The sequence below is a fragment of the Varanus komodoensis genome, unplaced genomic scaffold, assembly GCF_004798865.1.
Source record: "Varanus komodoensis strain SLA01 unplaced genomic scaffold, ASM479886v1 scaffold27, whole genome shotgun sequence".
NCBI classification, from domain to species: domain Eukaryota; kingdom Metazoa; phylum Chordata; class Lepidosauria; order Squamata; family Varanidae; genus Varanus; species Varanus komodoensis.
Window position 1 is genome coordinate 7567848 of NW_025335701.1, and position 70781 is coordinate 7638628.

Below are 70781 nucleotides of genomic sequence, written 5' to 3' on the forward strand. Positions count from 1 at the left end.
CACACACATGGCCTGGCACGGGGTGCACAGCTCTCCCCTTTCATCTCCTGCAGATGCCCTCTAGGACTACTCAAGACAGCAGCACCCAGTGCAGCAGGTAGGCGGAGGAGCCTGCCCCCGGGCCCCAATTCCCCCGTTCACGCAGGAGCATGCAGAGATGAATGCACTGGTGTAGGAGAGCGCAGGGATGTTCTAGCCTGCAGGTAACAGGGACCACCTGGAGTAGATTTAGCTCAAGACAGAAAGTCTGACCGTCGTGCCCTTGACCCCAGTGCATTCTTGCTTCTCTGCTGAAGCAGCTGGAACAATTACCCTCCTCCGCCCATGGCCGGCACTTGCAGTGGTTCAGCGTGGCCCCTCTTTCTACTTCCCCCACCTCTGCAAAACAAATGATTTAAATCTAGTGTTAGCATCCCTTTTAAGGAGGCTGACTTCTGAAATAAGCACACACTTCAGGCCTTTCTTAATGCCATGCTTGCCTTCTCTTGAAAATGAAGAACTCGTCGTACCAAGCACTTGGGTACTAAGGTTGGCTCCCTTTTTTGTGTACAGAACATGGGCTTGGAAGGGAAACATTTTTCCCAAGGGATATGTCAGAAAAGAGGTGGATAATGCAAACTCAGAGGTTCTAAGTCTCCTGAAATGACAGACATGCCCTTCCCAATCTGGTGGCTTCCAGATGTGCCAGACCATAATATTAATTACATATCTATACTGCCCATGGAAGAGGTCTCTGAATGGTTCATAACATTCAGATTTCAGCCAGCTTAGCTTCCTAGCTGAGTCAGGATCAGGCTATATGGAAGCACTTGGGACTTCAACTCCCAACATGCCTTTCAGCCAACCATGAAACAATGGAATTCAAACGCATGACACCTTCAACAAAACCTGGCGAGCACCCCCTTCCGAGTTCCAGTCGGTCAGCCACACCCAACTGCAACTCCCCTCCCCTCCCCACAGCACTGGGGCTGAGGATGATGGGAGCAGCCCAGCACTGGGGAAGCCTGGAGCAAGTTGTGCCGATTCTCAAAGGCACGGCCTTGCTCAAGCACACATTTCGCACTTGCTGCCACGGACGGAGTGCCTGGGTTGAATGACTGGCAGAGGCAAATGCCTTGGCCTATCAAGAGGGGGAACAGGCGGGTCCTGATCAAATCAAGCTGGAGCTTTCCCTAGAAGCCAAAAGGACAAGCCTGAGGCTGTCCTACTTGGGACGCGTCCTGGGGTGGCAAGACAGACTCACCGGAAAAGACGACCATGCTGGGCAAAGACAAGCTGTTAGGGAGGGCAAGTAAGAGATGGGCTTGCCTCATAAAGGGGCCCTACGGACAGAGCATTTGGGGGGCTTTCACTCATAGGTCGCTGTAAGTTGACCCCTGTGGCCTGATGGCATCCTCCCTGTTAAACTGGGCAGGCCCGGGGCTGCCCTGAGCTTGAAGGGAGACCACTGCAAACTGCATGTTGCCACCCCGAGTTCCAGAATGGGGGATATCAGCACAATAAGCCAGGGAGGACCTGAGGGTGCAGATCAGCAGGAATTGGCAGAAGTGGCAGGACAGAGGCCTGCTATCAGCGCCATGTCACGTTTGGTGTGAAGGGGACACCTGCTGGTAGGATGGGTGAATGGCACCTTTCCACAGCCTGCTGCCCAGGAGCAAGGTCAACCGGAATCCGTGCATGGAGGGGGAGTCGCAGGCATTCATACTGCTGAAAGGACGTCTATCTGCACAGAATTAGCATCTGCTGATTCTTTATGTAGTGGTACAAATGCCAAAGCAACTCCTGGACTGTAGAGCGCAGTGCAAGTCATCTCACCGTGGCGAGGAAGACTTACTCAGTCATTCCTTCGGCTGGCTGTCCAGCCACGTACCTGTTCATGGCACGTCCAAGGCCTCGGCTGATCTCCCTTCCTCTGGCCCATGAGCATCGCATGGGATAGCCCTTGAAACTGTAGCGCAGGTGAACATCTTCCTACCCTACCACAGACTGCTTCAAGGAGAATGATTTTCCTGCTGATTGCCATATTTTGACCCAAGTATATATGGGGAGGGGGGCATAGGCAGGCTGATGCCCCAAAGTTGCTTTGAGTACAACCCAGCCTGCTTTCTGAGTGGCGCTGTCAGTACCAAAGCATCCACGGAAGTCATTTTCAGGCAGAATTTGCAGCTCAGTTTTTCACATCTGTGTGTGGGGATTTGAACTAATTTTGAATTGTGGTGCTGGAGGAGACTCCTGCGAGTCCCTTGGACTGCAAGGCGATCAAACCGGTCAGTCCTAGAGGAGATCAACCCTGACTGCTCTTTAGAAGGCCAGATCCTGAAGATGAAACTCAAATACTTTGGCCACCTAATGAGAAGGAAGGACTCCCTGGAGAAGAGCCCAATGCTGGGAACAATAGATGGCAAGAGAAGAAGGGGACGGCAGAGAATGCGGTGGCTGGATGGAGTCACTGGGGCAGAGGGTGTGGGCTTAGGTGGACTCCAGGGGATGGTGGAGGACAGGAGAGCCTGGAGGAATGTTGTCCACAGGGTCACGATGGGTCGGGTGCAACTTCGCGACTAGCAACATTAACACAAGTAGACATTTGCTTTAAAGTGCATTTGTTAAAGCAAGCAGATGCCAGTGTAGCTTGTCACAAGTAGAATGAAAAGCTGACTAAAAAAACCCAGTTTGTTCAGTAAGCAGGTGATGGAGGTCCTGCTAATCTGAAGAACAGAGATGGAAGGGGTTCTTCCATCAAACCCCGAGCCAGAATCCCATATCGCCAATATTTCTCAAATTTATTTTTCTGGTTTGGAATGTTCAAAGGCATGTCATGCATATTCCTACAAACAACCTGGTAAAGTCGGCCTGGTCCTTCACATGCAAAGCTGGGGTTGATGCGGTGAAGATGGGGGCATTCAGGGAGTTCATGCTCGAAGGACAGTTTGATCGTTTGATCTGGGACTTTATGCTTCACGGAGCAGTTTCTCAGCCCCGACGGAGCGATGCTTTGCTTGCTGGCTTCAGGGAAGCTCCGTGGCCAATCATGTCACACCCGCTCTTCAGCAGACGCCCCTGCAGCGAAGTTCCGCTCCAGAGATGCTACTGAGTTCAAGCAAGCCAGCATGGTTTCTGCAAGCTCATTTTATTTGTTACTATATAAAGAAGCATACAGCATTCATTTGGGAGGGGAGAGAGTTTGATTCCCTTTTCAGTACTACTCAGGAGTCGAACATTTTGCAAAAACAAACAAACATTCTCTGTGTAGACAGGCATTTCAGAGCCTCTTTCCAAACAGGCCGCTTCCAGTTTTCTCTGCTGTTATTGCACATTTTGAGAAAGTCCTGATCAAGGCACAGAAAAACTAAAATCATGTAGTGCTTCTACAGTAAATGTTTCAGCACAGACTATGCAACATAAAACTATATCCTTTGAACATGTATATATATACATACATAAAAAAGAGACATGCATTAATTAGGCTTAGATTTCAACTTCTGTTGCTTCGTAATATACAAATAAAGTATAGTGTAAACAAATGGCATGCACATAAAGAAGAGCAAAATTGGATAGGGTATCTGAGAGCTATGATGCTTAAATAAAACAAAAATATATAATTTACTAGTCCTCAATGTTTATGTGCCATTCTCATCCTAGTGGGATTTTGAAAGTTCTCAGTTTCTTTGTTTGGTTTATGGATTGGCAGCTTGAATGTAAGACAGATATGGCTTTATATTATTTACTTATTTGTGTTGTACCCGTGCCCAGAAAATGCTCGCATTTAAAAAAGGAAAAGCTTCTTCTGTGATTTCATTTAGACGTAGCTTCCCAACCGGCTCTTTGGCTACTGAAAGGGAATAAAAACACCTACAGCATGATTGGCAATGTCCCATTCCAGGAAGCCATGCTTTGTATAAGGCCTTCTTTTAAAGAAGGGCATTCGCTTCCCCCCCCTCCCCTCCCACCCAACCAAAACAAGGCACATATTTGGCAAGCTCGGGTTCAAAATGAAATTCAGATTTTTCTCTCAAAATAGTTATGTAAAGCGTTTTAAAGAACATTAAGCCAGTGGCTACAGCTGCAGCAGCGCTGTAGATTATTCCAAAGTAATGGGGTGTGGTTGCCATGGCGACGCTTGTGAGACTCAAGCACGGGGTGTGCAGGGGCGTCCTCCCATCGCCCCGTGAAGCCGCTTGGAGGCAACGTCACGGCCCTCCCGCAGCCGCCCAGGAAGGCGCCGGGCAGAGGGCAGGCACAGCGGTTCTCGGCAGGCGCTAGTTTGGAGGGGCTTGTTCTCAGGGCTGCTAGATAAGGCACAGCTGCACGCAGTGGCTTCCGAGGAGGCACCCGCTTCTCTCGGCCACGGCCTTCTTGGCGGAGTCCAGGCTGGGAAAAGTGACCAGGGCTTCGCCGCTCGGCTGGCCGCTGAAGTTGTAAAGCGGGAGGACGGCGTCTGCGTGAAGCTGCAAGGGTGGAGCAGACGGTTAAGATGTCGCCGGGCAAGCAGGGCCAAGCCAAGGGAAGAAGCCCGACCCAGAGCCAGTCCCGACACGACTGTGCACCGCCGCCGCCAGCGGCCCGGCTTCCCACGGGCTCCACGTCTTCCCGGCACTCGCGCTGAGACCCTAAAGCCCAGCCCAGGACTGGCTCAGCTGTGGAGGAAAGGGGATCTGGGACAAAAGGTCTAAGGTCCCTGACCAAGCTGCCTTAACGCCCCTCTCGCTCTCCCAGAGGCCACCTGGTGAAGAGCAGCTGGGCCTGACCCCTTCGGCATGCTAAGGTCATGCTCTCTCGCAGCCTTGCCCATGCTGGCTGGGGATGGTAGGGGTTGTATTCCAATACATATGGAGGACACCAGGCTGGGAACAACTGACTCCAAGCTGTGGCATCTCCCAGGGAAGTTTCGTGGGGCAGCCAACCTGAGACCGCGCAGAATATTAAAATCCCGGCACGCAGCTTGTGGAAGCTGGCAAATCCCTTTCCAGGTGCAGCATTTTTGACTCTTGGCACAAGCCTCCTTCCCTGGGCTAAAAACAAGAATTAGGCATGCCTTCCTGAGTACATTTTCTAACAGAAGGGAAGGGGGGTGGGCTCTAGAAAAAACCAACCCACGTTTCTCCCATGGATGCGTTTTCAATTGGGTTAAAGATCGGGCATGCCAATGCCTGGAGAAGCGCTCCTCTGTAAATCACCGCAGGTGTTAGCCATGCAGTGTTGCTTCTTCCCATTCTACAGACGGCAGAACTGAGGCTGGGGGGAGGCACCTAGCCCAAGGTCAGCTAGAACCGCCTGCCAGATTCAGATCTCATTCAAGAGCCATGCTGCAAGAGCCAATTACAGCCACATTCTGCAAGACTCTAGTCCCAAGTAAGGTGAAATCCCTCATTTACAGAGACACACGCACACAAAAAGGAGCGCAAAATAGAGGAAGCCACTCCGTAAGTCCCTGACTGAGCCGGCTCCGGGGAGCTTAGGGACATGCAGGGGGACTGCTCAGGACAGCACCCCAGGGCCCCTGAGAAGCAGCTTGCCCAGAGATGGAGCCTCCCCTGCAAAGCTCAGCTCAAGCGGGGGCCACAGAGGCATTAGGGGCCGGCCAGACACCCCACATTGTACTGTGCCCCCATCCTGAGCAGGGATGGGGGAATGTGGGGCACTCCAGAAGTTCTTGGACTGTAACACCTATCAACCCTGTACAGCAGGCCAGGGCTGATGGGAGTTCCAGTCCACCAACTGCAAGAGGACCCATGTTCCCCACCCATCGTGGGCCAACAGCCCCACAGAACTCTGCAGTGCGCAGGGGTTGTTCGACCATGTGGAAAGCGGCCCCCGAAAGCCGCTTGCATGCAGAGCTGGTTTGTGCTTGGAGCGTTGGACTTCACGGTTTTGCATGGCTGGGTTGTTTTTTGTATGCCACTTTGGGGGGCCTCACCCTTAATGACGGCCTCCGAACGATTTTAAGCCAGCCAAAAAGGCAGAGCCCCGCCACATGGCCCTGTAAAGACGTGACTTCAGAGTTAGTGTTACAGCCGGGCTCTTGCTCGAGGGACATGTCTCTCCACTGTGCAGAGCGTGCCCCCGGCTCTCTTCCATGCACCCCCCTGGAGCAGCAGATGTGTCTACACCATGGCTGCTTCTAGGGGTGCGGGAATCTGTTCGCACGTGCAGAGGTGGGGAGCTGAATGGGGGATCCAGGTTAAGGTGCATGGCTACTTGGGGGGGGGGGGGCGGGGATACCAAAACAAAGAGCAAGAGCACCCTGCAAGGGTGCATGCGGTCCCCCACAGGATCAAAACCCCTGCGTTGCAGCCTGTGTGGTCATTACAGGGGGCTCTGCTGCCGAGGACACTCATGTAGGGCTGTGAATTCGGACAGGTCCATCTCCTTGCCTAGGTCCGCTCTGCCCGATGCGAGGAGAAGCCTCGGCAGCGGATCCACGCCGAGACACTTCCTGGGCACCTCTTGGGTCACGTTCTCGTTGGCACAGGCCAGGCTGTGTCTGGACTGGGCCAGTCAAGCTGCCGCCACTGCCAAACCACTTCCTCCGGCCATGTGCTCCTCCTCACAGGGGGCAGCAGGAGTGTGGGGAGTCCAGCCCCGCACCAAGGAGATGGTTCTGCCCTGGCCAGGGAAAGGCCTTACAGACTCTGGGCGCCAAGGTTGGCACCCCTCAGCCTGCTGCTTCCCGACCCGCATCCCATTTCTCTGCCGGCTCAATTGCCAGATCGAGAAGGAAAGGCTGCACTGGAGAGCTGTGGCACTTGGTTTGCTCAGTCCCGTGTTTGCTTTCATATGAATTCCCCTAGCACTACATTTCTCATAGCCTGGGACAGAAGATGCTTGTTTGTTTAAAACCGCTTTCCCCAACCTTGGGCCTTCCAGACACTTGGACCGCGACACCCAGAATTCCCCGTCAACGGCTGGATGGGAAGTCTGGCGAGCTGTGGTCCAAATGCCTCCGAAGGCTACCAGGTTGGGGAAGGTGGGTTTAAAAGAAAGAAAAGAAAATCGGGATGAAAATTAAAATCACTCCCTTGGAGCAATGCCCGAATTAAGGCAGAGAAGCAGGAGCCAAGTGGTGCATTTCTCAGGAAGAGCCAGTCAGCCCACGCGTGATGCCGGGCCTCCAGCTCTGGCTGAAGAGGGACCACTGAGCGATGCTCCATCAGCCACGGAGGCGGCAGCAACACGCTCCTCCCGCCTCCAGCCGCTCTCTGTCCTTGGCACCGTCACAGCCGTGGGGTCATCCGGGCTGGCGCCTTCGGGGCCACGCGTTCCACAGATCCTGGCCGCAGCGCTGGCTGCCTGGTCCGAGGTTACCTCAGCCTCTGCCTCTGCCTCTGTGCTGAGAGGGGACCCATCACCGACAGGCCACAACCATCCTTTGCATCGGAGAAAGGGGCCGGAGTCAGCGGGGAGAGGGCTGGCCAGTCATGTCGCCCCTCCCTGTGCACTCCCGGGCCAGGCTGCATCCCCAGCTTTGGCCCCCCTGCAGTCTGCATTTTGGCCCCAGGCCTCAGCGTGCGTGAAGACCCTCAGCCCAGGTGCCGCCCAGAGCTTCTCCCACGGACCCTTCTGCCCAGAAACGGCTCCCACCACCTGCTGGGCATGCGGGGGATGCCGAGGAACAGAAACCTCCTCCTCTTCTCCAGTGTAGGATCAGCAGAGCAGTGGGATCCCTCTTGCCATCCCAGTAGCAGCCTCCGGGCCACAGTCTCCATTTGACGATGGAGCTGGTGGGGCCAAGGAGGGAGGCCAAGCCTCCGCAGGCCACAGGAGGCCCGCAGGCTGAAGGTTCCCACCATGTTCCACATGCAATCGCAGGGCATGGCTCATGGGAACACGACCACCATCGCTCTGCCTTCCTCGCCTCCACACAGAGTGTGTTGTTGCTGCTGCTGCTCCGTGTCCAGCAACAGACGCAGAATTCTTGGAAATGGATTTGTCAGACAATAATCAATACGAACCACCATCATTTCGAACAAGAGCAGTTTCCAAGGAGCCAAGCAGCCCCTGCCCGAGGGCCTGGCCGCCCCATCGTAATCATCAAAACCGCCACTGGGTTAGTTGATTCATGCAAGGCACCAAAGCAAGCAAATGTTAGTGGGCAGAGACCCCACCGCGGGCTAGGAAGGGGATGCAAGGAAGAAATCATTTCCCGCAGAATTGTTTCCGATCACCACCGATCAAGGGCTGCACTTCTGCCAGGCCGAGCTTACCTTCACTGGAGGTTACAAGCACTTACAAACAAACCCAGTCTTTCGGTGCTTGTAACACACTCCTTGCTTGGTCGTTGAGTGGAATGAGGTTGTTGTAGTCGTCAGGCGCGTACTACAGTACAAGCGAGAGAAGGGGCGTCATCTTCCGTCAGCCAGCCACACAGACCAGCACTCGCAAGCGGGACGGGAAAGCGGCGGCCAACAGAGCCGGAGAGCTCCTGCCCTGCCCCATCTTCACCTGCCACCTGAGCCTTTCACCTGGAGGGGCCGGCTGCATCTGGGGGCAGGTGAGCTGCATTCAATGTGCTGGCATCCAGCCTCCCTTTCAATGGAGTTGCCAAGCTCCAGGCAAAAGCCCCCTCTTTCCACTGGGAAATCGCTCCTGCCCCCAAGCCCAGGATGGAACGCCGGCATACAAAAGACTGCAAACCCCACTGGCTGATCCCGGAGCTCAGTCCAGGGCTTGGGTTCCCTGGTGCAAAACCAACAGCGGGCCCATGGCGTTCTGCCCCCCGCCCCCCCCAGCTCACTTTCCTGCAAAAGGCACTACAGAACAGAGGACTTTCAAATGACCGACAAAATGAGCTTTTTCTTTAGTGGAAATCCCTGCCCTTACATCTGAATTGAATTTTAATATGCAGCTGCATCCTTGAAAAGGGTTCAGTGGTACCTCGGTTCACGAACGCCCCACTTGACAACCAAATCAGGTCGTGAACAGAAATTTCGAAAAAATTTTGCCTCAGTTCGCCAGCTCCACACTGGGTAACAATCATGATCACGGCCATGTTCCTGCATGAACGCGGTCGCGATGGCAGCCGTCTTCCCCACACGAGCACGCCAAACGGTAACCTCCTCCCCACCCTCCATGAAGGGGACGCACGAGGGCGCGTGTGCCTCAGCCGAGGCCTTCCTGGCTCCTCACAGCTGCCGCTTCCGAGCCGGAGGCAGGTCCCCTCGCAGGCTCCGGGATGGGGAGCAGGAGTGGGAGGCGGGGAGCCGGGCAGGGGGCGGCCCCCCCCGGCTGGGAGGGGGCCGTGAGGAGGGCGGTGGGGGGGCGGGGGACGGGGCTGTGGCCGGCTGAGCGGGGTGCCCCTTGCCTCTTCCCGCCGCCTCTGCCTCCGGGCTCCGTGAGGTGGCTGTGGCTTGGCCTGCAGCCTGGGGACGTGGCTCATACTGCACTTCTGTGGTTTAAAAAAAACGCATGCTTATTTATTTAAAACTTTTATTTGCCGTCCTTTATGTATAACATAAAGCTATGGTAAAGAACAGATTAACCTTATTTACAATGAACCTTATGGGGAAATTTGACTTGGCTAGCAACTAACTCGGGTTGCGATCAGAATCGTGGAACGAATTAAGTTCGTGAGCCGAGGTGCCACTGCATATTGTATGGTGCCTCATGGATTTTATTGTGCTGTGAGCCATCTGGGGACCCTGTGGCGAACGGGGCGGCATATTGATCGAACGAAAGAATGATAAAACTGCTGCAACGACTGGCATGGGGTTACGCTTCGCAAGCTTTGTGGAAAGATGCGCATGCTAGCAAGGGGCGTGTGGGAGGAGAGAGGACACACAGGCGTGCGCCCCTCCCTCCATCGGCATTCCCTAGCTCTGACCCTGGGGGCCAACAGTCGCCCCCAAGGTGGTGCTTTAGGAAAATAATGAAGGTCTGCCAGAAACCCCGAAGGACCAGCCCCAGCTCCCTTTCCTTGCAGGTAAGCTGACGCAACACGGAGGTCACTACAGGACAGGAAAGGATGGGTAACGTCTACCCCTATATGAAAGACGGGGCTCCAAACGTTTCCGTAAGTGCGACCCTCTTTTATATTGCTGTTAATTTTAGGGGCTTGTGGGGGAAAAGACCTGAAAATTCCCCCGTGGTAACTCTGACTCCCCCCCCTTAAGGCAAGTTAGGCATTTGCAGTCCATTTTTAATGTAACCAAAATCTGACCCTGTAGGTCAGGAAAACAAAGAGCGTGTGCCACCGAAAAGGGCAAAAGGGGTGCCTGTTTGCATGAAACGTGCATGTGCTGATTTAAACGCAAGGATGCAAATGTAGACGTAACTGTTCCAATTGAAAGAGAATTGCAGCACGTTTCACCATGGGGTGGACTACTGGCCAGGTGAGCAGCACACCTGGCGCAGGTCACCGCCCAATGATGCAAATGTGCATGTTAATTTCTAGGCTGGGCCTGGACTGGACAGTCTTTCAAATGAAGGATGCCTTCAAAATAAAGGACGGGCCCCTGGCAGCCCTTTGAACGGAGGACTGTCCTCTGCAAAAGAGAACACCTGGCCAGCCTGCGGTTTTGCTGCCAAGTTCACATGCGGCAGCTGACCAGACTAAAAGCGGCCGGGGGCCTTTCTAACCACACGGCCTTCCTAGCCTGATCCATATGGGGCAGCTGTAAGATCAGTCCTCTGGTCAGCGTAGCACAGAACGAGGAACGAGCCCCATATGAACGGGACAATAAGATAAAATCATAGAAGGTGCAGCAAGACTCTCACGGCGAGTCCAGTGTCACAAAGCCAAGTCAAAGAGCTTCCAGAAGAGAGAAGGTCCAGATGGTGTGGAAGATCTAAAAGGAGCTAAGCAAGTCTTTCTGCCCACCGAAGCCCGCGACTGAGATGCTAGCTCGGGAAGGTGGGAATGCCCAGGAATTCGGGAGAATTCTGCCTCTGGCCTCCTCACTCTGCCCAGCAGCAGGATGAGCTCCGCCTGCTTGCAAAGCGGAACACCCACGATCCTGGCACGGCCGTTCTTTCTGGACACCCGCAAGGAAGTTGTGGGGCCATTTAGAGGCGAACAGAAGTCTTATGAAATGACTCTACCTTCTGCCAGCAAGGCACCCTCCCTATGTCCTGGATCACAACTCCCATCAGCCCAAGCAAGCATGAGATAGACGGCTAAAATCCCTGATAGGACTTCATTCTGGCGGAGCAAACTGCGGAAACGTGAGCCATGGTGAACAGGGCTTTTGCTCATCACGATGGGCTATCCGTGGTGATTGCACAAGGCTGGGGAAGGCACCATCATGTCGCAAACCTGGGCAATCATGATGTGAGGTGCTCCAAGGCAGCCCTCCCAGACCTTGGGCCCGCAACACCCAGAATGCCCAGTCAATGTCCCTGCTGGGAGGGAATTCTGGGAGTTGTGGCCCAAATGCCTCTGAAGGCCGCCAGGTTGGGGAAGGCTGCCTTTGGCCTTAAGGTGCCACAACGGGCTGTGCTGCTTTTGCAGGAACAGGCTAGCATGGCGGCCTCTTTGGCCTGTGGCCCTGGGCAACAGGGCGACCTCTGCCTGTGGCAATTCTTCTCTGCAGTGGCAAGCGCAGCTAAGGAGGCCAGTGGTGGGGGAACTGTCTGGTGCCAGGATGAATCACCCCAGGGCCACTTAGCCCCCCCCCCGACTCCTTCGTCCCCCCTTGACTTGTTCCTGAGACAGCCCATTGGTCTGAAAGCCACGGGAGCTGCAGCTGATACATCTGAGGAGCCCCAGGTTAGTGGGAGCGAAAGGCTGGTCAGGGCAAACGCTGCCTGCCCCACCCAGCAGAGCCTCTCCCCAGCCTGGGAGGTGGAGGCTGGGGGTGGGCAGAGGGGCCCAGACCCGGCAGGGGTCTCCTGATGGGAGTCCCCTGGAGCGGCTGCTCCTCATCACTGCTGAGGGCTGCTTCTTCCGCCACCTCTTGCTCTGGCCCGGGCAACAGAGGCGGTGGAAGAGGAGCCGCTGTGGCCACCGGCGAATCGCCTCCGCCTGGCAAGCAGACAAGGGGTGGCCACGACGGAAAGAGGAGGAGAAGCCGAGCGGTGGTGGCTGCTGCTGTGGGAGGCCAGCTCCCTGCGGGATGGGGGGCCGGCCTGGGCACCTCCAGACCTGCAGCTGGCCCTGGATGTGCCACGATGCACTGAGGTGCTGTGTGGGAGCCCAGGCCCCCCCAGTGCAAAGCAGGCACTGCAAAGGGCAGGATCGGTGCCAAGCAGGCTGAGATCAGCGCCAAGGGGCTCTGAAAAAAGCAACAACCCGACTTGGCTTGGGGAGCTTCCATGCCTCCAGAATGGTGGCAGCCAGCTCTGACCTACAGATGTGTCTCTGATGCTGCAGAGCCAGGGCTCCCAGCCACGAAACGGGCGGGCGCAGAGTGCCTGTCAGGACAATGCCCTGGAATGACTCCCCCCTTATCAACTGCAGCCAAAGGGCAGCCCAAGTGCTTCCCTCTACCGCACCAGCTACTTTGCATGACAAACGGTGGAGGATAATTGGAGTGGACAGAGTGGCGCGGGGAGGGCTGAGAACAGAAGTGGAGTGATTAATTCATTTTAAAGGCTCTTGGACAGGATAACGCTCTGCCGGAGAGATCTGGAGACTGTTTAGGACGGGTGTGGATGCCAGACTCATGGGAGGGCAGGGTGTGGGGAGCACCTAGGAAGGATGAAAATGCACAAATATTCATGTCTATGAATGGAAGTTTGGAGGAAGATTACAGAGAAAATAAAAGCTGGATACCAAACAATCAGCTATTGCCGGTTCAAATTATTCTCACATGGCTGCAACACTGATTGATTAGCATTCTGAAAGATGAAAAAGCTGGTTGGGCAGATGTTTTTGGCAGCTTAATCATAACGTACGATGTGCAACTTTATTTTTAAAAAGCCCGCCCCCTGCGGATGGCAAGCCCCATCCTCCTGATCTGCAAGCACCCAGAGACAAAGGAGGGAGATGCTTTTCCCCCTGGGTGGGCCCCTTGTGGGACAAAACCTCACGTCTCCCGTGAGCTCCCCCACCACTGGCAGCGCATCTGGAGGGCCACAAGCTGGCCCCCCTCTGGCGAGTCACATGCACCTGGTGCACACACTGTCAGTCCACGCAAAGGCATTCCAGTCCTCCCCGTGGCTGAGTTTTCTGCTCCCTCCCCACAGACACTGCTGATGTAAACACTGCTGAGCACTCTTAACTCTGATCAGGTTGCTTGCTGGTTTTGCCCCCACCACCACCCCCCAGTACACACACGCGCGTGCGCATGCGATATATATAATTTTATGGTAATGGTTAGATCAAGAAATCAGAGAGGCATTGCTAACTTTTGGTGTCTGGGCCAAAGTTTGCTTCAGGCAGAAGCAGCTGTGGGGAAGCAGCAAACAGGTCAAAACCACAAAGAAGAAGTTGGGAAATTTCTGTGGAACCATTCAAAGAAAAGCAAATTTGAATTTTGTCTCTGCATTATTCAGATTTAAGCAAACAGTACCGTCCCCAGCCAGAGTTCAGCAAGCGGTCAAGTGTCCCAGTGCAACCCTGGGAAAGAGAGGCCAGGAGCGTAATCTCTGCAGGCAGAAATCCACAGGGGAAGGCTGCACTGCGCTTTGCCTCTTTTCTTTTCCCGTTGTAACCCCTGCTGGAGGGGCATTCTGGGAGTCGTGGTCCAAATGCCTCTGGAGGCCACCGGGTTGGGGAAGGCTGGTTTAAAGTATAGGCTACGAACATCTGTTTATAAAGCAGCTATGCTGAACGTCAAAGGGCCAAAAGGAGTCCTTCTTAGCATCAGAAAAAACACATCTCTAAGGACATGGAGAGAGACGAAAGGGCCTGTCCAGATAAAAAGAGGTCTGCTTAATTAAATCTATTACCCATAAAGCAATTCTGCTACAATAGTGTACTTCTTGGGGTACTTCCTTTTTGTTTCTCAGGGACTGTATTTCTGTCGGCACTCCCCGCACAAGGGGTGGGGGGAACAATATAGAGGAAGCAACATCGGCTTGCATTATGGGAGCAACCATTTATGGCGCCTGCTGTTGATTTTTATAGCACTTATTTTGCATGGGAAAACCCACCACAAGGTGAGCTTACAACAGGCTTCCCGAGGCAGCTGTCCTCCACATGTTTTGGACCTCAACTCCCATCAGCCCCAGCCACCATAACCAACCATTAGGAATGCTGGGAGTTCTAGTCTAGAACATCTGAGAGAACACTAGGTTGGAAAAAGCGGGTGTGAAAGGTCAACATTTTACGGTCAGTCAAGACTTTAGTTTGCACACAAATTATGTGATGAGGACTATTAGCATGAAAGATCAAAACAGTGTTATTACCTACGCTAAGCATCCTTTGCACAGTAAATACAAACTCTCACCACAAGAGGGCCCATTCCAAAAAAAACGCTGAGCATTAGAATACAGCTTTTTCAGGATAGGCACCAAGGGCTTTGAAACAGGACTCAGAAGAGTTCAGCACTCCCGAAACCTGATGGCTCAAAACAAGAGACAGGAAGGCCCCTGCCACTCAAAAATCAAAACCCCGGAAAAATTCGGAGCTTCCCCACCATTTCCCCCCCAGGCCAAATCCCAGGCGCACAAGATACCAGGAGCTGGCTACCCATTTTCCGCGCTGGCGGCAGCCCTCCTTCAGCGCAGGGGCGACGGAAGGGCGACGTGGCAGGAGAGGACCCGGTGCCGGAGGTGCACCTACCAGCGTCCACCCGATTCTACCATGGTGCAGGGCGGCAGGGGCGGTGTGTCGGGGCACCTTTCGTGCCACACAAGCCGCCCCCGTGCCCCACACGTGCCGTGCACTCACAGGCACACGGAGAGCCCAGCGGCGCCGTGGCTGCGCTGGCCACGCCCACATTCCCCCACCAGGAACGGCCCTTTTGAGACACGTGGGGGCTCGGCCTCCCCTTCGGGACCTGAATGCCGAGCACTGCAAACGGGCCAGGACGGTGCTGCTGAGCCATTTGCCCCCACTTGCAGCTCTGCTGGCGGGGGGCGGGGGGGCTTGAAATGACGTCTGCCACTCCACTCCTGCCGTGCCCGGGAGCCTGGCTCCACCATGCCACGGCCCCGCAAGGGGCTGAGCCCGGCCAACTTCCTGCAAAATCGTCCGAGTGGGGCTGCGGGCATGCCAGGAAGAAAGCCGCTCTCTAAGCATGGTCTTCATGCAGCAAAATGGCTCCACCCACATCCGAGATGGCCGAATCTGCTGGATTTGCAGCTTTGCAGAAATGCCAGCAAAACATCTTTCAGAAAGAAAACCCCTAAGGGGGCATCTTCCCCACAAATTACCCTCTGGCCCAAGGAGAAGAGAGTCTGATCAGCGCCCAAAGGATGTTGCCGGCTGCTGTGGGGCAGGTGGGGAGGTGAAGAGGAAAAATAGGGCGAACTGGGAAGAGAGACCGTCTTTCTGCCTTCTCCACCTCCTGCGCGCCTGGATGGGGACACTCCACGTGCAGGAGGGGGTGGAGCAGAGAAGTGACTCTCTATGACACATTACTGGTCTAACTGACCTTCGAGGACCTCAGAAGAGGGAGAAAATGCCCGAGATGGCCACATACATTGTATTTAGTTTGTTTCCATGTATATCCTGCCCGTTTCCCTCTCGCAAAGAACCTAAGGTAACTTACATGGTCTTCCTTCTCCCTGCTTTAATTCCAGCAAAAACTGTGGGAGGTAGGTTAGGGAAAGGGACGATGACTCGGCCCAAGTCACCCCCTGATCCTCGTGCCTGAGCTCCAGTCCAACGCTCTAACCACTCCACCGCTCTGACACTCTGTGCCAGGGGGTGTGGCAGGCCGGCCGGCAGGCCCACTGAACCGAAGCACTCACTCTGCAACATTCTGTTGCAGCTTCCACCGAACCAGCACGAGTGTAAGAGAGAAAGTGCCAACTGCAGCCCACTCCCAAGAGGCCAAAGGGCAAGGGAGGAGCCCAATACCAACCTGATATCCCTGGAAAAAGCTGAGGATTTCCTTCATTCCGGCATTATAGGGCAATCCCTGCATCCGAACCAGAGCAGCGTGCTGGGGAAGCATCGGAGTGTGCGAGGCGGAGGCTGCAGCTGCCACCGCCGCTTGGGGAGCCGCGATGTACCCCACCGTGGTGGGCGACACAGGAGGGCTGAAAGAGGAACAGAAGCAAGTGTTGTACCTGGAGATGTGAAGGCCGGAAAAAAGCAGGGAAAATCAAGAGAGGGCGCTTTTCTTAGTTCCAGCCCCAATTTCAAATTACAGTTCCATGCACCCTTTCAGAAGGGTTTTTACAGGTCTGAACTTTTTCCGATTCTGCACAGCTTGCAAGATCTTGGTCAAAATGCTAACTTCGGTGTACAATTCCACCCACAGGGACAAGTTCCCAGCCTGGAAAACTATCAAGCTTCGTAGTACCTGGGATAATAGGTGGTGTAGTTCATGTACAACTGTGCGGCCTGAGCTGGGTAATAAGTAACAGCAGGATTGGCAGCGGCGGCTGCAGCAGCGACCACGGAAGCCTGCTGGGTTCGAGTCGGAGGCAGGAGTGCTTGCGACTGGTAGATTGCTGCTTCGGCTGGAATCACGGCAGCTGCCGCTGTCTGGAAAGCAGCGTAGGCCGGAGGAGAAAGACCTACGGACAAAGCAGCGAGTGAACCTCAACAGTGAGGCGAGACCGATTCACCGGCACCGTTGTCCTTTTCCAGTTGTTGTCCAGCTGCGGCTACAAGTTTAAGAGCCCAAACAAAAAAGCAGAAGCCACGAGATTTGCATTGCCCCATTAGCCCATTCAGAATCCTGAATCCAGAGCATCATTTATTTTTTAAGCTCTGCTAATGATGCAGTGGCACAAGATTCAAAGAGGGAGGACTCTATCTCCTATAAGCAAGTCCTTATGGGGCACACGTCACCAAAGATAAATCAATCCACGAGGAGCTGCGAGGCGTGCCGGCCGCCATTATGAACACGCAAGTCCTGAGCGGGGCTGACATGGCTTGGCATGTTGTGTGCACCTGCCCGGTGGAGGTTCTTTGAGGCTTATGGAACCTCTGCATAATCCACAGTCCCTTTCGGAGACTTGGGGGTTGTTTAGCCCTCGAATAACACCTGCTGGCTGGAACTGCACAGCCTGGGAAGCCATGGCACACGCTGGACGTGACCTGCGTGTTCAAAATGGCGGCAGCATGTGCTCAACCCAAGGCAGGTTGCAGTAGCATGCATGTTCTTAAGCCACCTTTGCAAAACTCCCACACTCCACCATACCGCAGCGAACCTCCACCCCAGGGAAGCAAAATCTTGCATATCATGGTTTCGTGCACAAGGAAATTGGCAGTGCTGTTTACAAGTCAATCCTGACGTGTTGGAGTGCTCATCCCAAGGGATGCCCCGTTTCCAACAACAAGCTGTCCCTGGAGTCCAGCCCCGCCTCGCTGCTAAATGAGAAGTCTCTCTGGCCTACAGAACTCGGTAGCTTCCCATTAAAAAACAAAGAGCAAGGGTGGCCAAGCAGAGCCTGCTGAGGTGATGTGTAGAGGACTGTGGGAAGGGAGCAGGAGAGAAGACCGTGCAGTGTTCCAGCAGAAGCAAAGTGCATGGACATAAAGGTGCGGTCCAGAGACACACAACCCTCAGTCAGTTTAGACTGGTACATCTCTCAGCTGAAATCATACTGTGCAATCCTAGGCACCTTTACTCAGAAGTATACCCTACACTACGTTGAAGAGGGCTTAGTCCATGGATGACTTTCACAGTCTTGCATCCCTGGGCTTTTCAGTCAACATGCACAAGATCGTGTTGTTGGAGCATTAGATTGGCCCGGCCAGGTACAGCTCGTGAGTGCAGTTTTTAATGTATTCCATTTTGGTCCTTTCTTTCTTCTGTGCCAGAACTCAAGGCAGAGTCCCTGGGGGCTGCTAGGAATTCCCTTCTCTGCGCTGGACCAGTCCCTGCCCAGACTCTGACCTCCTTCCTGCGCCCCGGAGAGTATTCCCAGCTTGGTTATCGGGGGAAAGGAATACTTTCAAGAGCATCCCTGCTCTGACGTCAGCCCTCCTCAGCCCGGCATGGGCCAAATCAACACATCGTCCATGCTGGCTGGAGATGAGGGGACTTATAGGCCAACACACCTGGAGGCTACCGGGCTAGAGAAGAGTCTAGAAAACGATGAAAAAGGAAATACTAAAAATTCCTTTCCCTTTTAACAAAGAGGAACAGTTTGTTTCTATTTTTTAAGGGGCTTTCCAACATTCCCTTTTTAAAAAGTCACCTACACTGAATTGGTAATACACCTTTAAAAGCCAATGAGTAGACAACAGGTGGGTGATTAATTAGCTTATGTTATCTGAATAATTGATAGCCCTAAGAAATGCCTTCAAATCACATCAGATTCTGGCTCCAGCTTTCCAACCCAGCACACCACAAAGGGGTGGTTTTAGGCCACGGCTAAACCCAAGATGGAGGAGAGCCTGCAACGGCGGATGCGGAACAGAGAGAGCTAGAGGGCTGGAGACTCACAGGGTAACTTGCAAGGTGGTGGCGACAAGCCGCTACGATTTAAAGTTCCACCCATTAAAACAAAGTTCATCTCCTCTCCAGAGCACTGGAACACTTCCACGTAACGGTCCTTCATCATCTTCTTGTGACACTTCTGGGCCACAAGGAAGGCCCGGTCGGAAGATTTCATTTGGATAAAAGCATCGCCAGATGGCCGCCCCTACAGACACAAATCAGAGGGCGGGATTCAAACATCATTGGAAGCTGCAGATGAATAAGCAACCGCCATGGATCGCTGCCCTAGCCAGGGTAAGTCCATTTGTTGAACGGCAGATGCTTGCGCAAACCACAGGTTGTTTTGCCAGTTCCTGGGTTGTTTGGTTTCCACCACCTTCACCCATCCCCTCGCTCTATACTACATGGCTGTTTTCATCATGTTTCCTGCCACTTTTATAGCCTGACAAAACAGCCATAAACAATACAGTGGTACCTTGGCTCACGAACTTAATCCGTTCCAGGACTCTGGTCGTGACCCAAATTGGTCGTGAGCCAAGTTAAACTTCCCCATAAGGTTCAGTGTAAACAAGATTAATTCGTTCCGTAACTATTTGTTTAATCAGAAAAATGTGAAGAAGCAAAGTGACAAAGAACAACAAAGATCGCAGCCATCTCCCTGCGCCCCCTCCCAGCACAATCACGATCGCGCCCGTCATCCCAGCTCACTTGGGGGGAGAGACGGGCATGAACAGGGTGTCTGGGGGGGGAAGACAGGAGTGATCATGCTGGTGGGGAGATGGCTGAGATCGTGGTTGCACTTGTGCAGGAAAGACAGGCGCGATCTCAGCCATCTCCTCCCCCCCTGCCCCAGCAGGAGTGCAGCCATCTCCTCACTTGGGGGAGTGGGGAGATGGCCATGATCATGGTCACCGCCCAATACGGAGCTCGCGACCTGAGTAAATTTTTTAATGAAATTTTTGTTCATGACCCGATTTGGTCATGAACTGAAGTGTTCGTGAGCCGAGGTACCACTGTACACAGTTCCTGATTTGCACCAATGGTAAAGCCAACTTCATCATTTAAACAGCCCAGAGTTTACTGCTGAACAAACTATGGGTATTCTTCCTGGCTCGTTCATGATTAACAAGCCACAGTTAACCCATAGTTCTCCATTCACACATAATGACAATCCATGATTTAACAAACCACACTTACAAAGACTATGTTTTGGCGTTATACAGGAGCCTAGCGAGAGGAGAAACCCACACAGGCACCTGAGGGCTAACCTGTAGTGAAACAGGCTTTTCCCCACAGTGGTGCTCATGAATTTATCTCTGGCAAAGGAAGCTAGCAACCCACAGGTGCGTTCAGCCATATTACATTGGTTCGCTTACAGGTATGGGGGGGCACCCTATGGTCCTTCCAGATATTAGGGCCTGTGACTCTCAACGGCCCCAGCCAACATATCCGGTGGGGAAGGATGAAGGGAGCTGCAGGACAGAGCATCCAGGTGGCTACGGATTGCCCAGCCCAGCTTTGAGGTGTTAAAGCGCAAACACTGGGCCGCCCTCCTCACCTGCCACAGCATTTTTAAAAAGGAAGTTCTACCTTCGCGCCCACAGGCACCTTCCTTCCATGGAAAAAGAGGGTTCAAATCCCTGGGGTTAGAATCAGCCGCTTCAACTCTCCCCAGTCACGTTCTTTGAATCGTGCGTGGGGGCAGGGAGGGGGAACCGGTGTCTGATCCACGGGGCTGCCAGCCAGGATCCTGGGGGGGGGGCCTCCTCCCACCCACCCCGACGAGCAGCCGGGAGCCCCGGGTTGCAGCGAGGCGGGCTACCCGCAGCCGACCCTCGCAGCACCGCTGAGCACGGCCGTACTTGCTGATTCAGGACCATGTGGACTCCGTGTGGCTTGATGTCCGCGGTAGCCTCTCCCATGAACTCCAGAATGTCGTCGATGCCGGCGGTGTAGGGCAAGCCCCTGAGCCGGACACAGTCCCGCATGCTGCCCGTGGCGATGGTGTACGGAGGAGGCATGACGGGAATGATGGGTGTGGGGAGCGTCGGGATGAGTGGGGTCGAGAGATACCTGTTGAGAACCTGTGGGGGGGAGGGGGGGAGAGCCAGTCACCACCAAGGTGAGGACAGAAGTGCTCCCCTAGGCCCGGCCTTCCCTGTGCGGGTGCCCACGGGATGTACTGGGACTGCAACTCCCACCATTCCCAGCCAGAGTCTCAGGAAGCGGCTCACACATCTCATGCAAGATCAAGCCAACGCCACCTGCTGGCAGACCCTGCAATTCCTCTCAGCTGTCTTGTTTCTCCGTGAGTTAAAAATGCTAGCCGGCCCACTGCATTCTGTGCTGCTTGGATGAGCCCAGAGAGCGCGGGCCCCGCTCCCGGCGAGGGACAAGTCCTCCCATCTCTCGTAACGCCTGCAAAGGGGCCGCGTGGCGTGCATGCGGAAAGGCCCGCTCGTACTTTAGCACATGAAGCCATGGGAGGGCTGTACATCGTCCCGGTACTATATGCGAACCAAACTCTCCCTGGCTGGGTCCAATAGGAATTCGGGGCAAACCCTTCTGGAGGGCCACAAGTTGCCCCCCAAGGGTGATGTCTGCATCTTCCATGGCTACCAGCAACGGTGCGGAACAAGAGCAGATGCAGCAAAGCAAAGCAAAGCAAAGCACAGCACAGCAAAGCAAAGCAAAGCAGGACCAGAACTGCCCCGACCTGCTGGACTTCTGCTGCCGTGCTTCTGAAGAGCTCGATGTAGCGCTTCCCCAAGATCTCCTTGTGTTTTTTAAGTGCATTCTGTGCGTATTCCTCACAGGCGAACAAGACGAAGGCATCTCCAGTGGGCCGTCCGTCCGGATACTTGACAAAGAGGAGTCCCTCCTTCCCTCCTGTGACGGGACACTCCGGTCCCAAGAAGCCCAGGACGTCCTCCAGCGTGGCTGTGAACGGAAGGCCCCGCATCCGGATGATGACTTGATTCTCCTTGGAGAGGAACTGGGCTACTTCGTTGGAAGTGCCTAGGAGAAAGCAGGCCGCAACAATTTGCTTCCGTGTGAATCACAATGCCTCGTTAAGTGGAGCTTTGTCCCAGTTCCCCAACCTGGTGCCCTCCAGATATTCTGGACGTCGTCTCTCACCCATACCAGCCAGCCTGGCTGAGGGTCAGGAGTTTTGGACGTTCCAGTCCAAAACATCCAGAGGGCATCAGGCTGAGAAAGACTGTTCAAGTTGGTCAATCCCCCCACCCCACCCAGAAAAAAACCCCCGTTATTCCAACTGACTGATCAAACACAGAAGCCCTATCAAAAGGCAGCTGCCATTCCTACCCTCTGTTGAAATAGCAGGACACATTCCATTTCCCTGTACTCCTATGCATTGTTAACAGCCTTTCCCCAATGCCTTCCAGATGTGCTGAACCACAACTCTCACAATTTGTGGGGCTGTTGCTGCAGCAGCTGCAGCAGAAGGCTGGAACGGGTGATCTGTGAGCTCCCCAGAACAGGCCCCAGTTACACTCAAGGGGTAGCTGCCTCCATTCTCCCACTGACATGGGTAAAAGCACCAAGTATGTGGATGGTGTACACATAACACAGAAGGATATCGCTTATTCTTATGCACTCAACTTTTTAAATATTTATCTTAACAGGTCTTTTGATCACACAGATTCCCAGTAGCAAACCTCCAGTTGCAAGCTTTCCTCTAAACTGCTCCTCACCTCCAGCAATCTTCAGAAACTCTTCTCCAGTTGCTTTGTAAACCTGAAATGAAATTAGGCAAACATCTTTACAGTATTGACGTGACCGCTGATGCTATTGAAAGCTGAAGACAATCATCTGAAGAACATCCTTTCTCAGCAAGTCGGGTTTTGCTTTGCTTCACTTTTTGACCGGCGGCGTTTGAACTTTCTATTCGTGCAAGACATACGTTACTGATCTGATGTTGCAGTCACATCGCTTCCAAATTAAGCAACAAAAGCCAGCAGAAAACCCCAGTGAGAGGCGTCTGGTGATGGCTGTGCTTGCTTGCAACGCACCTCAATGTAGCGGCTCCCCATATGGTGCTTGTGCCGCTCCAGGGCCAGATCCCTCTGCTCGGAGCTGACGAACCGCACGAGGGCCTCCCCGTTTCGCCTTCCTTGGGCATTCAGACACAGGGCCACACCGCCTCTGGAAGCGAAGGGAAGGGGGAAATTTGTTATTTGTTTTTCGTTTTGTTTTTCGGCGCCAGGCAAAGACCTTTTTATTCACAAGTTATTTTAATTGTTAATACTATTTATTTATTTTATTCTTTGACCAGGGCAACTTAAACTATACTGTTTTATATTGTGTTTATTTATTTATAATTGTGAGCCGCCTTGAGGCTTCGGCAAATGGGGCAGCATAGAAGTTCTCTAGATAGATAGATGGATAGATGGATAGATGGATAGATGTCATTGGAGAAGGCGCCATTCTTCAAGCCCCTGCTGCAAAGACCGTTTAGTCCTCTGGATGGGGCTGGGAAACGACTTTGGAAGCAAGCGTTGCTTAAGGTAAAACGCAAGAGTTGTGCTGACTACTAAGACTGCGATCCCCCCTCCCCTCCCCTCCCGCTGCAGGGGTTGTATTTTTCCATTCTTCCCCTAATAATGCCTCTGGTTTCAGTCCAGAGCTTACAAAGATTATGAATAAGACAGACACTTTCCTCAGGCTCACAAATGAAGCGTTGTGGCAGAAAAGGAAAGGGGGATGCAAGAGACAGAGGAAAACATACAGGTTCAAGCTCCAATCCTTGGATGGAGGTTCTGATGAAAACCAGGCGGGATGCACAGCGTTCTGGGAAGGGAGCCGCTGGTCGGCCAGCAGAGTCGGTGGAGCCGGCTCGCTGTCCTGGGCAGACTGGCTGCTGGGAGACCCTCCCCTGCTGCTGCTGTTCACCTTGCCCACCCCTTCCCACCCTTTGCGCCTCATTCTCCCAAGCAGCAGGTGTGGCAGCAAACTGGGGCGGGGGAGGGGGCTGTCCAGGGGCCTCCTGTACAAAAAAGCAGCAAAATCTCCAAGGCATGGAAAATATGAGCAAGCCTGGAAGAAGTGCTCAAGCGCAGATGTCCTGCGGCACTGCCAGTTCCCCGTGTGCACAGAACTGGCGCGCAGCAAGCGCTCGGCCACACCAGGTCCCAGCCTGCTGTCCGAAAGGGCCAGCCAGGAAGTGGGTTGGCCTTCACCCCACTGCTTGCTTGCTCGCTTGCTTGATTTATTTAAAACATTTATATGGCGCCCTTTATGACAACATCTCAGGATGGCTTACAACAATAATTAAATTTAATTATTTAAAACTTTTGGATACTGTCCACTACCATGTGATCATGGGACAGTCTCAGAATAAAACCAAGTGGAGCACAGCATCCATTCCACACCATAAAACCCTACTTAAAATTGCCATCTAAACTTTGAAATGCTGGGAAAAACCAATGTTATCACCACGTACATTTAGAGTACAGCAAAGAGATGGTAAAATAGTAATCTTAATGGATCAAATGGGAAATATTGCCAATTAAAAGACAGAACAGTTCAGGACAGAGGCTTCAAATTGAATGCCTTCTTTTTCTTAAAGCAAGGACTGAACGCTGCAGCTGCGGAACATTATTAAGGGAAATCATCCACTCCAGCCCAATTCTGGGCTCCAAGATCTTAGCAGCAGCCTTCCTGTTCTTCTCCAACCCAGCCTAGAAAAGCGCTCTTTTAAAGAACCAAGTACTGAGTCTCTCGCGGTATGACCTGGTGCCTCCATCTGAAGGGCTGCTGGAGGACTAGCATCTGTTTTGCAGGTGTCCATTACTTGTAGGACTTTCTGGTTCAAGTCCAACCACAAAGAACCATCAGAAGGCAGGGCTGCCAGGTGGAGGGGGGTTGAAGGAGGCCAGCAGCACCTGCCCAGCAGACTGGGCAGGCCGGAATGCACTCAGCTCCTGGGGTGACATTCTTTGATGCAAAGGTGAGATGTAATGCATTTCTACTTAATTATAACCTTTGTTCCTCAATTCACATTTATACACAGAAATTGACATGTGCAAGATTTTGTGCAAACAGGTATTGCTTTGGCCCTTTTTTGGAGGTGAATGTTCTCTTTTTTGGTGGTCCAGAAGTGGTCACCCCAGTTGCTGGGTGTACACTTAAGACCCCATATCCATCAAACTGGCAATTGGCAAGAAGCCCACAAGAAGGACACCAGATCTTGGGGGAGGAATTACAGAGCTGGCACTCTTACTTGGCAATATTGAGGCCTTTGAAAAACCGAGCGATGTCTTGATCAGAAGATTGCCAGGGGAGTCCTCGGGCACGAATTACAGTTTCACTATCCACGGCTTCCGATTTACTACTGTGAAATGAGAAAGGCAGCAAAGGACTGGTCAAAAAAGCTATCCATCCAAGGAATCCGCAGTGTTCATTCTTTACTGCACAATAAATAGCTATTTAACCATTAAATTTAAAAATATGGAGCACTGGGAAGATACGTGTGTATTTTAGTTCTCCTTTGGATAAAAATAAGATTAGTTACATTTGGCCATTCTGAGGCATTTGAAATGAATATCAGCACTATTAAAAACCAAGGCCAGGATCCAAAGGACTGCATGCCAAGTTGTGTGCCATCAGTGGTCAAACTCCAAAGAATTTTATTTATTTTTATTTATTTATTTTGGGAACTTCTATGCCGCCCCATTCGCCGAAGCCTCGGGGCGGCTCACAAAAGATTTTAGTCTTTCAGTTTCTGTTGCTTTAAATCTTTACAGTATTTTAAATCTTTGTACTGCTACTATGTTTCACTGGCTTCTGTTTCTATTTTACACCTTAGTTTAAAATGTGGACTTTTATAGTGCATTTTATATGCTTTGATTTTAAATGCTGTGAGCCACTCAGAGAATTTTGGCTACTGGGAAACACACCCGCACCCCCTGCCCATCCCCCCTTTATTCATCTTTCTTCTAAACCAAAAAGACTCCAATCACTGCTGATTTTTTCTTAGCGATGGAAAATACCTGATTAACATACAAACACTCCTTCACTCTACTTACAACATCCAGACTCACTATAACACAGATGTGAGAGAGGAATCGTGCACTCTAAGCAAGCTAATGGTCCGCAGCTGATCCACACACAGCTGGTCAGTCCTTGGTGACTTTAGACCACATGTCTGAACTGATGCGACATCAGGAAAGGCATTCGATCCTGTGATGCATGCACAACAGCAAAGGTCCCCACAGCCTCTCCTGACCCCTGCCAAACCTTGGGCCACCATCTCTTTGGACTGCATTGCAGATCTGTCCCAAGTCAATATGGCAATCCCAGAACCAGTCAGCCTCCGAACCAGTATGGTCCATTTTATTCCTGTTTGCAATGTACTCAGCGCATCAAATGGCTCATTGGTTCCTGTCACATGGATTCCCGCTCCATGGTTTGCCAGGGGCGGTCACCTCTGATAGAAGGCCTCAGTTTACATCTTGCTTCTGGGCAGCCTTTCTAGATGTTCTGGGTGTCCAGTGGAGGTTATCTATAGCTGGATGGGCAGGTGAACTACGGGAAAATGCCTCTGTTGGATCCTCAAGCCATTGTTTATGAAGCTGCTTTGCTTCCACTAACTGCAGTTAAGATTAATCACAATTTAGGGCTTGACTGACATACTAAACTGTGGTTAGTCCCCTGTTGTAGCTTTACGCAGCGCAGGCACGGGGGAGAATCGATTGCATGGAAGTTAAGTTCTGGAATATGTATGCTGGGCATCCCTTTTATCTATTCGGACATTACCCGTTTATTTTTTTCAAAAAATGCTCTAGCTTCTTTGGAAAAATTAGAAGCTAATTAGAAGTAAAGCAAATTGTGATGGCAGTGGAAAACATAGAACATGTTGCTACTTTGCTTCAGATGTGTTTGTGTGCCCCCCCAACCCCGATCCACCTGAATTCCCTTGCCCACTGATGTCTCACCAGTCACAAGCACTAGAAATAAAATGAGAACTGGCACCTTGAACAGCTCAGTTGCTGGGGGAGTGGGAGGAAAGGACTTACCAGGGCCCGGTTTCGTACTTGTATTTCACAGTTTCGGGGGTTGTAAACCTGTGATCTGCAACTGGTAGGAACAGAGAAGAGTTAAAAAGCTAAACACACACAGAGGGTGACACAACAGGCAAAAGCGCAATTTCTTGACTAGGGCAGGGACCACGTTCGTAATTGGGTGAGGCAGTCGGTGGTGCAGGAAGCCCCACCCCACCCCCCACCCCCGGCCAAGAGAAGTATCTTCACTTACTGCACGCATCTGGAAGCATGCTGAAAATGATCGCCTCCATCGCCTTCACCTGCCAGACTCCAAAATCCTCTTCTGCTTCGTCGATCCCATAACCTATATCTGGATCCAGGGTTAAGAAAACAGGGCAACGCACTTCTGAAACGAGCACGCCCTGCAGTCCCGACCATGCAAGCATCTCCGGCAGGTTAGTGTGCGTGGATATGGGAGGGGGCCCACGGGCCATCCACCCTGCACCCCCTACTCGACGTGGAAGCCCCTGCCTGAGGGTCGCTCTCTGCAAGACAGCTGCCCCACTTTAAAACCCCTTGCAAAGGTTTTGCAGGGTTGACGCGGTGAAGATCTTTCCCGAAGAAGCAGAAGGAAGACCGTAACACACCGGCTTCTCACCACCATCACCTCCAATGTCTACTAGTCTTTCTCCGCATCACTCTGACTACCTGCTCGCTGGAGAGGCAGAGACCGCAAGCAAGCAAGGAGCCAGGGACACTTCCTGCTGCTCCTCCTCACCTTCTCTGTGCCTGGGCCAGAGCGTGAGGAGATGAACCAGCAGGTGGCAAAGGTGATATGAAGAACCACCCCAGCGGCCTGTCAGGGCCCCCTGCACACTTGAAAAGCTGTTCATAATGCAGAATTAAAAACCGCTTTTAAAAGACTGCGGGGGGGGGGGGGGGAACCCAGTCAACAGCCAAAACAGGATTTTGTAGGGAATATACCGGTTAAAAGCACCAGCCATATAATTAGATGATGCCAGACATGCCTGAATGCTTTAGCTCAGAAGGCTGCCTTAAGCTGGCTATGAAAGGTTGGCTGTGGGTGGCAGGTGGGCATGGAGAGGAAAAGCACTCTATCGTCAGGGTCCACCACTGAAAAGATTCTTCCTCTTGCTGCTGCTTTCCAGCCTCCCTTGCAGGCAACACTCCGGGGAAGACTTTGGACAATAATCGTAACATACAGGTAGACTGCGACTGGGAGAGGGGTTGCATCAGGTACTGAGGTCCCCAGCCATGTTTACGAAAAGACGGCCTTCTCGGAGGGTACCCTCCGTCAAGAGAGTATGTCATTGCGATGCAAGCTCACTCCCTCCTACCACTTAAAAACACCTTTGCCTGCACCAGGAGAAAATTTTCCCCACGCCTGGAGAGAAATTTGCTAGGGCCACTCAAGCCCAGTCGGTCCCAGCACCCCCAGTTAGCATCCCGCTGTGGGAAGGGAATCCAGTTGGAAAACATGTCAAAGGATGCATTCCGCCATAGACTGGATGGTCTGGTCCTTCACGGGGGCCGAACTGGGATAGCACTCGTGAAATTCCTTGCGTAGATCATAAAACGAATAAAAGCAGTCCGGCAGGAGGAGGTTCTGTGATGGGAAGAGGATGGAGAAGGCAAAAGAGCGACACACGTTGAGCATGCAGAGTCTCAAGGCAGGCTTTGGACTTCTCAGAACGTGGGCAGCCTTCTCCCGCGTGGATCCATGACAAGATGGACACAGAGATGGGCAGCGCTCAAGAGAGTGCGAGGAGGAGGGGCTCGCTGTCTAAATTTCGGGAAAGCGGGGACAGAGGAAGGGAGAGGCATGGAGGCAGGAGAGAAGACGGACGGAGCAGTCTGCAGCATCTCGACAAAGCCACTCTCTTAGCCGGCACCAGACTTTCTCTCCCTGTTGCTGCCCAAATGTTCTGCACCGGTTGGGAGAGGCCGGGGTTGGAGTCTGACGCATGTGGAGGGTGCTGGGTTGGGGAAGGCAGTGTTAATTCCTCGAGGAAACCAAGCTGCTCGATCTGAGGTCTCCACCCAGATGCATCTCGGAGGGACCCGCTCAGCCTCTCAAGAGCTTCAGCAGCCCTTCCAACATGCTGCTGCGGCGCTCCGGGGCTCTCGTCAGAGGCCGGCACATGGCTGGCACCCCCTGCTGCAGCCACGACCTGTTTCCCACGACTGCCACTGCTCCACATGGCGGCAAAGGAAGGCCAGGGGGCCGTACGGGCCGGGACTGCCGGCGGCAGGGACAGGGGGGGGGGGGGGCGGGTGGAGCAATGCTGCACATTCTCTTGGCTGCCAGGGCCAGGTGAGCTCGCACCGGGGCCCATGGGAGGTGCCAGCAGCCCTGCCGCAAGTTCTCCATCCCGCAGAGCAAACTGCCAAGTGGTGGGGATGGAGAGAAACAAGATGCAGCCAGAGGGAGAAGGGGGCACCCCTCCCTAATGCACAGCGCACCTGAGGACGTCTGCTGCCCCGCACGGCAGCTGAACGGCGGTGCGGGATTTCACCCTTGCTGCCTGCCATCATTTTTGATGCGCACTTGCATGCAAGAACCCTCGCCCTCCTCAGCCAATGTTGGGGCCAGCCCTGCGGGGAGAGCGTACCCCGCCTAGCCATGCCCACAGACGGCGCCCTGCAGCTCTGCGTTCAGAAGCCAAGCTTGGGGCGCCAGGTCAAAAGCCAGGGTCCCAGGAGCTCAGAGACAGTCCGGTCCAGACTGCACTGCTCTGAGGTTCTTCCGGGGCTCCAAGGAGGATGGCTGCCTGCCCTACTTTAGGAAGGGCAATCGCTTCTTCGAGGGCCTCGCAGGACGGTCCTCTGTTTGAAGGGGCCTTCAGTGCAAGCCTGGTTTAAGGAAAGGAGCGCCTGCCGTCGGCCACTGCTGTTAGGTCAGATCTCTGTGCAGGCTCCTGGCCAATGTTTTCTCCACCTGGGCTTATCTCTGCCTTCGGTTCTATCCACATTTGCATCCACGTGGACGCATGCATCAGCACATGCAAATTATGTGCCAAGCCACCCTCCCTGTTCCCTGTGACCCTTTCCTGGTGACAATTAAGAGGCCAGCCTCATTTCCAGGAGTGGAGGAGGGAGCGACCTGTGCCTTCGCTTCACACCTACGGCGAGACTCTCGCAGCTGCCACAGGGGCCACAAGCCTGCGGTGGCGAGAAGGCACCTTCCTTTTCGGCCGGGCACCTCCGCATACGGGCTGAGCACCAAACAGGTGGCCCTTTGGCCATGCCATTCCCGGGAGCCAGATAGCTGCGTACCTTTTTTGAGGCCTCAGGATGGAGCACCTGCCGAATGAGTAACTGTCCATCTGTGCAGAAGGTATAGGAGTTCTTCCCCAGAGCCTTCAGATCGCTCGATATCAGCTGGCTGAGCTACAAATAATGATGAAAATGATGGTGAAGGTATCACAAGGACAGCAGGAATGTGCTATTGTTTCAAACTGTATTCTTTTAAATGCACATTTACGTTGTGAACTGTTCAGAAAGCTCCTGAGTTGTGAATGGTATACAAAACTTGTTAAACAAATAAAATTAAGCCAATAAAATCCACATTTCCAAGTTTCAAACAGAAGCTCAAGCACAACAGAAGAAAAAAGGACCAAGAGGAAACAAGGTCCAGTGTTCTATTTACACAGTCACCAGTCAAGGGGACACCCCATGCCGGACCCTCCGTGTAGGGGACCGGACAACCGTCAGTGGGTCACTGGAGAGGGCCATGTTAGGCACTGTTTGCAGACAGATTTAAAAATTCATCTGCACTGAGAATTCAAAATAGTAAGAGGCCTGACCAGGAACTTTCCCAATGTCAGGAAAACAGAGCCATTGTTCTGGGCACAGTGATGAAAGGGTCTCCTAGAATTATGGTGAGGATAGCCCAGGGTATTAATCCTAAATATTTTAAGGCAGCCGTCCCAATCTAGTGTCCTCAGAATTGTTGGACTGCACCTCCCATCATTCTGAGCCAGCCTGGCCTTTATCTACCTTTTTTTTGGCCATGAGCACATTTGGGATTTTGAAAGTGTCGTGGGGGGGGGCGGTTCTCAGAGAAAGACTGAGCTGGGGGTCTTTCTCATTCATGGGAGGGCTGACACAGCGAGTGGGGCTACTCAAGACCCATCTTTTCCCAGAAGGCCAACTGGTGAGACTGGAAGAAAAGTGACTCGGCCAAGAGGCAACGTGCAAAGCAAAGCAGAGGCTGGGCTGCAAAAATAAGACCATTCTTTCAAAGGTGGGGCTGGATTTTGTCCCCCAATATGCAGCCCACTCCCCAACTCAATAATCTTTTAAAAATAAATAAAACCAGGAGAGGCAGCCTCTTGGGGGTCAGAGGCATATGGGTAACAACTGGAACAAATTTGGAGGGCCCAAGCCTAGGGCCTTAGTGGCTGAAATGATGGGGATTATAGTCCAACACACCTGGAAAGCACCTGGATGGGGAAGGCCAGAACAGTGCTGCCTCTCACGTACTCCTCCCTTATGATGTGGTGGGGCTGGGGAAGGTCTCTTGTACACCCCCTCCCCATTTTTAAGGTCTGCTGGATAATTTATCATCATGCCTACTCTTTGTATTCTCTACTCGGAAAAAACGCCCCTTTCAGTTTTTTAGAAATTTGAGAGTTAAGGCATCAGAAGAATTCTGTCTTAAAAGCTTCTCTCTTTGATTACATTTAGAGCCCACCGTTCTTTCAAGCCGACTGAGGCAGCACTCAAAGTTTCCTCCCCCCACCAACCATCTTGTGGGGCAGCCTGACGGGGCCTGCAAAGTGCTCCAAAGTGCTTACGGCCTGGGGAAAGGGCCTGGGCAAAGACAGGGTGTACCTCTGACCCTGCCCTGCATCGCCGGCCATTCCCCACCCAGCCTCCTGCGTCTGCCCGAGACCGTTCTGCTGGCACGCCGCCGCGTGCAAAGGGCGCGTGGCAGCTGCTGCGGCAGGAAGACGGGTCCAGAAAGGGCCAAAGCTTTCAACGGCCAGGAGGAGCAAAACCTCCAATGGACAGCAGGAGGATCGGGCAGCAGCAAGACCGTTCTGAGGAACGCTGCCTGTGCGACTTCAGGGAAATATTGGAAAGCTGAAGCACCGTTGCGACTCGGTGCGACCAGAGACGTAGCTAACATAAAATAAGCCACGCGTTCTGCAAGGGCTGTTTAAGCTCGGAAAACCTTTGAGTGGCACAAGCCCCCGGCCGGAGCTTGCATGATGAGGGAGGGGTGCACGGCGGTGCCCTTCTGGGCTCCTTAATCCCTGGCGGGCCTTCCAGCCACTGGAACCACCTAGTGGGCCACACAGTCTGAAAGACAGCCATGAAAACAAAAGGCCGCCCTCCATCCGACCCGCTTGAAGGCGCATCTCAGGGTTTCAAGCGGGGCATTCCGCTCTCTCCTCTTTCTTCCTCACCCACTGCCCCAGACCCAGCTTCCTTTTCCAAATTTCACTTTTTACTGGACAGGCTGATGGTGCTCCTGTTTTTGAGTCTAATTATTTGCTCACATCTCTTTTTGTTTTCTTAAGGATTTTTTAAAAATGCACAGTCCTGCAAGCTTTGCTGAGGCCTCCCTGTGTTTCTCGGTGGGCCTGGTTTGGCTGCAATCCTGTTGGCAGCTGGGGGGTATAAAAGGTGAATATGTTGGGGGGCGGACACACCGGAAAAGGCAGCTCTTCTCACTTCACACCTCCCGCTGCCAGCAAACTCGGCCCTAGATAAAGGGGAAAGCCCCAGTTACAGGAAGAGCTGCAGGAAGCCACTAGCTTTTTAAGTGACCTTTCAAAATGAAAATGCAATTAAAAGGAGCCAAATAGCGCTGAGCAGGTGGATTTGCACATCCGTAGTAATCTCCGAATAGTTTTAGGCAATGGTATCAGTGAAGGAAACAGTCTCCCACTTCAGGGTTAGGGTATAAAAGAAGTCTTCTCCAGCCTGGTACCCTCCAGAAGCTGTGCACTGGAGCCCTAGACCACCACTGGCCGTGCTGGCTGGGTCTTGTAGTCCTAACCATCCACTGAGTGTGATTCATGGTACATCCAGACCAGTTTTATCTAACGCCAGCCTGGTGCCCTCCGGATGTTCTGGACTACAATGCCAAATGGAGGCTGGGCTGCTCTAAATGGAGTGGACATACATCATGATTACAGGAAGGATATCACACCATGGGAAGGATGCAGCCAGGCTGGAACTGGCGCAGCGTCGGGCCACAAGGATGGCGGCCGGATTGTAGGCAAAGCCGTATGAGGCGAGACTGAGGGAGCTGGGCCTCTTCAGCCTGGAGGAGAGGAGACTCCGAGGGGATCTGTTGGCGACATGCAGGTACGTGAGGGGGTGTCACACGGAGGTGGGGAGAGGCCTGTTCTCCCCTGCAGAGGAAGGCAGGACGGGCTCCAATGGAGCAAAGCTCAGGGAGCCAAGATTTAGGGTGGATGCCAGGAAGTACTTCCTGACTGGACCCTGAGGGTATGGAATGGGCTTCCCCGGGAGGTGGTTGAGGCCCCATTGGTGACGGTGTTCAAGGACAGGCTGGACGTCCACATGGTGGGCATGTCATGGCTGGAGCCAGGGGTCAGGCTAGATGGCCCGGGAGGCCCCTTCTGACCCACTCTGTTTCTATGTTTCCTTGATCACAGAGGTCTACCCCAGCCCAGCTTGCATTGCTTGTTTGATACCAGCGATTTGGTGCTTTCAGTGAAAGCCTGTCCTACAATGCTTTGAGGACACAAAGGGAGAAGGAAAGGAGACACAGAAAAGGGAATCGCACGCTAAGAAGAAGTCGTATTTCAGAGGTCTGGCTGCTCAAACTCTCCCTCTGTACATTTTACTGACATGGACGTTTTGGGCCAACAGAGGGGAAAATTGATAGAACAGCAGATTTAGAAACTGGTTGAGCAGGATGTGGGCCATTTATCCAGGAGCGGAGAGAGTGGCACAGCATGTTTAGCCAGTAGTATTTTGGCTCATGGCCAGCATCTGTCTGATTGCTTTCCTTCAAGCCAATTCCAAGTGTTGCATCCCCAGAATATGTCCCCCTCCGTCGCCCCCCCAGCTTGATTCCTCCCGACGCAGAGCTTCGCCAGCAGAGAACCCGCACACGGCAGCTGACGCCCAATGTCAGACTTGGCCCGTAGCTTACAACCGGGGCCGGGGCCGGGTTGCGGTGGCCCCTCCACAAACGGAGCTTTCAGTGCACCACCCTGCGGTGCGGGCCCCTGGCAACTGCCGCTTACGACGAGGCCGAGGGAGGCCGATTCCGGTGGCTTCTGGCCACGTGGCTCTAAGCCACGGCTGGCCCCCCATTCAGAGAGCGAGGGGGCCGCCCCGGGTGCCGAGAGGGCTACAAGGGCCTCTAGCTCGCCCCCCCTGCCTGACGCATGGCAGGGATGCAGCGGGCCGTTGGCCAACACAGCCGCTGGCCTTGCATCTGCTGCTCCTCGATCCTGGGCAGCAGAGCTGCTGGAGGATGATGGGAGCTGTAATCTGAGCCCTCTAGAGAGCTGAGGAAGGCTGGCTAAGGGACTGGGGCACTCCACCGAGCCAGTGGGAAACCCATTTCGGCCAGCCTGTGCTTTGCGCTTGGGAAGGGCAGCTCCGTGGCAGAAGCCCTTTGCATGCAAGCGGCCCCAGCTCATCCCCACTGCGGCCTGCCAGGGTCGGGCCCAGCTGAGCACACACTGGGCGGCCCCCTCGCACAGGTGGCCACCAAGAGCAGCAGGAGGGAAAGGCATGAACTGTGCCAGAAAACAGGACCGTGGCTGCTCCAGGGGCTTGAAATGCTTCATGAAGCCCAGCGCATTCCAGAAAGGTTTTTCCCCTTGGGGGGTGCAAGAAAAATGCCAACGAAAACAACGCACACACTTATTTTCCGTTCACAGACTAGAACTGGATATACAAAGAACTGCCCAGAGGTAGACATGAAGGCTGGAACGCCCCTCTGCGGGTCAGTCTCTCGGCCCCTGGGCTGAGCGTTCTGCTTGCTGAGATTTGCGACAATACAGACCATACAAGCTTCCTCAGAAGTAAATGGGAAGACAGGAACCGAAGAACTGTGATACTTGGAAGAACTCAGAAGGAAAGTGTTTTGCAAGGACAGACGTCAGTCCCTCTAGATCTGAAAGGTTAGCAGGCCAGAGACAGAACCATGGCCCAATGCTGACCCGGAGTTTGGCCCAGCCTGGAGCGAGGGCAATTCTAAACCTCCTTCTAACAGAAAGTTTGCCTGTAACAGTTAGAACCAGTGAGTGGCCGAAAACCGAAGGGACGCTTCCAGTCTCCCGGGGGCTGTGCTGAAGAAGGGGGCAAACAGGGTGCTGAGGTCCATTCACACAGTGTTAAACCAGGGTTCAAAGGGACATGTAGGCACAGCCGGTGTCGGGGGCTGCAGCTGAGGGAGGATTTGCACGGAGAAGAGGGAGAGGAGCAGCTTTTAAGTGGCAGCTCTTCCTTCATCATCGAGAAGTTTTCACAAGCAAATTAATGAGCCACGCCTGAACGTCCAACACAGATACCATTTCTGGCCCTCACAGAAGCAAACAAGGGACTTGCTAGTAAGCATCACATTTTCATGTTTGTATTAACTTTGCTTTTAACACGTTTATATTCTTGTTAAAAACTCTCTTTCAAATTCTAGAGTGAAGCAGCTTATTGCACCAAGACAGATCCAAAGTTTGTTTGAACAGATGCCAAGGAATGAAGACAGAGAATATTTCAAAATTGTTGCGGCGGATTACTGTAGCTTTTCCTCAGAAGCACTTACGTCGTTGCTTTGCATTGCACTGCAGAACGGCTTAAAGAAAACCAGTTACATTCCTGTGATATTATGACTGCACAGGAAACCCAGTTTTGTGCCCTGGATCGGCCCCTATTCCCTCACTGTCTGGACAGACGTAGGTTCAGTTCCAGGGTAGGACGAACACGCTGGAGCGGTGGGAGACAGCACAGTCCCCATCCAAACTTGCATTCCTTTCAAGAATGAACGCTGAGCCAGCCTCAGGCCTTCATGCATGAAATGGGAAGATGGCAAAAATGGTTCCTAAATAAGAGGAAGGTCATGCAATTCATAAGATACACTCTACCCTTTGCTTGAGAATTCATTTTGAACAGGCACGGGCAGAAGAGGCCGGCCAGGGGGCAATGCCCACTGCCATGGTTTTGGAGGGCACTTGGAAAGCCCCCCCCCACGGAGTCTCCCTTCTCACTGCCTTCATCCCCAGCAATTCTGGCTCCTCCTCCTCTTCCTCTCCTGCTCACCAGCCAGGTGGAGAGCCAGGGACAGTGAGGCCGGGCACCTCCTGCCCCTCACCACCACCTCGGCTGGGGATCAGAGCTGGAGGCAGGTGGAGCAGGTCGCAATGCTGAAAAGGAGCAGCAGGTCTGGGGGCTCCTGCAGGTAGTGGGCCCCCAGCAGGTGCTTTGCCATGCCCACTCGGCCCCCCGGCCAGGGTGGGGGGTGAGAGAGAGGGGGGAGGGATTGGCCCACTTCACTCCAATACTTCCCTCAGAAACCAGCCCTGAATATGAAAACGCAAGCCCAACGCAACATCCTTACTCTAGGAACTGGGAGAGTGCCATTAGGCGCGCTTCCAGGGATGCCAACGGAAGAGCTGCCCTTCAGATGCCCGCACGTTACAGGTTCCCTGCCCGATTTACCCCCATGGGGCCGCCAGCCCTTCTCCTGCCCACTCCATGCTGTGGCCAGCTCTTCTCCACCCCTTTGGCCAGGAGGAGACACCAACACGCCATCTGGCACACCTAGACTTTCGCACAGAGCCATTTATACTTGCAAACACACACAGTACGGCTGGGCTGTTTGCCATACTCCTCCCCGCCGTGGGGGGCCAGGGAACCTGCGGGCCCACTCCACAGTCTACGGGCAGCTGCCCGGGCGGGTGGGCACGGTCAAGGCTTCAGCTGCTCCCCCTTCCAAGGGTTAAACCCCTCTCGGACCAAGCACCTCTTCAAAGGTGACCCGGCTGTTAACAGCCTTCCAAGCTTCTAGTTAATTGTTTTAATTTTAATTGTTAATATTATTCATTTATTTTATTTTTCGGGCCAGGTCGACTCAAATTATATTCTATTGTTTTATACTGTGCTTATTTATTTATTATTGTGAGCCGCCCCGAGGCTTCGGCGAATGGGGCGGCATAGACGCCTTCTAAATAAATAAATAGATAGATAGTTGATCATTCTGTGGAGACCTGAGCTTGGAAGTCACTAAATTGGCTACAGAGCACCTGCTTTCATGAGTTTGCCCAGAACAGGCATTATACTCACTGGCATGTAATTCTCCGGATTCCCCCCAGATCCCCGTTTCAAAATGGTGCTGCACTGGCCATTCCTCAGTCTTCTTGTACAAAGGCTGCTTTTAGGGACATATCAAACGCTTTGGTGAGAAGGCCAGCAATCTCATGCTCGCGTTCTTTGATAACTCTAGGATGGATCCCGTCTGAACCAGGAGACTTGCTGACTTTCAGCTTGTCAATAAAGCTGAGAATTTCACCCTCTGTCACGACTATCTACCCTAATTCCTCATCCTCCTTTCTAGAGCGCACATGGCTCAGGAACCGGCATCTGCCCCACATCCTCTGCTGTGAGCTCCGGTGAAAATAATTCATTCAGCCTCTCTGGAATCTCCTCGTTCCCCCGCCCCAACAGTGATCCTTTAATTCCTTTACCATCCAATGGTCCAGCTGTTTCCTTAGCCATTCTCTTTCTTTTGATATACTTAAATCATCCTTTACTGTTCGCCTTGATGTTGTTAGTGATATGCTTCTCCAACCGTTTCCTTGCTTCTATGATTGCCTTCTTGCGTAAGCTTGTGGTCCTGTCTGTTCTTTTCATTTGGACCAGACTTCCCATTTTTGAAGAAAGCTTTCTTTTCCCTAAGAGCTTTCTAAATTCTATGCATTTATCATGCTGGTGATTTCCTGGACTTTGTGCCACCTTTTCTCACTTCTGATATGCAATTTATCTGTGCTTCTATTACAGTGTTTTTGAGAAATCTCCAAGTGCTTTGAAGCAATTTAAACTTCTTGATTCTCCCCTTCAGCTTCTCCTTTACCATTTCCCACATTTTTGACAAGTTCTGTCTTTTGAAGTCAAACACAACCATGCTCAACTTCTCTGGCAGTCTTCCATCTCACTGTATATTGAATCTGATGCCAGCATGGTCTCTGTTTCCCATCGGCTCAACAACAGCTACATCTTGGGACTAAATCCAAGACTGCCTCACCACGGGTTGGTTCCATGACCAACTGCTCTAGGGCACAGTCATTTGTGACACTGAGAAAGTTAAATGCTCTGTCAGAATTGCAACATGCATTCATCCAGCCAAAGTGTGTGCAGCTGAGGCCTCCATTGGTACAGGCCTGCCTTTGCTGGAGGCTTCCCTGGTTTCGTTCCACAGCTCTAGATCACTCCAAGCATTCTGGTCCAGGGGACGACAGCGGACTCCAGTGGCTAAGTCAGCTCTAGAGCCTGGAACCTTCACCCACAGCCTGGAACCTTCACCCACCTTCACCCACAGCGCTTCTGCGGAGGAGTCTTCACACTTCAGCTTATCAGTTTGGCTGGACTCTGTACCCTCCTTAACAGAGAGGGCAACACCTCCTTCTCTGTCCTTCCTGAGCAGTTTGCATCAAGAGACGACCGTCTCCCTTTGGCTGTCTCCAATGCCCACGATATTTAGCTTCACTGGGTGCTCCAGCTCCCCCATTCTGGCCCCGAGTCTTCTAGCATTCACGCAGAAACATCTCAGTTTGGTGTTCCCCTCCAGCTGTGTGCAACTATTGTTCTGGCACTTGCTCCTCTCCAGCTGGTTATGGTGACTTCCCAGAACCTCGTTACCTACCGCCACTCCTCCTGCATTTGGGCAATCAGAAACTTCCTCGGCTTCATCCACTAGGGATGCCTCGACCCAAACCAGGTGCTTCCCAGCTCCTGTTGGCTTTCCCTCAGAGTTCAGGTGAAAAGCTGGCCTGACACCTGTTTTAGGTTACACGCCAGCCTTCTGGTCCCATTCGGGCTCAAATGCAGCCTGTCCCTCATGAGCAGGACCGGCTTACCTCAACATGTTCCCTAGTGCCTCACTAATGAAAAGCCCTCCTCTCTACACCACCTTCTTATCCATGCATTGAGACTCCTCAGCTTCACCTTTCTAGCCTGCTCTGTGCATGGAACCAGTAGCATTTTGCAGAAAGCCATCCTGGAGGTCCTGGATCCCAACCTTCTACCTAAATTCAGCTCCCAGGACCTCACAACTACATTTCCCCACATCAAGGGTACCAACATGGACCATGACCACTGACCCCACCCCCGGGCTACCTGCAAGGCTATCGAGATGGTAAGTGATGTCTGCAGCCTTCACACAAGGCAGGTAATTCCCCGTGTGGTTCACACTTCCACGGTTCATACTTCCACCCAGCTTTCTATATTCCTAATGATTGATTCTTCCACTACCAGAAGCCCCCACCCCCTGGAGGGGTATCCTCTAGGTGAGAGGACACACACTCACCTTCCAAGGAATTGGTCCCTTCTAAGGAATCATCTCCCCCTTCCTCCAAAAGATGTCCTCAAGAATCCTCAAATAGAAGAGATGGAAGGGGCCAAGAAGGCCATCGGCTTCAGCTCCCTGCTGTTGCAGGACAGCAATTTACACCGTCCCACTCAGAGGGCTGCCCAGTTTCTTCTTGAATGTCTCCAGTGTGGGAGAGCCCCCCACCTCTCCAGGCAGCTGCCATATTGTTCTGACAGCGAGGAAACTTTTCCTGGTATCTAGCCTGAATCTGGGTTGTTGCAGCTTGTGCTGATGATTCCGTGTCCTGCTCTCTGGTACCAGTGAGCAGAGATCTTGGCCTTGCTTTGAGGGACTTATAGAGGGATATCGTGGGCCCCCTCAGTCTTCCCTCCTTCCCTGCGTCCACCTTTCTCCACGACTGCAGAGGACCCGTCACCCAGGAATTAGAATCCTGTTAGATGCTCTCTGGCAGACCCATTATCCGTCACTTCTCCAGGTCAGCATCCTTGGCTTCCTTAACACAAATGTGCCCCTGAGATCCAGATTTGTCCTTTCAGATGCTGCATCAAACCATAGTTAGCAAACCATCTTGACATGCAAACCAGCCTCCAACTCTCTGGTCAAACAATCCAGGAAGGGCCAATTCAGATGTCACAGTAAATCATATTTTGTCTTCCTTAAACCATCGGGTTTGGCTCAGAGTCTGAACTGAGTCACTGTTTCTTGCTGACGCTGTTTAAAAAGCTAAGAGCTCGCTCTCTGCCTACTCCGGCCGTGATGCAATCTCGCTTTTGGCCTTGCCTGGGGAACCTAATGCACACAAAATGCCCGAGGGGAGGGAGCAGAACAATAGCATTTGCAGGCATGCTCTTTTTAAACAGAGTCGCCCCCACTTCCCCCCCCCCACCACCCCCTCAGCATGGCCTTGCCTTTTTGCCTTTTATTCATCTGCTATTCCACATGGTTGATAATGGGATCACCGTGACCTTGCGCTGGAAAAACAACCAGCTGCAACGTCCGTCCGCTCCATCAAGCTGGGGCTCATTTCTTCCTGCTCCAGACAGAGCGCAGAAGAGAACCCTGCCCGATGTTTGCTCTCCAGCAGAGCCCGGTGGGGCACCAGAAAGACCCGGGGCCACGGGGCACAAGTCCCACATGTTTTCATGCGCATTTTATGTACGGCTCGACCATCTGCAGACGCTCTTTCTGCTGAGCACATGGAGATATGCAGGCCAGCCAGAGGGGCTTCCTCTCAGAAAAAGAATTCAGGCAGATGATTCCTGGGGTTTGGTTGATAATGGCAGCTCGGTTAGTGATAGTTAAATATTGGAAACAGAACTGGGTTATACAAACGCATGAATGGTATAATGAAATATGGAACATGGTAATTAATGACCCTAAACTGACAACAGAAATAAAAATTTAAAAAGGGTTAATAAAAGCAAATAAATATAATGAAATTTGGAAAGATTTTGTAAAAGCAGTACTGATAGAAGGTAAAGGTTGTAAACATAATCAAGATTATATGAATTTTTGGAGGGGATATGGATATAATTATTTTATTTATTATTTTTCGATTTATATCCTGCCTTTTTCCTACAAAGGGCTCAAGGCAGCTTACATCATTCTCCTCCTCCATCTGATCCCCACAACAACAACCCTGTGAGGCAGGCTGGGCTGAGAGTCTGTGACTGGCCCAAAGTCATGGCTGAGCGGGGACTAGAACCCAGGTCGTCTGAGTCCCAGTCCCATGCTCTTCACCACTACACCACACTGGCTCTCAGTATAATTGAAGTATATTATATATTATTGTTATATATGAATTAAAATGGAGGTATTATTGGTCTCCTGGATGGTGGGGCATTGTATTACTTTTTCATTTATTAGTTGGGCTTTTGTATGTTTTATTACTGATATTGTGATGTGTCTGTATTTGGTTTTTCCTGTATTTAAGAAAAAATTTAAAAAGTGGGGGGGGGGGGGATTCCGGGGGTTTGGGGCAGCAGGAAGGGGCGCACCGTGGCCCAAAGCCAGCTCCTCTAGGGCGATCAGATACAACAGAAGACACGAGCAAGTCTGCTGGGGCAGGTGGGGCAGCCAGTTTCCCAGCGGTTTGGGACTCCAAATGAGGGCAAGATCCAGGTCGGAAGACCTCAGAGCACTTTTCCAGGGCTGGACAAAGAGGAAAAATGTGAAACCTCTGAGTGGGAATCTCGCAGTCGCTGCAATCTCACTGCACTTCAGAAATAATCAGCCCTTGGTAATACATCAACAGAGGAGTCCTTCGCAAGCCACCCTGCTCAATAGGACACTAAACAGGGAAGCTTAAACCTAAAGCCTGAAATGATTCGGGCGGAGAATATCTCCGGAACGGCATCTGCCGTAGGAGCCTCCCTCATCCCCCCGGTTTGTGGTGGCCAGCTGCAAAGTGACAGTGATAGCGGCTGGGGCTGGGGGCTTCTTTTACTCCTTGGGGCAGCTACCAGATGCGTACTCCCCCTGCATTTTTCTGGAATCGAGATCAGAGAGTTAATTGCTCTTGCCCAGGAGTGTCTTCTCAGGGACACTTGCACCTACAGCCTGGGCCTCTCTTTGGCTCGGGGGGCTCGGCCCAGCGGGCATCGCAAGCCGCAGGTCGCCTCGCCTGCTGTACGCAGTCCTGGTCCACAGGCAGTTGGGAGAATGAGACAAACGCAAAAGACAAAGCGAGACCCATCTATTTTTCTTTTAAAACTTGATTGCAGTTACAAGCATGTGAATTGTACTGGAACAGCAATAGGAAAAGAGGCTCCTTCCCAGATGCCTGTTTTTCTAGTCTCTCCCCACCTTTCCACCCACTCGTGGGGAAATGCCAGGGCACTTGTTCTCTTTTCCTCCTCAGGAAGAAAAAGCAGCCGGGGTCGTGCAAAGCGGATCGTTTTTAGAGGAACAGCAGCCTGTGCGGAAAGTGCTGAGCACCCTCTTTCCGCCGTTGCTCCAGGCAGCGCCTGTTTTGCAGGAGAAACAAGCTGGCCTCGCAGCGCCCCGAAGCCACACAGCAGCTCAGAAAGCACAAGTGTCTTTTGGGGACCACGCAACTCTTCTCGGAAGAATTTTTTACAGGGGCTCCAAAGAGGGCAGCCCTTTAAGAACTTGCTTGCACAGCTCGGGCAGTTTCATTTCCCTCTCCCCGCCTCTTCCCCACATGCCCCCTTCCTCTTCAAGGACATGCTTCCGGAGCAATGTGACCTTTAGCACGGGCACCATCGATTGCAAAGCACCACGCGGCTGTGTTTACCCAACACGCACTCACCGTTTGTTGTGCAAAGCTGAGCCAGTGGGGGGGCGGGGGGGCTGCGGAAAGAACACGTGTGACTGCGTGGCCTCTATCTGTACACCAGGTATCTACAGAAGCGCGCAAGAGCCGGCAGGCGCAAGGACCAAGGCAGGTGCAGGAGAAGCAGTCCTCCCCCAAGGAGGGGGAATTAGCTGGCGGGTTGGTTGCCTGGTGAAAAGGGTGCACCGGTACAGGAAGAGGAATGCTCTCTACTAGGTCCTGGATACCTGAGGGAGCACCTTCTTTCCCATGCGCCCTCCCACCCTTTGAGATCTGGGCGGAGGTCCTTCTTTGGGAGTCCTCTCTCTCTTTCATGCATGCGTGCATGCACACACACACACACACACACGTCACAGCCAATTGACCTCTATGTGCATCCATGTGCATGCAACTTTCCACCTACCAGCCATGGGCACCATCTCACCAAATCAGGTATTTCTCGTTGACCCTTCTCTCCCTCCTTTCTTCCCACAACTTCCTTCATTGCTTCCCTTCCTCTGTGCCAATTCCAAGTGCCCGGAATAAGGACAGGCCAAACCTGCCTCTTGTAAAGCACCTCAGACACGGGCGGCACAAGGAAAACGATCCCCTGCTACATCAGACACCACTTCGCTTGACATAGCACAATCCTAGACACGTTGATGAAGAAGCAGGTACAGGTGGGATTTATTGCCACCAAGCAGGTGCACAGAGGCAGCCTTTCTTGCTTGCTTTCCTTTTTAAAAACAATATTTAAATAGCCTTTTCAAATATTTATTTGATGCAGCAGAACTAGGATGGCTCCTCCTCTGGAAATTGATACTGAGGATGGAGAAGAGATTCCAGTGCTCCAGGCACCACTTCAGATGGGAACCAACCAGGAGGAAGGCAACTACAAAGGGTTCAGGCCGACCCGGCAGCGGTATCGAGGGCCGGGCTGTGGAAGTTCTGAGGAACCTGGAGAGCGAGTGGGGCCAGGCCGCTGAGCAGAGGGTGCAAAGGCTTTGCCCATAAATGTGAGGGCTGCCAAGGCCAGGAGCCCACGCAGAGCCTTCTCAGGGGCCACTCGCGGGCTGCGCAGCTCCCTGAAGGGAGGCTAGGCTAGCCCTCTCCGTGCTCCTTCCACCGCCAGGGAAAAAAAGCTTCTCTTCCAACAGGGCTCTGGCATTCTTAGTATGATGCAACTGGTTTTCATTGTCCTTTAAAATGTGATTGTGAACCGCCCAGAGGTGCTGTGGCACAACTGGGCAGCATGCAAATGTTATAAATTCAGATTGGATTGCTGCTGAAAGGAGTCGGCTGGGTTCCTTTCATACAGGGGTTTATACTCTGTTCTAAAGCTCTTTCAATTGTTGCAATCACCAGCAAGACGTGCCAATTAGCAGAGTCTTTTTTTAACAGAAAGGCAGAATATAAAATAAATAACTTGGATGCCCCCTCTGGCTTATATCCACTCCTCAAATGTATGCATTAGCTCCTTTAACACCCTGCAAATTCTGCACTTCCCTCTTCCTCCTGCTACTTTAGCTAATGCCATCATGCAGAAATTAGGGCCCTCGAGAAAAAGTAAACAGCTTGAAGGCAGGTTGGCTGGGGACAGCAGCCCCTCCCACTCCCAAAGGACTGCACATCAGAGACAACACTCGCCCCAGCCACGCGTGTGCTGGATTTTCCGCTTAGGGACGCAACATGACCTTTACTGCGTGGCTGGAATGATGCACACGGTGAGAAAAACCAGGGGCTCCCAACCCTGTATTTGCTGCCGATATATCAGCTGAAAGGGCAGTGCTGACAGGAAAGACATAATAGAACAGAAGGATCGTTTGTGAACAATTCTGCACAAATAAGGACACGCACCACCAAAACAGAGCCCGTGATATGCATGCATTTATATGCACACATGCAAATTTAGAAATGGTATAGTATTTCCATGACAACACGTCATTCTAGCATGGTAGACGGCGACCCCCACATCTTCCAGCAATGCGTCCGTTGTCCAGCCGCTTGCAACCTTAATGAGGCGGTGGGGTAGGCGAGGCTGAGGGTCAGTGACCAGCCCCTGGCTCCATGGCCAAGGAGGGACCTGAATCTAGCTTTCCGGAGCCCCAGTCCAGCCCTCTAACCACTAGACCACACTGGCTCTCACCTTCAAGGCTGCCCTGCTCTTCCTTATAAAGGTTCATTGCCTTTACCCCGGACTTGGCCTGGCCTGGCCTTCAAATGGAGGATCCCTTCAGAACAGAGGACAACCCTTTGGGCTGCACGTCCAATAAAGGACAGTGCTCCGTGGAAGAGGACACATGGCTACCCTGTGTGCTTAACCCTTCTCCCTGCCAGAATCTGTGCTCCACAGCTTGCCTTCCCTGTTCACACCTGATTAGCAAACATTCCAGGATCTCAGCTGAAGGGGAACCAGCTGGGGAGAAAGGCCACAGAGGAAATGGGGCAGAAGGCCGGGCGCCCCTGGACCGCTTTGCTGATGCCCACGCCCGACTTCTCACTTTGCACAGCAGAATGCACACGGCTGGGAGCGCTGTCTGAATGGGGGTTGCAGCATGAGGTGTGAACTCAGCCCTTGCAAAGTAGCTGGGTTAAGTGTGGGTGAAGTCTCAATTAACCCACAATGGCTCAGTTCTCAGGAGACATTGCAACCTCTGAGGAAAGGATGCACATTCAGAATGGCGGTGGAATATGGGCTAATTGGGGGTGCATTAACCCAAAATAGGCTGCCAGGTCAAACTAAGCCACTTATTGACTCAGTAGCAAGTTGGCAATAAGATGCTACAATCAGGTCAAGTCTCACATATTTCCCACTGCTGGCATCCAGCTGCCTGCTTAATTAAATGCACGGGCACTGAGGCGAAGTGTGTCATGAACCAAGGCACCAGTGTTGTTTCTGTAAGCCCATTAACACATGGCTGTATTGAGTGGTATTAAATTAGTTCAAATGTCTCTGCTTGATAGTTGTGAGGAGCAAGGCAGAGGAGGGAGAAGTATTTGGGGGACTAAAGGCGTGTTTTTCAAAGGTGTTGAAAAGTTGAGAATTTTCATGTGCCATTTGCTGCCCAAAGTTAGAGAAGGAGGTATCTGTTGCATATGGAGGGATCCAGGTACCTCCAGTTTAAAAAGACCTGATCATGGAGGCGGGAAATACTCTCCTTTGCCAGGGGCTGCCGATCAGAGCACACAACAGCAGGCTCCATGGACCAGGGTCCTGGCTCAATAGAAGCAGGTTGCTGGGTCCAGCGTCCAGCTAAGGCTGCAGGTCTGCTGGGGACAGAGAAGGGCCTCCTCTCTGTTGGGAACACAGGACTGCACAGCAATACTCGTGCATAAATGTGCTTTTGCAGAAGACTTTGTCTCCACGCTGCGGGCTGAGTTGCATGTGCGGAAAAGCAGGCGGCAAGAAGGGCCACGGTGCCTGGAATTAGGTGGGAATACTGCAAGCCATTTGAAAATGTGGGAGCACTGAAGAGGGAAGAGGAGGGGGAGGTGTCAGGGACCCGGGCCAACAACTGGAAGAGGAAAGAGAAGGAGAAGCACAGGGAGTGCCGCAGTCGAAGCCGTTTCCTGCCCAAGACTCCACCCTGAAGGTAGGGCTTTGCTGGCAGGAAGGCTGTGGCGATTTCCCGGTAGTCATTTACCTATCGCGCTGCCTTAGATTAAGAAGGTGGCTTTCTCAGCCGCTGAAACAGCCCGATTCTTCTGTAGCCAATGCTTTTAACACAACTTTTTGTGCAGCTGGGAGCAAGAATGGCTTGCTGATGCCCTTTTGGATAACAGAAACTGCTTGCTCAGCGACTTGTCTTTTGTCAGAGGGAGGGCGGCCTGGACACACCTGTAACAAAGATCCAGCTGCCAAAGACTCCCCACCTGCAGAAAGTTAGCATGTCAGGGATTGGGTGCTCCTGCATATAGCACGGGCCATCTGTTGGTAACTCAGGGCTGCTGGGCGAACCATTTGTAATTGGCTGGCAATTCCAGGGCCAAAATTGAGCTTCAGGGCCAAAAGCAAAACAGGCGTTGGAGTGGAGCAAGCAAGCAGACTCCTCTGCTCGTTCTGGTCACCCAACCTGGCAGCAAAGGCCTTCACCCAGAGACCTGAGCAAGCAGCACAGCTTCCTTGACACTTCAGCTCCCATGCATGCCACTGGAAACCAACCTACAGTCCTTGCTGTCTGGCACCAAGATAAAGAACTGGGGAAGTGCCTGCAGCCAGGCAGAAAACTCTGGGCCAGCCGGAAGAAAGAAACATTCCTGCCTAGGCCCAGGCTATTTAAGAGGCTTCCAGCTGCCGGCAGTCAAGAGGGGCTCACTCAATTCCATCACTTGGAAAAGTTCATCAGAGGGAAACAGGCATGCTTGTCTTTTCACAGTCCGATTCACACCCAAAATATTTACCAACATAAGAATCCACACTGAATCCACCACACTGGACCAGAGTTTCCCTACTTGCAAGCAGGGCAAGTGTACAATAACACCCCATGCCCATGTTCCACAGCAATGAGTGCCCATGGGTATACTGCAGGTAAAATATAGCCAATGTGATCACTATTGGTCTCCCCTTCAAAGCCACCCAAAGCGGTGGTGAATCCCATTGCTCAGCCACGCAGCCTTTCATCTCTTCACAGTCTCCCACCGAGTCGCGCTGTGGGATCGTGCTGCTGCATCCCAGGAAAGGGAGACGCGTGCATCCCAGTCCAGTCTCTCATGCCACGCATGACTGTAGACGCTTCTGTCCTATCTTCTCTCACCTGCTTTTCTACACGAGGAGCCGTGAACATTACACGCGTTTCCTCAACAGGCACTGCTCCACCACCTTCGTCTCGTGGGCCACACTCCCCCCTCCCCCACCCCGCTCCTTTCCCAAACCAGGGATTGCCAACTGTTCAACCAGCCCTTGCTGCTGTGCCTTTCACTGTGGCACCAGAGAAACATAATCACCTGCTAACTGCTGTACAGATAAGGATGCTAGGAACTGGGCAGCAAGAAGGCGGCAGGGAAAGGGGGTAGTCGCTGCAGCTATTCATTTACTCTTCTGGCTTCTGAAACGAGGTGAGTGTTAGCCAAGTCCCAATAGCAGTTTCTTTTTTAATGGCCAGTTTACTGGAACAGTGGGAAGAAAGGCAGTAGTAAAATGTTAGAGTGCACTAATGTTACAGTGGTACTCCCATAAAGCAAGCTGCACAGTGGGCTTACCCAACAACCCAGGGTTCAATAGCAACCCATACTCAACCCTGATTATTAAATGTGTCCTGCCTTTGCTTAACCAGCAAACAACCCACGAAGGAACCCAGTTTCCTCCTTGACGGGGAACTGTGAGCTATTGTGAACTGTGGTACCACGGTTTGTTAGTATTGTTAGGTTCACACAACACCCTGCGGTTCAACAGCAACCCAGATTCAACCTTCAGTATGCCTTGCAGTGCTGTGTGAACCCAACCATGGGGAGGGACCAGTATGCAATTGCAGATGGAAGGCATGCAAATCTCAGACTCGGCTCAAGACATTCCCAGCTTATGCCCAGAAATTTCTAGCGCCAGCCATGGGAGGAGTTGTCTGTTCAACATCACGTTTGGAATGACCACAAACTTCTCCAAAAGGAAGACGTCTGCATCAAATGCACATATGCAGATCTATCACGTAGTACATAGTGACAGCCAAAACAACCTTAGAGAGGACTGCAACCGGGAATCCTCGGGTCTGCCGGCTCTGCTCTCCACCTCCCGACGGGCAGCTTCAAACTTTCTGCCTGCCCCCCGGGTGTGGTTCACTCTCATGAAGCCAGAGTGGACGGGCTGCTCCTTCAAACGGGGCCTTTGAGAGCCACTGGTGTGGCGGTAGGAATGTGGGGAGCTGGGAGATCCAAGCTCCAGCCCCACATGGCCATGGAGCCCGCTGGGTGACTGAGCCAGTCACTCACTCGCAGCCCAACCGACCTCACGGGGTGGTTGTTATGCAGATAAAATGCAGCTGTGCAAGATGCTGTGGGCTCCTCACAAGGGAGAAAAGTGGGGCATAAATGCAACGTAGTAGTAAGAATCACAATCTTCCAACAGAGACCTGCTCCTTGCACAGCAGGGCAAATGCCTACCCTTAAACAAATGCCTACATCTTTCGGCAAAAATTTACTGGTGGGAATACAGTCCCACGGCTCATTCAGGGCAGACACTCCTGGTTCAGAAGAGTATCTGGGTGCACCTAGGTGAAATGGCGCTCTGGACTCATCCCCATCACATCGGTCTTGCAGCTCAGAGCTGCAGGGAATCAGCTGGATCTGCATTCTTGCAACGCTTTATCTGCCCATGTCAGAGGCAAAGGATGCCACAGAGAACCCTACAAAGAAGCAGCTTTTGCGCAGTGTCAGGGACATTGTTCTGTCCTCTCCCCTTCTCACAACAATGGTCCCAATAATTGGAGTGCCCCCTTTTTAAAGTTCAGTAAAATTAAATTTGTTTCCGAGGCCATTAAGAAGGCAGAAAGCAACACGCACACTCCCATTAGACATGGGGAGACAAGAGGAAAAGGCTGTGGAACAGGTTTCTCTCAGGGGAAAAAACTGTAACCTGTTAATCAGGCTGTAGGAATCTTGTGGCTAGACCACCTCTTGTCCCTTCTTTTAAGTTCTAGCTGTTCAAAAACATCCAGTGCATTTTGTACTGATACAGCAGGTGTTGTCCCTTTTCTTTACCTACAACACATGCCTGTGCTAATCTGCAGGACTAGACACGAATTCTCAGAGGGCAACCAACACCTGCTCTTTGGGTTTTCCTAAATTATCCGCTAACGCAGGGAACTAGGCTTTGTCACAAGTACCCCATATCCCATCATTCGCTGCAGTTTGAGCTCTCCTCCTGAACATGAAAGCAAGGCTTTCAATCAATGGAAGAGTTGCTTAGATTATTTGCCTTCTAGCCAGTGGTTTTACAAGACCCTCACTATCAATGCATTTTGGGAATGCCAAAGACATGGGATACACCTTACAATTCAAACAGGAAGGAATTTCATCTGCACTGTACTCTCTCATACTTCACACTGGAAACAAGAGGGCTCAGGGGAGAGCAGGCAAGTGAGGATGCCTGAAGGTCATTTTCAGCCCCCATATTCCATTGGGCACTCTCCCCAAAAGTTTTTTGAAGTTGCTTTAAACCGCTCATTTGCCACTGAAAATTGCTGCGCTCATTCTGACAATAACACCACGCAAACCTGTCACAAATAGCTTTGAGAACCAATCAGTTTTTGCAATCTTTTCACTCCTCCGAATGAGGTTTTCTTAAGTAGTTCCCAGTGAGGGTGGAGAAGGCTGCCTTTTCTGCGGGGGTGGGGGGAGGGAGTGCGAGTGTTAAGCCTATGATACATCCAAAATGTATTTCCGCATAAAGCAGGCCAGGGCACGAAGGGATTTGCGCCCTCCTATCTGAGCTATAAACAAAGGCGGATGCTTACACAGCAAGACTGCTCCATCCCTCACATCAGAAGCGGTCCTCCATGGGCACCTGCAAGACCTGACCTATTCACCTGAGATGTGCTGCATGCAAAAGTATTTCTCAGCAATGGTCCATGACCAAAGATGGGGCAGCCAAAAAGGAAACATGCCTTTATCTTTGTGGGGTGGATATTCCTGTTTTCCTTTCCCTGAAGAAACTCTGCAAAAATGCCATGTGCACGGACGGAACTTCACGTCAGTAGGAAACTAAAGACCCTAGAGCAATCGAGGAAAAGGGCAAAGGAAATCCAGAATCCCATTCAAGTTGCACTGGGCCCGCTCACACTTCTTTGGCCTATCACTGATGCTTTGGCTTGGCGGGGTGGATGGGAAGCTGTGGAGTAATAGGGAAGGTGTGGAATAGTCTGGTCAAGAGATCTCACTATTCTGCCGGATATGGTCGGCTGCAGCCTGAATTAGCACTGCCCCTGTGTCAGCGTGAAACAATATAAAGCAACTGTTCTTGCAAACTTAACCAAATACCTAGATCCATACTGAACAGAGACCATGCACAGTTTTTCAGCTATGTGAAATTTCCTTTGATCTTCAAGGACTTTGTTTTTTAAAGATAACACAAAGCTGGCCCTGCAATCTACCAGTTCAATCATGAATAAGTAAAGAGAACTAGTATTCTAAGAAATGTTTGAGCTGGCAGAAAGAATATTAGATCTCACCACAAATGGACTAGAGATGACATTTGTGTGCAGTTGATGTGCAGCCTCAGGGGTGGAAGGGGAAGAAAGAGCTTGAGATCAGGCACATGGGCTCATCTATACCCGTTCAGCATGGTGTATGCCATGGTCCATGTGTGCACACAAAATTGCTACCCATGTAGGTTTCATGCACGTGAACTATCCCGGATTGGACAATAGCTCTGCGCATATGTTAAGTTAAATGCACATGTCTAAAACATACGATCCCACTTCACCTCCCTGTGCAGGAATTAATTGCAGCATATGGGTAGTATGAATGAATCGTTCAGGATACAGGCCTTTGGATTTAACTGATGAAAAAACTGCAAACATTGTACATAAGGACTGCTCAGTCCAGCGAGGGTCCTGCTTTATACAACAAGCTTAAGAAAATAGTAAGCAAGCAGAGCTGTAACTGCACCATTCGTGTTTCCAAACGATGCCACCTGCCTTCTTCATGCACCTTGTTTAGAGGCATGTCCACAAGTAGAATCTGTCTCTTCTGGCCCACGTGAGAAGATCTCGGCAGAAAAGCTGGCTGGCAGTTTCCATCAGCTTTACCTCCACAGTGGCTTCACTACTGCCTGATCTTTTGGATTCACAGAAAATCATGGGAATTGGCAGGTGCCCACAACACCGTTGGCAGTGACACAAAACCCACCTCCTTGCAAAACAAGAGGCTGACTAGCCCCTGAACGATAAGCACATAGCTCCCATGATCCTCTTTCCTTTCCTGATAGCAGGATCCTTCCAACAGGAACACACATCCTTCTAGCTTTTCAAGTCAACGGAAGACCAGTATCGGGAGGAAAACACATCCTGTACACAGGAGCAAGGAGCAGAGCCTTCAGCAACATGTAATAGCAAGCGAGCGGGTAGTGCTGAAGCAGCAGTCTTTGCCATGAGAACTGGAATGCCGCAAGTACCTTCCTCTTTTCACCTGCAATTTTTCTCACTCTGGGAAGGCCACTGGCAGACGGTGCCAGTTCCAGCCAGTTCCTGTCAGCTGCATGGACCGAGGGACATGCTATGTCTTGACTGCAGGACTGAGGAGCATGGAAACTACGCCCAGGCTCACCCTGGGATACCTGGGCAGCCTAGCCAAGGCTGAGTTTGGTTACTGCCCCACATTACCGCTGTTAGTTCCCCAGCAGTATTAAATGGGTTTGTAGGGGAAAACATGAGTTTTCTGAGATGCTAACTTCTTGTTTTGAATCTGCTTCATTACCATGGCAACATTTAATCAGTATCAATGCACCATACAGTGCTTTACTGTTTCTTTTGAGCAGAACGCATGTATCCCTGCCCTCCCATCTGTCCAGACCAGTTCCGATTCCCAGCCATTCTCAGTTTTTGTTTCTATGGGGCGGGGGGAAATTAACACACTTCTGTGGACATACATTCCCTGAACATACAACAGCTCTCATTGCCCAGAGAATCGAATGGCTTTCAAGATGAGGGTGGGAATCCAAACAGACATACGAACTTATGATAGCGGTAACACTATCAGAACAACACAAAAAGCAGTTTTTGGAACTCAGCGGCAGCAGCTGCTGTATACAAATAAATAGTATTTCTGAGCCTCACAGAAAAGCGTCTGAAATCCATTCCTTCCACTGAGCATCACCACAATTATTGCTCCCTGTAACTCCTCAAAAGCAACAGTGAGAAGCAGCCTGGTACAAAAACCTGGCTTGATTGTTTCTACTCACAAGGACTGGATTACGCAGGAGTGATTGCCCAAGAAACAAAGATTAATCAGTCTCTACCACAAGTCCCTTCTGTACATCAAAACAGGGAAATGACATTCCGCCCTTCTGTACATTGCTCTAATTTTAATGCTAGTTTTTTGGGGGGGAAGGCAGGGGGCTTGGTAAAACCTGGAACACACCGGCTAGTCCATATGGCAGCCTCGTAGCATTTCAGCTTAAGCTTTCCCTGGTCTGAGAGAGGCACTGGGCTGAATGATCAGACGTGGCCATGGGGGTCACAGCGCCGCTGAAGGTCCCGAGCCAGGGAGCGCGAAGGAAGGTCTGCGAAAGGCTCCGTGGCTTCACTGCTTGCACCCCGCCTCCCAAACACTGGCAAGTTGATTGGTTCCGCTGGCTGCCACTCTCACTAGGAAAAATACTGTGATGTGAAGCAGTACTGGACTGCAATTTGGAGTGGCCGGTTCCGCTTCTTGCCCTTAATGTGTGCCAAACCCGAGAGTTATTTGGCACTCCAGGTGAATGCCCACTGTGCTGTGCTAGAAACCTCCTTGAAAATCTTTCAGGTTCGTGTCCAGATCCTCCAAGCTGTGACAAGGTACTTCTCTGGGCGCCAAGATCTTGCAGAACCCCAAAGAAAACTGCTCAATACTCCTGTTCCACCTGTTCTGTCATTGGACCAAGGAGTTTCCACAACAGCACGTCTCAGCAGAGAAAGCATCTCCCTTTTGCATGTAACTTGCAATTTACAATAACAGGATACAACCTCCTGGAAGTATTGAGCATAATTATAGTGCATCATTTAAGGAGAGCGAGCAATAGAGAGAGAGAGAGTGTGCACGCACGCGCGAGCAGAACAGCAATGTGAATTTACTAAGCTGCGCCAGATGTCTTGGTTGCAAGAGAGGAGGACAAGATCTGACTTGCATCCCTGTAACGTTTGTCTCAGAACTATTTCTAAACTACTGGAAACTCACTTGGCAAACTTAACTGGTCTTGCATGAAATTAACCAAGCGAGGGGGAAATACACCACACTTAATGGCTTTTTTTGCAGAAATGCTGTTTTTTTTTCCCCTAAAGGCTTCAGTGCTTGTCATTAAAGCTGAAGATGATTCAGTCTGGGCCAAAAGAACAGCAACCTCAAGACTGTGTTGCACACAGAAGCCATTCACCAAGCCGATCCCTGTCACCACAGGTAGCAGCGTACTAACCTGTTTTACCCCTCAGTCAAGTTTCTCCTGCAAACACACTCTCAGCGAGTCAAAGAAACTATGAAGAACCAGTTTTGTGCATTCCATAAAGCTATGCTATTGTACTTTTCCATTTGACGTGAGTTTGCTCAGTCATTGCTAAAAAAAATAGGAAAAGAGGGCAAGCAAAACACACTTGTGTCACATGTGGCTTGTACTGAACAAACTCCTTCACTCTGGTACCACACGGGAAGGATTGCACATATTCTGCTGTTTTGTGGGTTCTGGGAATAAAAAAAGCACAGCCTCATACTGGGCACACAATTCCTGAGATACTAGGCCTTTACTTTTAGTAAAATGAACAAGTGAAGGAAGCTTCCAGCCCAGGGATGGGCAACTTGCAAGCCAGAACATCCGGAGGGTTACAATTCCCATCATTCCTTACTGTAGGCTATGTGGACAAAGACTGATAAGAGTAGTTCCCTTCCAGACATTTTGCCCTACAAGTCGTCCATTCCTGCTCAGGCCCCATGAACAAAGTTAACAGAACTGCAAAACATGGAATTGCGTAATGCACAATACTATGTATCACAGAATTCTAATTTTCTACTGCAGAATTTGTACTCTTGACAGGATGTGTGTGCATGCATGCACATGTACGTGGTGGGAATAGTTTAATGCAGAACGACAAAGTCCCAGATACAAGCTGGAAGCAGCCAATCCCAATTCTAGAATCAGCCAATCCCAGACTCTTCAAGATTTCCCAGTATAGGACAGAAGAGAATCGAGAGAGGGAATGCTCTTTGTGGAAGGCCTGCTTCTCCCACTCCTTGCCACAAGCATCACTTAATTGAAGCCCGAGCATCTGTTTTTTCTGTAGGATGCTTTTCATGACCACTCATTCCCCTTCTGGTCCCATGCTTCCTGGTTTGGATCTGATTGAGGCAAAGGGAGGTGGAACCCCCACAAACACACATCAGAGATCAAATACTGAGGTTGATCAGGAACCCCATAAGCAGAAGGTGGCGGCCATGGTAGGCAGCACGGCTGCTCGTGTGAAGCGAGGTGCATTTGCAGATCTCAGGCCAGATGGAAGAGCCTGGAGCGGACGGGAGGTCCGAAGCTGTGCTTTGGGCAGAAGAGAAAGTGACTGCACTGAACTAGCCCGTGACGGGTTTCCTTGGCTGGTGTGTTGCCACCGTTCTGACTGACAGCTGAAAGCTCCTTTCGCAGGCTGCCCTGTTACTCCCAGAGTACCCTGGACATTTCAAAACAAATAAAGCAAGCGCTGGTAGCAGAGGCCGAGCGGCTGAGAAAGGACTTCAGAGGCGGAGGGAAATATGGCGGGCAGGACAGGACTGCAAAATAAACAAGCGTGCACTTTCTCAAGCACCGTGCAACGATCCCTTTGAAGGCTGAACGCATCTGGGTGTCCTGTGAGCTTTTCCTGGGAGGTGATTAGAGCTGAGCGAGCAAACACCCAAGCCCAGGCGAAGGCGTTCATTTTAGAGGCAAGATTAGATCATGAAACTCCCACGTTGCTCCCGGAGAACCCCTGAACGTGTCGCTGCCTTGCCCTCCCCACCTGGCCTTCCCAGGAGAAAATTAAAGATGCAGAATCGAGGGGCAGCATGTTGAGAGGGGTGATGCAGGACAAGGGCATTTGGTCCCATCATGTTGTTGGCCAAGGGAACAACGGCACTTCTGCCCTGTGACTTTTACTCCCAAAATAACCGGACGAGGTAAAGCAGTCTGAGAGGGCACGGGCCAAGGTAACTGGGGGGGAGGAGGGGTTGTGGAGGAGAAATGTGGGTCCGGATCTCCTCAGATAGGGGGCAACACTAACACCCCTGCGCCACGCTGGTTCTGCCGAAGCAGCGACGGGCACAGCCACGTGTGCCCACGCAGGAGAGCGCATCCTGTCCCATCTCCCTCTTTTGGGCAAGGGCCCTTAAGAGACTAGTCTCGGTCGTAACTCTAACAACTTTCCCCTCATTTTTTACTTTAAGGCAGTGCATGGAAAAGCAACCTGCTGCAGGCTAGATGTTAGGGCCTACAACTCCCATCAGCCTAAGCCAGCAGAGCTAGAGGTGATGGGTGATGGCACTATAGGCCTAAATTTCTGGATGGTCACCCCTGCCTTAAGGGAAATTCAGGTGGTCCTCGAAGCATATCCATATAGCCCTCATAGGGATTACCTGGACACAGATCCATCTCTCTCTCTCTTTAGAATATTCCAAAGACCAAGGCATATCACTGGCCACCAGAAGCCAGAAATGCAGCTGCTCTTTGGGTCCATCAGGAGCAGCTGGTTAGTAAAACTCAAGAGGGTCACAATGGCCCATTTCAGAGCAGGCCACCCTCACATCTTTGCATTGCAACAGCGAGCAATGCACCACTCCTGGGAAAACCTGTAAATTAGCATATGCAAATGAGAGCCTTTTTTGTCCCTTGGGCCTGAGCACATGCTAATGCTCAGGTGGGGGGGTGTCCTAACATCACTAGAGGCAGTTTTTCTTCTGTCACCTGGAGGGAAGACACTCACTTATAAGACTAAGACGCTCACTGCAGAAGGTCAGCAATTTTAGGCTGCTGCATACAGACAGAACTGGTCCCAGAACTCCACATGTGGCAAATCCACAATCCTACGCATGCGCAACATCCATTTGGAAGCTACCAGACGCAGACCTGGGCTCTGGGCGAACCCACAACATTGGAGAGCTCTCCCGGTGCAGCTCCCCACATGGGCCATGTGCATCGCACTGAAGGAACGCAACACCAGGCAACAAGTCATTGGCCACCACGCGCCAGATAAGCAAGCGCCCGTAATTATATGCAACGCATTTCAGGTTTCAAGGTGTTTCAGATTTCAAGGTATTCTGCTGCGTGCTCACAGCAGTGGGATTCTAACTAGGGCCTTCCGGAGTCACTTGCAGCTCGTGTTCTTGGCATGGCGCCCAGCTCTGAATCACTGGAAGCAAAATCACAAGTGTGCGTAGGTGGGGCAGATCACCATGCACATGTATGACACTGCTGCTGGGAAGAATCCCTTTTAGGGAGGATTTCAAAGCGAAAGTCAAAAGCAAGTCTAGCTGCTTGATTGCATCAGCTGGAACTCTGTCCCTGGGTTAACCCTCCATTGTCCTCACCTGTTGGAGAACTCGGTCCAGGGGCTCAGCTTTGCTCAAACCGTCAGAAGTTAAGCCCGTCACTTCTCGACACTGGTCGCTCAGCTCCAAGTTGTCGGCCTTGACCAAACATTTGTGCAGTGTCCCTACCTGAAAATATTTAATGAAGCGGGAAGAGGGCAGTGGGATGAGAGGTGGGGAAAAGGGAGAAAAAGTAAAACACAAGTGGAAAAAGACAGGATCTGTGTGCAGGCTTGTTTTAGCAGGACATAAAAACACACGGATTTGCACAACTGTGGGTTTTAGGGAATGCACCACGGAGCTTGTCGAAAAGGGTATATTTGCCAATTTCACAACATCAAGCTCTCTTTCCACTCCTGGCGGCTTCTTGCCTCCAGGAACAGCGGCCCCCTCCCCTGCAAGGGAGACCCAGCTGCGGTCTGTACAATCGCGATGAGAAGGGCCCTGTTTATCCCACCGGGCTGGTTTTCCTGGGAAGTGCCAATCGCTCTGCAGTGGCTCCTTTTAGTGCTTTGGCCACACTGACAGCCAGGGAAACCTTTCTTCTGGCTGTATTTGAAAGGTGAGCATCTGAGAGGTCAATCCATGGTGGGGGTGGAGGAAAGCAGGACCTGGGAGCTGGACAAGCCGGTCCCCCTCCCCAAGTTCGATTCCCATTAAAGCGATAGGTCCCAGCAGCAGCAGCATGCAGGCCTGAATTAACACACACGCACACACAAACAGTGCACGCACCAGACACCCCAAATGAGGAAAAAGCTCGACTTCTAGAAGCAAACGCTTTGGCACTGAGAGCCTAACAGATCACACGTTCGCCCGAGGAGGGGAGAGCAAGGCTTTTGCGATCCACTCCCTCCCTCAAGCCCAAGGGCAGTTTTGTGACGGGCAAGCCCCCTTCCCCAGGGTGTGCGAGTGTGGAATGGGAGGGGGTGGAAGCAGTGCTGTCCGACCCACCGGTGGCTCCATCCCCCACCCCTCCGGGTTCCCAGGCTTGCTTTTGCGCAGTCCAACCGTTTGCATGCGTGCTCAGGCACGGAGTTGGGGCTTACTCGCGAGTAAGCGCGGCCAGGGCCGCCTCTGCGTTTTGCGCGTCACCCGCCTTGCGTGCCAAGGGTTGGGGAAGCCATACCTTCTTGCTCTGTGGATCCGCAACTTGCCACACCAAGAGAATTAGTTCCCTCTCATCCGAACCCAGTTTAGCCCCATTTGCACCAGCTGTTGCCCCAAACAAGATCACCAAAGAGTCACTGTGCGCAGAAGCCGTCATGGCCACAAGGGGAAACAGCTACAATCAAAAGCAGAGGTAAAAAAGAAAAGGAGAAAAGAACAAACATAGTAAAATAAGGGGGAGGGAGGGGGAGAGAGAGAGAGAGAGAGAGAAGTATAAAACAAGCCCAACACAAACCCCCACAAATAAAGGGTCACCCCTTCCTCCAAGTGATTGAAGTGGAGATAAAAGGACCAATTCAGAAGAGCCAGAACTATGGGGAAGGGGTGGGTTGGGAGAAGGGAGTTAAGACCAAACTCATATCTAATAAGGAAACGCTCTTTTTCATTTTTTTGCGGTTGTACCTGCTTTTGGGTGCTTGCTTTTTCCCTAGGCCTGGCTGGGAGATGAAATTAACGAGCAGACGGTCTCTCTCCCTCTGACATCATGGCAGGAACCGAGCCTTGATTAAAAAAAAACCACACAACTCTTTTTTCCTCTCCTTCCTAAGTTACCTGCCCAGGAGTGAGGCCACGTGACCCTAGTCAATCTCCCAGAGGGGCGAAGCCATTGGGCCTTTTGGGAAAGGTAGAGGAGGGACCTGGGCAGAAATCCACGCCTGGCTGAACCTACCTGCCGGCGGATCTTTGTTGTTGCTGTCGAGGGAGCGCGCGCGCGAGCCCGACCAGGAGGGAAGCGCCTTTCCTGCGCCCTTCTCAGCTTCAACTTAACCTGCTTCCCGGGATTTCCCCCGCTTTTCATCAGTACGTGGAAATCAACGTCTGGCTGCAGCTGTTCTTTTCTCTGGGCCCAGCGGAAAAGACTTCCATTCCGAATGCCTTGTGCTGCCCGCCCTTGCATTTTGCTTGCCCCCTTTTAGGTCACCTGGATGTGGACGCTATAAGCTACCACCCTGCACCGCATGGAACAGCCTTCTCATCCAACACGTTTTTCCAGATGTGTTGGGTTACAGCCCACCATATCACCCCCAGCCAGCCATACTGGGCAGGGGATGCTGGGCGTTCTAGTGCAAAACATCTGGAAGGCACTAGTCCAGGGAAAGCTGCCCTAGGAAGTAAGCCTCCTTCTGGAAGTGGACGGCACCCATAGGGTTGAGCCATGAAGCGCTACAGGCTTATGGCTGTGTGCAGCCATAACCGGTACAGCTCGGTCCTGTTCTGCCCCCACTGCATTTGTAGGACTGGCTCCCCATCAGGTAATTCCTGACACGACCACAGGCTGAAGGGGAAGGAAGTGCAGGCGAAGGGGGACTTTGGTTCCCAAAGTAAGGCTGCAGTGCATCTCTGCGTTTAGGATCTTGTGCAGCGTATACTTTAGAGTCTCACTACTGGAGATGTGGGGAGGCAAAAAGCAAAGCACTGCATTTTTTTCTGCCACCATATTGAAGGCACCACATATACTAAAATACTACTAATAAAAATAATCAGTGACTATACAAGGAACTGCTTAATGGTCCTTCCACCAGTACTATAAAGCATTCAAGAATGTCAGCATTCAAAAACTATTCAAAGCAGCATCCCAGCCCCCCTCTCCTCCCCAAGGCAAGCAGAAATATGGTGGGTGAAGCTTTTCCCATCTCTTCATTTCTGAGCAGGAGAAGCTTCACTTGCTGGATTTCTCCCTAACAAGGTGCCGTTAAAGGTATGGCAGAACATTTGGCCCCTTGCTTCTGAGTCAACTAATTCTAATTCAGCACTTTCAAAATTCCAAGCCCATGCCCATGGGACACAAATCTGCCTAAAATTTGCAAAGGTTCGTTTATACCTGCATATGCAAATGTATAGATCTTTTAAAGATGTATTTAAATTTTCAGAAAGCAAAACCAGCCACTTGCTCATCTGGATGGTCTCAGATCAAGCAGTTTCTTCAATTAATGTGCAAGTCAGTGGCTTTTCCCCATGTGAGGGGAGCAGTCCTTGCTTCTCCAGATGTCATCTCCCTGGAAAATTGCCCCTTGCACAGCAATTAAATGGGGGGGCGGGGGCGAGGACTAGGCATGCATGCATATCTGGGGCCCTGGGCAATTGAACCAAGTTCCAGACTGGGCTCAGACCCAAGACCACCCCTGCCTTGCACACATTATCGCTCTCTGCTATGTTCTTTCTTTGGGAGTTACTTGCCGGTCATTTTGGATGAGCTGCTCTTCCCTTAAAAAGGAGCGTCTGGAACAACAGCAAGATTCTCTCTGTTGGAGGTACACACAGTGCCTCTGTTTGGCACTTGTCTTATCAGCTTGGATTGGGCCCTTAACTATTACCCATGCAAGAAAGAGCAGCAAAATCCCGAGTTGCATCCAGGCCACTTTATCGGGATGCCCTGAATGCTGGGCTGCCTGGTCATATAGCTCAGGCCGGTCCTGCTGCCGTTTGGTGACCTGCAGCAGCTGCTGCGAGTTGAGGGCCAGGATGGGATGCCCCACATGGCCTTCCTCGCTCTTTGTGAGTTCAGCTGCGCTCAGCTACAGGGAGCCGTTCACGGATGGCGAGAAAGGGCGCAGATGCCTTGCCAGGGCCCTGCAGAAGGCAGCTGGCTGGATGCTTTCGGGGCCAGGCAACCTGCATTATAATATGTGAGTGGCTACTGCCGTGTTCCTGGATTGGGGCCATGTGCATTGATAAGAGGCTGCCCCGGGGCAGTCCTGCACTGGTAGCGAAAGGGAAGAAATGAGGAAAAGGAGGACAAAAGAGGTCACTTGCATAGTATTTGCATGGGTTTATCGCACTATCAGGGCAGATGCTAATAAAGTCGAAATGCAATCAGGCTCAGCTGAAGGTGAGCCAGGTAAAAGTGCTGGGTGGGGCTGTAGGGAAGCACTTCGACTGATCTGTGGGACCTTTAAGACTGAGCTGTTCAATTGTGCGTTTTGACAAAGGCGGGGCAGATTCCCAAGGCTGCTAGCAGTTGAAGGGCAGGTTCAAGGCCCTGCTGATCCCGCCCCTTTTGTTCTGTTTCAGCTGGGCTTAGCAGAGGCGGCCTCGCCAATAGGGGATGCCTTTAAAGAGAAGGGCATCCTCTATGGCAGCCTTTCCCAATGTGAGGGCCTTTGGAGGCATTCGGACCACAGCTCCCAGAATTCCCTTCTGGCAGGGCCATTCTGGGAATTCTGGGTGTTGCAGTCCAAATGGTCTGGAAGGCCCAAGACTGGGGTACCTGCTCTGTGAAATGCAACACACAGCCACCCTGTGTCCCGCCTGTACCTTCAGGTCAGCCTCCAAGGGCCCTGGTCCTGTGTCTGCCATCCAATTCTATTAGAAGCTAGTGATTCAGTGGAGAGGAACTAGGAACAGGGCGAAACAACCCAGGTTCATTGTTGGGTTAAGACTCTGGGTTGTTGTCCCACAAACAGGTGTCATAGATGGGGCATTCTTGTTTGTTTGTTTTTTTATGCAAAGTACAAGTGGGCCAGAGTTTAGGATCTTGCTTGCTTGCTTGCTTGCTTGCTCCAGCAACCCATGGATCACAACTGTTTTGACTGACAGGAATTGGTTAAGTTGGCTTTTTATGGAATGTTTCCATGGGTAGGTGCAGATGTGCCCATGGGTGGTCCTAAATGAGTCCAGAGGCCTTTCCAGCTGCTCCTAATTGCAGTCTTAGTGGCGGTTGTTGTAGCTGTGTTGCTTCTATATCTATCCTGTGCGTGCATAGTGCTGTTTGCAAGCTGCAGGTATGCATAAGGTGATGAAAACCTCTCAAGTCTAGTCTGCAAATGTTTATGCCATAAGCATTACGGTATCACAAGACTCTTGGGGAGCAAATTGTATGCACCTAGAGGCAGAGATAAAGTTCTGGAACACCCAGCTTTGTACAGCTTTTTTTTACTTTCTTCACCCATAAGATCATGCCATTCACGGTTTTGCAACACAGCAAAGCGGAGGTAGTCGGAAACCCTCTGGGGAATAAAGTTAAATGCCCTCCCACCACCGGCACCAAAATTAAAAACACTAGAAAAGCCGAAGCAAAGGTCCACGCAGCCAAGTTCCAGTCCTGAGCAGTGGCCAACCCTATAATTCTGAGCAGTCCTCAAGCAGGGCCCGAGGGCAAAAGTGTCCGAGCTGCTCCTTGTCATGCTTTCATCCTTCCACCCACAGAGCTCCTGTGCTTGGAACAACTGCACAACAGAGCAAAAATTTAGCCAGTGACGCACTGCACTTTCTTTTTCACGAGGATGGAGTGACAGGAAAGCTTTGGGGGCTAATATCTTTTAAAGGCACAGATAAAGCACCGTGGCTGAAAATTGTGGCTTCAAAGGAAGCATTTAAAGTGTTTCCTTGTATTCAAGCCCCAACATTAGTCATTTGTGGGGTGCTCAAGACAGCCCCTCGAATTACCAAATGTGTCTCAGCCCCGCAGATGTTGGATACCATCAAAACAGCAGGAGATGTCAAGTAATCCCACTGTGGAGAAGGTATCCAAGATGCTGTCAAGAGCGCCATGGAAGAAGCTTGAGACACAAATATAAGGAACAGAGTCATGTCTAAGGAAGAACGAGTCTTTCAACAAGAGGTGTTCCAGAGAGGACTAACTCTGTGTAATCAGAGTACAAATTAACTTGCTTCATGGCAGGGCTAAGAGCAAGACAGCGTCCTACCCCGGTTCTCTGTACTGAAGCTGGCAGGGTCGGTGGTTGAATTTTGCCATGGTGCTGGGGACAGGATGGTGGCCCACACCGCAGACCCCGTTCTGCCTTCCAGCCCCTTACTGCCACTCCCTGCTGCTCAACATCCATAGCCTGAGGCAACTGTAGGACTGGCTCTCTCATGGAAATGGGAGCAAAATGGTCTCAGCTTTCAGGAGAGCGAATCCACCTGGGTGAGGCGTATTCCCGCCTTGGTGCGTGTTACAGACGGAGCATGCAAGGGGATGAGCGTGTTTGCCTGGATTGGGAGAGGCCTGGACGCTGGTGTGGAATGCCAAGTGGGCTGGCTGAAGGCCAGGCCTGGCACCCTCTCGAGGGCGAGGCGGAGGAAGCCAAGCCGCACCCAGAGCCACCTGTGATGCATGCAGGGGACAGAGAATGTGGCTGGAGAGGCGTTCTCTTGCTAGGCCTGTGCTCAGGTCCCGTGTGAAGTTGAGTGGCAGGTGCTTCTGGACAGCGCCATTGGTCGCCAGACTGTGGGATTCACTGCGGATGGTTTTGAAAGGGAGTTAGATAAATCTGTGGAGGGTGAGGGTACAAGTGATGGTTCCACGCTCCCACAGTTTCAGAGGCAGGAGGCCCTGCCTAGGCCAGGCGCTGGGAAACAAGACTTGGCCACTGTGTGAACAGAATGCCAGACCAGATGGCCTCATCTGCCTCCCTTCACATGCTCAGCAGGTGTGCATTCAGCAGAAGCTGCAAGAGGAACGGAAGGTGCTGGGGCAGTGATGGCTTGGCTGGTCATGGGAGCACCCCTGCCCGCTTCCTGGGGGGTTGTCATAAGCCAGAATGCCAGGCTGGCCTCAGCCGGCACAGGAACCAACCCAACTTGCCGGGACTTGCCGGTGAATTTTCTAAGCTTCGCATGGCATCCGAAGGAGACGACACACGGAGCCACGGCCGAGCCGAACGGCTACCCGCTGCTTGGCCAGAGAGGCAAAGGGGGCTGCCGCTCTGGCCAAGGACAGCTGCCCAAGCGGCACGTGGCACAGCAGAAGCGGGCTTCCTCCACCGCCTTCTGCTGCGGGGATTGCTTGTGAGCACAGCTGCTGTCCAGGCATGTGCTGCCGGAGGGGGTGGGAATGCTGCCGGCCGTACCACATGCCCCCTGCTCCTTCCAGGGGTGCCCCATGACCCCTTTCTCACACCCTGTGGTGAGTGGAGGCGGGGGCACAGCAGAGGGAAAGGAGACCCAGTTCCACCCCCGTCTCCCCTTCAGCACATCCCAGCCCGCCCTGTGGAGTCAGCATCAGCATCCCAACCGAACCGGTGGGAATCGCCCGGCCCCTGTGCCCACCGCGCCCTCCTTCACCTGGGAAGGCGGACTGAGTCACCTGGCCGAGGCAGCTGTGGACTTCCTGGCTCTGTGCAGCCAGGGCTCCAGTCCCTACACAGGTGTGCACTTCCCTGCGTGACTTGAAGCCCATCACACTCTCTCAGCCTGTTGCACACGTTATTTCATACAATGTTGCCGTGCAGCTGGAAGTGGATGCATGGTGGCCAAAGGACAGTACCTCTCACCCGAAGTCCCTTGGAGGAAACATGGGATGAAACTCTAATAATTCATATTTACATTGAAGTGTGTGATATAATTTCCTGTTTATGTGTAATAAAAGTAAATTCATTCATATAATAACAAAATAATGTAATATTTGCATTCATTAATCAATATTTTCCCATTTCTGTCCACTAAAAAGCCTTGGTGGGAACTCCCATTTTTGTCAGAGTTACTTAAGCTTTCCCCTTCAACATGGCATATTCCCATGAGCCACAGCCAGGAGCTCATTGGGCATACTGGCTGGGGATGATGTGAGTTCTAGTCTAACACATCTGAAACAGGCCAGGCTGGGGGTAGGTTGAACTGGTTGCCCTATCCAATCCGCACGCTGCTGCCTTCCATTTTCCACTCTTCCTCAAGTCATCGTTGATGAAACAAAATCTTCTGCACTGAGCATATTAAGATATTCTATCGCATGTTTGCAGAGAACGAAACTGGGATCCTGCAGCAACATGTGGGTCAAGATCCTGGGCACTTGGTCCTAACAAAGTTAATTTATAACTGAGATCTTGCAGAAATGAAGGCATATTGTTGTTTGCCTTTAGCTTGAATTCTGCGGGTCATATTTACATAGTTTCTTGTCTTTTAGCTATACAGCAGGAGAAGAATTCATGGCAGTGAGTGACTCCAAGACACTCGGCTTCAAAAATATCCCAGAATTAGTATAAACTTACTTATTGATTAAATCATTAAGCCGTTAACTCCCATTCCACCCTTTCTCTGTCACCTTTCAAACAGAATGAAGCAAATCTGTTGAGAGAGCAATTGCCTGCATTTCGAATGCCATCCAACAAATGAGGAATGTATAAGGGATGCAAGCCTTGCCTTGGCAGCTCCTTGTCTGTGTGTCCCTCTAGGGTGGAAATCCCGCATTCTAGCAAATCTCCAGATGAGGACTGGGCTGAAGGGAGGCGGGAGAAATGCTAGAACGCCCTCAGAGAAATCGAGCACGGGCTCCAATGCTAGCCCACAGCAGCCATGCATGGGAAGGGCTACTGGCCACTTCTTCTTCTTTATCTTCTGTTCTTGAATCCATTAGTGATCCACCAGAAACCTCACTTCTTATTCCTTGACTGCTGAGTTTATTTAGGGTTCTTTGGCAAGAGACTTTGTCAAAAAACCTTTTGGAAATCCAAGGATGCAACAGCTTCTTGAGAAGACCATTGTGCTAGGGAAAGTTGAAGGCGGAAGAAGAAAAGGAAGGCCAAGTAAGAGATGGACTGACTCTATGAAGGAGCCGCTGCCTTGACTTTAGAACTGCTAAGCAGGGATGGCATGGACAGTACATTTTGGAGGGTTCTCATTCACAGGGTCACCATAAGTCAGAGACGACTCGAATCACCTTGTCCATTTTTTGGTTTATGTGAGAATAGTTAGTAAGACTTTCCTTTGTAGAAGCCATGTTGACACTTTTCTAGCAAGCTTTGTCCTTCCATGTGCTTGATAATTTTACATCAGTAGCACTTTCCTCCCATCTATCTTGAACTATTACTTGGATTCTTCCTGGATCTCTTAAAAAAAAACAAAACTGGTGTTAACTGGCTACTTTCCAGTCTTCTGGTATGAGGCCAAGTATAGGGACCTGTTCCTTACTTTGGTTTGATGATTGGATGGACAATTTCACTTTCTTCCACTCTTGCATGCACAGCATGTGGACCTGCTGGTTTGTTTACCAGCAATGTCAATTTGTCATCAATGTGCTGACAAAGGTGCTCAGCATCCTCACCTGTCACTGTTAGAGACATTCACTTGCACCCCCTTTCTTAAGCTTTGCACCAATAAGTAATACCTGTTCGGCATGCCCAGACCTCCGGGAACAACTCTGGAGGTAGGTGTTTGCTTCCTGCCCTCCAGTGCTTTCACGAGATTGTTTTGTACAGCTGCAGGCCTGGCGATACCCTTCACGTGCTGCTCTCTCGCTGCCGTTGCTCAGCTTGAGTTCGGCTGCTGCGGGCCACTCATCCTCTGAGCTGACAATGGGAAGGGAAGAGGACACAGTGGGTGCAGGTGGCTCATTGCAGGCCGACCCAAGGTCACAGCCCTTCCCAGAGCCCCTGCTGCAGAGGTGTAAAAGGCAAGAGGTGGGATGCAATGAGGGCCCCATGGGCTGAACAGAAATACAAACATAGGTTGCAAATACATTATGCTACCTTCACTGAAGCCGGTGGGGTTACTTCAAGTAACCCAGTGTAGGATGGGTGAGGGGGCGAAAGCTTTATTTGAAATTATAATCCTAAAAAAAACAAAACAAAACAAAACTACAAACAACATCCATCATCAAAAAAAACATTGAGCCTGCTGGGTCAGCTCCCACACCCTTCTTTTTCCATTTATGATAACTTTAAAAACATATTTAAATCTGTGTGAAGTCCCGTTTCTCTAGCCAATAATAAAAAAAATCCCAAGTTTGATAGAAGTCAGTATCTTCTTTCTCCTTCAATGATAAAATCAATCTATCCATTTCTGCACAGTCCAGGATCTTTTTTAGAATCAGTTCATCAGTGGGTAGTTCTTCACTTTTCCAGTGTTGAGCGAATGCAATCCTCGCCGCAGTGATTACATGCAAAATCAAATACATTTCTTGTTTGCTAATGTCCTCCGGTATAATATCTAGTAAAAAAACTTCAGGTTTAAAAGCTAAGGATTTTTGTAACATTTCCTTGAGCCATTTATATATTTTAATCCAATACTTTTTTACATTATCGCAAGTCCACCACATATGATAAAAAGTACCCAATTTATGTTTACATTTCCAACACCCATTTGACATATTTGGAAACATCTTAAGTAATCTATTTGGCGACAGATACCATCTATAAAGCATTTATACAAGTTTTCTTTATACGAAGTGGCTAATGTTACCTTGATATTTCTCTCCCACAGCTTTTGCCACTTTTCTAATTCAATATTATATCCAAAATTTGTGCCCACGTTATCACAGTTTCCTTAACCTGTTCATCTTCCATTTTCCTATCAAGTAAGAAGTCATATAATCTTTTAATCATTTTCTCATCTGATTTAAGCATCACTTGATCAAACGCTGTTAAGTCCTTATAAAAACCCCACACTTTACAATCTTAAGCATATCTCGATTGTATCTGCACCTTATGCCACCAAGATATATCAGCTCCCTGTTCTTGTGTTTCTTGATTCAATTTCAGTCCTCCATCCTTATCCAAAATGTCATCATATCTTATAATCCCTTCAAAATGCAATGCATTTGGATACACAAAGCTTCCATGGGTGAAAGCCATCTTGGTAATTTATTATACAATTTTATCTTTAACTTTTCCCACACCGACATTAATGATTTTCTAATATAGTGACTTAAAAAAGAACCATGTGACTTAGCCTTCTCATGCCACTTATGAGCGTGCCAGCCCAAGATACAAAATTCTCTTATTTCTTAAAGTTATCCATTCTTTTAGCCATGTTAAAACAGAAGCTTGATAATACAACATCCAATCAGGGAGACCAAAACCCCGGTTCTCTTTAGCTTCCTGAAGTATTTTTAATTTAATCCTGCGAAAGCTTAACTTCAGTTGGGGATGAAGACCAATGGAGTAGGCCAAAGTCTTCCTTGGAGACTGGGATGCGTTTCTGCTTCAGCCATCCCTTTAGAGGATCCATCACAAACGGTGGCTGCTTTTTCCTCCATAACCAGCTCTGGCCAGCCTCAGTAAAAATGTTCAGCTTGGACAGAGCCAACTGCCAGAATTAATCTAGAGTTTAGGCAGATTCACACCTTTTTCTTTGAGGGGTAATTCTGCTCAAATGGATTGCTCCCCAATATTAGGAGACATTTTCCAAACCGCTCGAGGCAGCCTGAGTTTGAAGCCTTTCACCGTGTCTTTCAGTGTCCTGATGACAGCAAACTTTCCACTTCTAGGCATCTTAGTTGTTTTGGATTATTTACCAAGATTGTGCTTCCTTCTTATTGGGGAGGAGGGGAGGGGGAAGATCCGGCTTTTCTGCCAGTCAATGAAAGGGCTTATCAAAACTTTGGCAATTTGCGAAATGGACCACTGGATAAACAAGGCACACCAAAGAAACAGATCCTGTTCCCACAGAGTTGAATTTGAAGTTAAAAACAGGTTTTTGCATCAAGTCCAATGAAGAGAGTGAATTTCCCTTTCCACACTGAAAGAATTGTGATTTTTGATGCAATCCTGTGCACGTTTAGCTAAAGCATGCACAGGAATCTGCCCTGGATGTGTTTTATTGCTACAGGAATTGCAGTGTCAATATTGATAAAAAGGAGGCATACGGCACGGCAGGTGCAGAATGCGTGATGCCGCTTCCCCCAGTGCCAGAAGCATGTCGATGATATAAATACGTGTCCAGGCGCCTTCAGTCGCCCGCGCCACACCCACCTGCTTCACACATGGCTTTGCTTTCCAGGGCACACCCATGTTTGCTGAGGAGCGGCTGCTCAACGGCGCATTGCTGGCTTCTCGGTCCAGGTCCAGTCCAAGAGGCCAAAACGGTGCCTGAGGCCAAAACGTCCCTTTGACCGAGTGTCATTTTGGCACAGTCTGCTGTGGGGCTTTCCTCCGCGGGCATCGTGCATGCAGTGGAATTCCCCAGCGGATCAGGTCTGCGGGCCAGCAGTGTCAGCTCGGCTGGCTCGGCGGTGACCTCCCCCGGGGGCTTTTCCAGGGTTTGGAGCTGGGCTTTGGCCCTTCCAGCCCCGCCCTCCGGTGGTTCAGAGAGGGTCCCTGCTGTTCCCCAGCCAGGATGCAGGATGCTAGGCACTGGGCTTGAGGCAAAACCTCTTGGGCTTTAAGGCTGAGGACTAGGAGAGAGCTCATGGAGGGGATTCTGGCTTGGCCACTGCTGATGAGGTTGAATTGCCTTAGGGGGTAGTTGTTAAGCCGGGCCTCATGTAAGAGCAGTAAATGGTTACTGTTTAATTTAGGATAACAGGCAAAAGATTTATAGGATCCAGAGAGAAACAAGAGGACTCTGAGTGAATGGAAGGACAGATGTAAGATTTGGTTCTTAAGGATAAATTAAGAAGCTGTATGAGATCAGAAGAAAAAAAGACAATGAAAGGACAATTTTATTATCAATTGGAAGCCATTTATGTCAAAATATCTCGCTTCCGGAACAATGCACTTTCCCATGTTCTGAATCCAGTGACAACCTGATTTGTTTCCAACCTCACTGTCTCTGTGTTTTAATTTTTAATCGACTTCAGCTTGAATTAGGTGTATTATTGACTATTAGATACCTAATGTTTTTGAAATAATTTATTAATGATTTTCAGTTTTCAAAAAGAGTTGTATTAGAGCTAACTCCTTGGTGCTAACTTTGTTTGTAACGTTTTTGTTTGTTTGTTTGTTCATGCAATGATATGTTTTTTAAAAAGTCTTTTAACATAATTGCTGTTATTGTTATATTTTTATTTCCAGGGACAGAGTGAGGCACTTTTGAGGTTCTCCCTCTCATGCCACAAATGCATGTGCCCACCTGTGGGCATTTGTGCTCCTTGATGTGGACGGCTCAAAATAGAGGCATGCTTGGTCTCCTGCTGGCCGCTTCCTAGCTTGGGGTCTTCCTGGAAGGACCTGCATACCTTTTATTTATTAATGAAATTCAGTTTTCAGTCTGCCCCAAACAAAAACAAACAAGCAAAGCTTCCCTGACCTCCAGATAAGCTGGGATGCAGCTCCTGGCAGCCTGACCTAAGGGCAGGTGGCTAGAAGAAGGGCCTGCGAGGTCGGCCCAAGCGTCCTCGGTTTGGCCCTCCAAATCGGTGGCCATCCTTCTGCCAGCATGCCTGCCGGTCTATGCTTGGGAGTTGCGGTTCTACAAACCAGGAGAGCACAAGATCAGAAAAAGGGCTGTTAGAGGGAGAGAGCTGCCCAGGACCACTTTGGAGGGCTGGGACATTCTCAGATTTTGTCCTGCTTTGAGGCCGTTTTCCTGGGTGCTGGCGCCAGCTGCTGTTGCTTGGCATTCTCTTCGCTCGATGCCTCTGCAACTTGTCCTGGGGCTGTTTTATTAAGGCAAAATCAGATGGGAGGGTAATGAAGGAGCTGAAGAGTGCAAGGAACCAATTTACTCCCTGAATCAGCCATCTTGCTTCTTTAATTTAAGAAGGAAGATATAATTTCTAATGACAGGGCTGCCTCCTCAGTGGAAGTTTTTCCTGGTTGGGTCACTCTCACTGCTCCCAGTTGGCATGTTGTCTTTCCTTCTGCCCAGTCTGTCCTTCTTCCTGGAGGCAGGTGGAGATGGCCCACCTGGTGAAGGTCGTAGAATCACAGAATCATAAAATAGCACTGTTGGAAGGGGCCAAGAAGACCATCAGGTCCAACCCCCTGCTGGTGCAGGATACCCATTTACACCATCCCACTCAGATGGCTGTCCAGTCTCCCCTTGAATGTCTCTAGTCTGGGAGAACCCATGACCAATGAGGGTTGAATGAGCTGTGGGGTCCCTGCTGAGGTGGGCCTTGGCAGGTGCCCCAGGAAGTCAACGCTTGACGATACTTTTACCATTAGTGCTAGGCCTATCTTGTCCCAGTGGCTGGGTTCTCACAATGATAACCCACATGCAAGGCTGAGTATGGTTTGAATGTGGGTTGTTGTCAAACCATGGGTTGCTATTGAAATGTGGGTTACTGAAACTAGCTGTGGTTTGGTGATTGGCTGTAAATGCTGGGTTGTTCACCATGGGTTGTTATCATGACTGGATTCAGGCAACACAGTTTCAACAACAACCAATGCTGCACTGACATCTCACATGCAACCCATGCTCAGCGCTTGAGTGAATGTCGCTGTGTGTATCAGCGGCAGACAGTTTGATTTTACAATAAATCTATGAAGGACTTAGCTAATCAATCCAACTGT

The 70781-nt window shown here is 51.3% G+C and overlaps 1 protein-coding gene across 1 annotated transcript; it reads right to left on the minus strand.

Moving 5' to 3' along the window:
- Positions 1 to 3970: 3970 nt before the first annotated feature.
- ESRP2 (epithelial splicing regulatory protein 2) lies at positions 3971 to 58149 on the minus strand. The gene is made up of 16 exons (XM_044434136.1): positions 58075 to 58149; positions 57632 to 57787; positions 56506 to 56634; positions 29744 to 29857; positions 27959 to 28073; positions 26718 to 26816; positions 26480 to 26540; positions 24685 to 24795; positions 22475 to 22607; positions 22157 to 22199; positions 21157 to 21458; positions 20303 to 20524; positions 18447 to 18645; positions 16350 to 16566; positions 15906 to 16083; positions 3971 to 4445 (listed from the first exon to the last, which is right to left on the minus strand). The coding sequence occupies exons 2-16, from the start codon at positions 57767 to 57769 to the stop codon at positions 4287 to 4289; spliced, it is 2220 nt and encodes a 739-aa protein (XP_044290071.1). The 5' UTR covers positions 57770 to 57787; positions 58075 to 58149; the 3' UTR covers positions 3971 to 4286.
- Between the last annotated feature and the right edge of the window lie 12632 nt (positions 58150 to 70781).

What these genes read in the sequence shown, in the direction of transcription:
- ESRP2 (XM_044434136.1), bottom strand. Translation starts at nt 57,769, where the DNA reads ATGACGGCTTCTGCGCACAGTGACTCTTTGGTGATCTTGTTTGGGGCA. An exon ending in GTTTCTGAAGATTGCTGGAG is followed by an intron (nt 21,459 to 22,156) that starts GTGAGGAGCAGT and finishes GCTTTCTCCTAG; the next exon opens with GCACTTCCAACGAAGTAGCC. An exon ending in ACCACCTTGCAAGTTACCCT is followed by an intron (nt 16,567 to 18,446) that starts GTGAGTCTCCAG and finishes CTTTGTCCGTAG; the next exon opens with GTCTTTCTCCTCCGGCCTAC.